Source organism: Oncorhynchus mykiss, chromosome 3 (assembly GCF_057628025.1).
Source record: "Oncorhynchus mykiss isolate SJ-2025 chromosome 3, ASM5762802v1, whole genome shotgun sequence".
Lineage (NCBI taxonomy): Eukaryota > Metazoa > Chordata > Actinopteri > Salmoniformes > Salmonidae > Oncorhynchus > Oncorhynchus mykiss.
In genome coordinates this window covers 17,951,226-18,022,243 of record NC_143024.1, presented here as the reverse complement: position 1 = coordinate 18,022,243, position 71,018 = coordinate 17,951,226, and the positions used below count along the sequence as shown (strand labels likewise).

The following is a 71,018-nucleotide window of genomic DNA, read 5'->3' as shown; positions in this document are numbered from 1 at the left end:
TCTTTTTTGAAGACAAATGAAGTTTATCAGTATCTGGCACACATGTTCCAGTCCCAAGTTAACTGTTCTAATGACGTAAGCTCATGTTCCTTATTAGAGCTCAACATATAGAACACCAGTGAGGTCATATAAACAATCAATGACAGATGTGTCCAATTAGCTTGGTTATCATGGCTAGCCAGGTTCTCTCCCCCTTGGAGTGAGAGACAAAGGGTTAACACCTCCCCTGCCGGCCTCAATCTGCAGCCCTTTACCTGACCCGGTGGGAGCCCCGAGCAGGCTAGCCTTTCGACTAGCATAGCCTCTGGAACTATAAACCCATAATAGGTTAGCATCCAGGGGCAGATTGGCCATTTGGCAAATGCCAGATAGTTTTCGCGCAATTTCTCCATTATTCTGGCTGGCCCCCCTACTAAGATGGGCCTGCCTGGTTTTCTGATAGGCTGAGCTGAGGTCATGTTAACTCACATTCAAAGTCAAACGCAGTATGAGCAAAGGGAACTGCTCCGACCTTGTCATTATACTAGTAAACAAACTGAAAGGGTGCATATAAACGGAGAACGGGCACATTCTACATTGTCACCTCACCCAAAATGTTTTAAAACCACAATTTGGTCAAACTATAAAGTGCATTATCCTCATGATTCCTGTAATGAAAGTGTCTGCCCTTGTGCCTGTGCTCTCGATGTCCCTCTGCTGAGGCTGAAATTTCAGGCGGTCTTTTCAAACAGCTCTTGCACTAAAAGGGCACTATCATCATTTTCACAGCATTTTTCCAACTTCATAGTGTGGAAATGTATATAAAACACGGACAAATAACATGTGTTGACTGCACTGGAACAACTAGATTTGAGATAAAAGGAAGGAATAGTGGAATAAAAATCTGATGTTTATAACGTGTACATTTCAGAGGTAGAGAGCCTTATGATTGTATCTGAGTATCCAGACTAGGTCTTCACATCAAACAGATAATTTAATAGCCAAAGCAACCACCCAGCTAGTGAACTGTAAAGGATGCCAACCAGATAGAGAGCAGACTCTCTTTAACCATCCAAGAAGCAGTGTGTCTCAGACATAGGGCCATGTGGGTTACTGGCGAATCCATTGTAAGGGCACAAACCAATCATTATTCAATAGATTCTGAAGATATTGTGTCAGGTCTGCTCACCTTTTTAATAATAAGAACCTCTCTTACTATATAAGGGAAACAACATATTTGACCCAATTAAACATGTATGGATGTTACAGGCCTATGTATCTATTCATTATAATGCATAGGCTTCATCCCCATGTGTTTCATGCATGGGCTCTTTTTTCTGACCAGGCCTGAGCCTGTCTTTGTGTATGTATGTGCATAGAAACCCCCACAATATACCACCAGGCTATCTTTATTTTTCTCAATGAAAAGACACTGCCTACGCTTTTAAATGTGGCGAAATTGAATAGACTATATTTCTGTAAATAGACCACTAGTCAAAAGAACTAGCTTGGTATAGGTGAAAATGTGATCTTGCCGAATTATATGTGAAATGCGTAAAAAGGAGATGATTCAACAAAAACATAAACAACATGAGAATAGCGGGATGTCTCCAACAGCAACGCGTACCAAAGGCATTTGTCTCTCTGCACATAGCGGAGCTCCATCGCCACCATAACAAATAACACCACCACTGTGTAGGCTACCTGTGTGGGGCTGGAACTGGCTCTAGTCCTGGTGCTGATGACATCGTGGGTGATTTGACTGTGGTTGTGCATGCTGTAGAGCAGACGGAGAGGGACCGTGTCCTCCTTCCCGGCGAACCTGCTCGCATCACGAACAGCCTTCGCCTGCGACAAGGCGTCTCCTGCACAGGGAGGAAACAGCGATGTTTAAGATTGCGATAGCTATCCTGGCGCAAAAAAACACAGCTACAAGCGCCTATACCAAAACACACATCAATGTGAAATAGCACTGTAATGGTTTTGGAATATTTTTCCTCAAATAGTTTTAATTAATAATAGACCGATTCCCTTTCATAAGGTTACATTAAATGCAAATGTTAGAGGTTGTTTACGTTGGGGATTCAGGCTCCCTCTCTGGCAGCATAATAACATGGAATGTGGAACGTGTTATTGGTGATGCTGTTGCCATTCGGATCTGTTCCAATAAAATACATAGCAATATTTGTTGTCATAAATACATTACCATTTCGAGGTATATGATTGCTGGAATGAACGATGCACATCAGTCCATAGACGCACAAAAGGGAAATCCACCATCGCCGATACATCGTCATCAGTTCTTCTTCATCGAATGGACAAAAAAAGGGACAAAAAAAAGCGATATCCTAAAACGGATTTGGGCACCTCTCTCTTCGCTAGAGGAGGTTCGGGGTTGAGAAGCATAGATGAACGCGCGCGCTGGTCGTCTGCTTAGCGCAGTCTCTTGTGCTGGTGGCCATCGGGGTGCTCTTGCTGCCCCTGCATTGAGACGCTCACGCTGCTGTTTCTACCGCTAGAACGCCAAGGCATCTGAGCGCGCTGAGTCTCTATGGACAGAGCGGAGAAGGAGGAGAGGTAAGAGGAGAGGAGTGGGGACACATTAAAGCACATCAATATCCAGTAGCTCACTGCAGAAGCGCCTCATGCGTAAACATGCGAGGAGAACAGCGATTGCCGAGATGGGATGTCGGGAACTGTAGTGTGCACGCTCCATCTCCATACAGACCTAGACTACCTTCTGACAGCTTCTGCGCATAATCATAGAAGGGCACAATCACTGAAGGGCACCGTCAAGATAAACAAACTGTAATACTGTATGTTGTGTAATAACAGCCCATCATGCTCTTTCTAGACTATATTCTCAGTTGCTGTATAATTAGTCCAACCCACAGCCAGATGACGCTATTATTCATTTTACGTAATCTGCGTCCACCTGTTATGTGCCCAGCCGTCTGTCTATACACTGGTGTCCCCCTGTGACCGGCTCATACATGAAACATCTTCCGTTCAGGCTGCAAAGGCATCAGTTTCCTCCTAAAATCGGTTTAATAACTGCCCTTCGGTCTAAAAAAACGTGAAAATATAAGTACTATTTGAATAAAATACAATTTTCCACTACCATGCTGGAGTGGCTAGTGCTACTTCCCGATGTTGCCATGGATAAACTACTGTAAGCAGGTCCCCTACAAGCATGCACATACACCAGAAATCATCACAACTTGATCAGGTATTAAACCCCTTTAGGCCTAAAGCGCATTTTAGGCGCAATCCAGAGGTAATAACATTCACAAGTGCCATATTTGGTCCCCCAAAAAACCTCTAGGCCAATTGATATTTTAATTCAAGATGATCCTACAACCCAGGGGAATACAGTGCAAGAGGCATCACTACAGTCCCTGGTTCAATTCCAGGCTGTATCACATCCGGCCGTGATTGGGAGTCCCATAGGGTGGCATACAATTGGCCCAGCCTCGTCCGGTTTGGCCGGGGTAGGCCGTCATTGTAAATAAGAATTTGTTCTTAACGGACTTACTTAGTTAAATAAAAATGCTTTTAAATAAGGTCCCCAAGAACACAGTGGCCTACATCATTCTTAAATGGAAGAAGTTTGGAACCACCAAGACTCTTCCTTGAGCTGGCCACCCGCCCAAACTGAGAAATCGGGGGAGAAGGGAGGGAGGGGACCAAGAACATCATGGCCACTGACAGAGCTCCAGAGTTCCTCTGTGGAGATGGGGAAAGCCTTCCAGAAGGACAACTATCTCTGCAGCACTCCACCAAATCAGGCCTTTATCGCAAAACAGAAGCCATTACCTAGTAAAAAGCACACAGCCCGCTTGGAGTATTCCAAAAGGCACCTAAAGGACTCTCAGACCATGAGAAACAAGATTCTCTGGTCTGATGAAACCAAGATGAACCTGTTTGGCCTGAATGCCAAGCGTCACGTCTGGAGAACCTGGCACCATCCCTACAGTGAAGCATGGTGGTGGCAGCATCATACTGTGGGGATGTTTTTCAGCGGCAGGGACTGTGAGACTAGTCAGGATTTAGGGAAAGAGGAACAAAGCAAAGTACAGAGAGAACCTTGTGGCCAGATGTAAGCCACTCCTCAGTAAAAGGTAGTAGCCAGCCCGCTTGGAGCCAAAAGGCACCTAAAGGACTCTCCGACCATGAGAAACAAGATTCTCTGGTCTGCTGAAACCATTATTGAACTCTTTGGCATGACTAGTCAGGATCGAGGGAAAGATTAACCTAGAAAATTACAGAGAGATCCTTGATGAAAACCTGGTCCAGAGCGCTTAGGACCGCAGACTGGGTCGAAGGTTCACCTTCCAACAGAACAACAACTCTAAGCACACAGCCAAGACAATTCATGAGTGGCTTCAGGACAAGTCTATTATTGTTCTTTGAGTGGCCAAGACAGAGCCTGGACTTGAACATCCATGGAGAGACCTGAAAATAGCTGTGCAGCGACGCGCTCCATTCAACCTGACAGATCTTGAGAGGATCTGCAGAGATGAACGGGAGAAACTCCCCAAATACAGGTGTGCCAAGTTTGTAGCGTCATACCCAATAAGACTCGGGACTGTAGTCGCTGCCAAAGGTGCTTCAACAAAGTACTGAGTAAAGGGTCTGTATACGTTTTTAAATACAGTTGCAAAAATGTCTAAAAAGCTGTTTTTGCTTTGTCATTATGGGTGTGTAGATGGAGGAGGGGAAAAATCTATTTAATACATTTTAGAATAAGGCTGTAACTTAACAAAATGTGGAAAAAGTCAAGGGGTCTGAATACATTCCAAATGCATTGTATGGCTAGCCCCATATCCTCCTCAACATTACTTCCACCTGCTCTCTTTACCTATTGATTGCTCATTGTCAGCAAATAATCCTTGCCTCTGTTCAGGCATGTGCAGAGCACATACCCCTTCCAGTCTCCAAAGTGCCCTTTTCCATGGTGGTATAATTTCCCCCAAAAATGTGTAAAAAAAAGACAATAAATATGTAATTGTTCTAATCCCACTGAACTCGAATTCGCACCTATTCTCCCGAACCAAAAATGTGTGAGTCTTGATTGTTGACCAATGACCAGCAGCGTTGCATGGGTAAAATCACTGGGGAAGCCTCCACTATTCCAGCACCATTTCAACTTCAACATCATCAAATCACCTTTGCTTAGTCTAATACAGTGACAACTAAAATATACCAAAAACTATTTAGTCCAATCAACAAGGCTAAATCCATGTACGTACATGCGTGCTCTTTCATGCAAGTTGAAAAACATGTTGACTCACTCTACTTGTAGAGAAATGCCAATGCCATCCTCTATTTCATGTTGACGAAATGGTCTATCACTCTGTCATGCAGTACATGCTTTTATCTTTTGGTGTCCTGGGCTACCTGGCTAAAAGGCTTGCTAGCTAGCTTAACTTTAATAAATGGGCAACGTTAGCTATTTAACATTAGTGTTCTACATCTAGCTACGTATTGAACTTCCATCCTCTCAGGCCAGGGGCACAACAATGTATAAATTAATGGTTTGATCAGAATCGCCGTTATAATCATTGTAAAGTACAGAGAATTAAGTCTTCTCCTACTCGTAAATATTCTACCATCTGTTAAACAATCTACTACAAGCCCAAGGTCTCTCCCCTCCCTTGGTGGGGATAGAATGTCCTGTAAGGAACACAGTATTCCAGCCGGTCTGACGATAGCTCCATTTGTTTCTAACAAGGAACAGAAAGTCCTTGTTCTAATTCTTGACTAAAACTACACACATTAGATTTAGTGTTATGATTCTAATAAGATTCATACAATCATACAGTGACAGGGTAGTATTCTGTCAGTTATAGTTCTATGTTAAATGTATACATCATTTAGTCATTATTCATAAAAAATCCCATACCACTATCTCCAACCATGGCTAATTTAGAGAAGTGTCCATTATAGCTAGCTGGCAACTGGACGACAACAACAACGAGATGCAACAATTCAAGTTTTTCTGTCAATGATGTATGCTCTCAATGGGATTTGATACTAGTGAAGCCAAAACCCAAGCTGGCTTCCCTTGACACTTTTTTTTGTTGGTGCTCCAGGACCATTCAATTGAGCTCGCTCAGTTTAGCTCAATGCTGATATACTTTTTCTGTCAAGGGAGGCCTGACAGAAGGTTAAATAAAGGTTAAATAAAAAATTAAAAAATGTAAATGCTCATTGGCTTCCCTTGCCTTCAATGCTTCGGCGGCAACAATAACCACAGAGACGGAAGATAAATGATTTAGTTTTTTTTATTTTGTTCCTTGGTTAAAAAAAATTAAAAAAAATAAAATTGGGAGGGGCCTGGCTTCCCTTGGCATTCATGAATACACTCCACTGCCAATGACCAGTCATCAGCATTGTTGGGCAAAGGTGGTATGGGTTAAACTAAGCTTATGTTTAGGGTAGAGATGTCCCAAGGATTCCAAATAGCCCTACCCTATTCAGATTAGTGGCCAGAAAGACAGTATTACCCGGCAAAAACAGAGTAGGCCTACATTAATCATCCATATAAAATACAGTTTAGCAATCTACTACTGACTCATCATTGCCAGAACAACAGGCTACCTGGTGATGTGGTCTTATTTCAGAAATTGCCAGTAGCCACCCAAACTTGACCTATGTCTAAAGAAGCTGTAACATCGATATTATGACTTCAACATTATGGGTGTCACGTTCGTTATAGCGATGAGACCAAGGCGCAGCGTGATTTGAATACATCTTCTTTTAATGAAGGAAGAACACTGAACGAACTATACAAAAACCACCCAGACAATAATAGTGCTGACACAGGCAACTAAACATAGACAATAACCCACGAAATACCCAAGGAATATGGCTGCCTAAATATGGTTCCCAATCAGAGGCAACGATAAACAGCTGCCTCTAATTGAGAACCAATCTTGGCAACCATAGACATACATAACACCTAGACTAGTAAACACCCATAGACATACAAAACCCATAGACAGGAAAAAAACACATAAATCACCCATGTCACACCCTGACCTAACCAAAATAATAAAGAAAACAAAGAATACTAAGGTCAGGGTGTGACAATGGGATGAATATGTAACATATTCTGGCAAATTGTTATGAATTTTATGAATAATGACTGAACAATGTATACATTTAACTATAACTATAACTAATTGAATTCTACCCTGTTTTTTATTATATCTGATTAATAATGTTAGTTCATAAGAAAGAGGTTATGTAGCATGGACAAAGGGTAATTGGAAATGATAACCATTGTGGAAGAAGGAATGTATATAGTGTGTAACACAGATATAGTGTGTAATGTATGTGTGTTAGTGGGTTGGAATGGACTTTAGAAGCAGCTTTGTCCTTGTCGGAGAGAAGGAGGGGCATTTAAGACACTATGACGAAATGTGAGGTATATAAACCAATGTACAGTGGGGCAAAAAAGTATGTAGTCAGCCACCAATTGTGCAAGTTCTTCCACTTAAAAAGATGAGAGAGGCCTGTAATTTTCATCATAGGTACATCTTTTTAAGTGGGAGAACTTACACAATAGGTGGCTGACTAAATACTTTTTTGCCCCACTGTACATGGTATTATGACCAGCGCTCTCGAGAATAAATGCTATTGGCTCATTTTGGTATACTGGTCTCTGTCTATTTTATGCAAATAAGAATCTTACAAATTCTTATAAAACAGACAGAGTGTTTTAAATTGAATTGGTTAATGTACACATAAGAACGAAATTCATCTAACAATTGGTCCTTCGAAGCCGGATCTAAATATCTGTCTCTGTCATCCGAAGGTAACAAGCCGAGAACCGTGCACGGGCAGGCCGTGGTCCCGTAAAACAAAGTCCTGTGCCCTGAAATTGGGGCTCTATAACAGGCCGGTATATACCCCAGGTTGACAGGAACGGTGACTAGATCCAACTGGCATTGCTTTTCCCAGTCTTCAGGACTGAGGTCAGTAGTCTATATTCTCGAATTTGAGGGGAATGATTTAAGATATCTTTGATTGGATGTTCTAAAAATGCTTAGAATTAATCAATAATAGGTGCTTAATTATTCTGAACAAATACACTAGGTTTCTACTTTGTAGTTTAACCAAAATCGTTAGGAAGGAAGGCAGGTTCGAAAAGACCTGAGGTAATGTGCACTACCACAAATAAAAATAACGGAAGGAAGGAAGGAATATAGTAGGTGTAGTTAAATAGGATGGTCGTTTTGTACAAATAGGATAACTCATGGTTAATTGACCTGTGGTAAAGTGGCCATTGTCCAAATTCAAAAGAAGGAAGGTAATTCTATGCGAACAGGATAACTTAACCTAATCAATACTGAAAGAAAGTCATATCCAAAAAGGAGGAGAGGGAAACCTAATCTAGAGGAGTGAGATATGAGATATTAACGTCGACGATCACAAGGAACAATAGCTTATAATGAGCTTATAATTGTATACGGGTGAGATCTAATGTCCAATCAAAAGCCAAATCTATAGATAAAGGTTCCAGAAAAGAAAAACAAATATAGAAATCCATACACATAGATTGTAAGCATTAAAGAGACACACACATTGTCAGACAGGAGAGCAACTATAGTAACTAGGTAATGGTAAACAGCACATACATAGATCATAGAAATATATACACCTAGATTGTGAGAATATACTGTAAAACATAACTATAGTAATTGGATAGCGGTAGAAAAGAACACACATATAGAAGGTAAAAAGCACATACACATAGAAGAAAGTAACCAGAAGGATTGGGCGGCTGTAAAAGGAGAAGGGACCCCAGGACAGGGGTCAGCTGTCACGTTCTGACCTTACTTCCTTTGTTTTGTCTTTGTTTTAGTATGGTCAGGGCGTGAGTTGGGGTGGGCAATCTATGTTCTTTTTTTCTATAATTTGGGATTTCTGTGTTTGGCCTGGTATGGTTCTCAATCAGAGGCAGCTGTCAATCGTTGTCCCTGATTGAGAACCATACTTAGGGAGCCTGGTTTCACCTTTGAGTTGTGGGTGATTATTTTTCAGTTTCAGTGATTGCACCATTCGGGACTGTTTCGGTTTTCATTTTGATTCTCTTGGTGTTTTGTGTTTTTGTAGTCATTTTTCCATTAAATCACATTATGGATACATACCACGCTGCATTTTGGTTCTGCGATCCCTCCTACTCCTCCTCCTCCTCGGAGGAAGAAGAAACCCGTGAAAGCAGCGGTGGTTTTACAGTGGGCTGTAGATAGAAAACGAATTTGAGAAAAATGTGAATTAATGATAAAGCAAATGCACAAGGTATGCGGAGATAATATAGGGAAGTAGACAGAGTAGAGGGGCTAGACAACGCTAGGGTGTGGTTGTCTGAAGCCACAAAAAGAGAGCAGACAGACAGGAATAGAATAATTATTGCTACACTAGGGAAAGCCAGGAAAGATTTAACCGAACTAAGACAGGATTTAGCAAACTTATTGAGAAAGAGAAAACGAGAGAGAGGGAGTAATGTGAATCCTCGCTGGGGATGTCTTGACCTTTCAGTTAGGTCTATTTTTTGGGAATTGTCTCGGTGCTGGAGTTACAGACAATTATAATAATAGGGGTTGTTGGCGGGGAGGCTCCATCATTCCAATAGTGATGGTGGTTCATTGTTTAAATAGCTGCCTTCCAAGCTTGAGACCCAAGTTCAGTTCCCGATAAATGCTCGGACTAAAATCTGAGATTTTGATTGTAATTAAACTATTTGTATGTTTTGCCTGGAAAGATACGGTCGCTAGTGTTTGTATAAGATGTAAATTGAACTTTTTTAATAGGTTGTTTAGCTTAAATTGAGAGACTAATTCATTCAAAATAATAGCGAAGCGAATTTAGATGAAAGACGGTGTCTGTTGCCTAAAGGATCTGCTCGAATAACGTATTGAGAATTAAGTCGTATTTCAATTACTGAATCATAGAAGAGACATTTACCTAAATCTAATGAATTCTAAATAATAACGAAGAGACAACTACTATAGAGTTGTGCCCATCGAAATGTTTTTATAACATACGTTATAAATTTAGCGAATTACATGGTACTTTTAAATTTTGGAGTAGAGAAAGTTGGAAAGTTTGAATTTACTTTTACAAAAGAATTCAAGCAGAACTCAATCAGAGTAGGGTGTATATCTTTGCCTAGAGGCAGGTTGAATTGTTGCGAGATAACGTAAAACTGCGTCATTATGTTGAATACACAATAACGTTACTCAAATTGATTTGACCGTTGTTCAGGTACACTCTTTTCTGTACTTCTGGCAGTACAATTTTGATTAAGAGATGTTGATTGATGTTGTAAGTTCTATTCAAGATCCAACATTTGTGATAAATTGGGTTTGGCTTATCGAACCCGTACGACTGCTGCTGCAGTTAGCCAACAATGATTTGCAATTCACTGAAGTTACTGCTGCCTGGGCTGGACTGAGCGCCTGTTGCTGACATCAATCACAATGCACTTTAGCAGCCAGGCAATGAGGTTGTGACTGAGGGTGACAGAGAAACATGTTTGTCATTTAGAGGGAAAATGCGTGCATTATAGCTTTGAGTCACTTTTCAAAAAAGTTGCTAAAAGTTCCAAATACATTTTTAAAAGTAGCTGAATATTGTCAGGGTAGTCTGAAAATATGCTAAAACTAGCAACAAAATTGCTAGGTGGCCATCACTGATTGGTGGCGTTCACTGGGCTATATTTGGCTATAAGAGAGAGAGGTCTGAATAGTTGTATCGTAAAAGTTTGTAATAGTTCCCGGTTATTGATTTTGGTTTGATTGTTTAGGTAACACCAGTGAGATTTAACAGGAAGTTAAGGTATACTAACATTCTAATCTGTTTTCATTACGAGGAACAATGAAAGGTCCGCAAAGTGGATTGCAGGCTGAGTTTATTTTATTTTAAAGGGACAGTGCAAGTTTATCACAGTTGTGTGTGTCTAATGGCAGGGTATTCCTATCAAGCATTTTTGGGAGACTGTTTGAAGAGAGACTGAATGGGTTTTAGATAGAAACATTGAGGAAATGTAAAACTAATGATTGGAAGGAGTAGATTTCCATGTTTCCCAGAGACAAGATATCTTAAAGGGGTACACTCACATATGGAATATTAGGAGTTTTAATTTAACACGTGAATTCTTTAGATAAAGGGTTCTTTAATATGTCTAATATAGTATGGAATACGACTGTAAAAGGGTGGTATAACCTTTGACCTCTATCATGGCTTTCCCTTGTGGTCTGATCAGCCTCAGGGGAGGGCCATTTGGATAATGAATTTGTGGTAATTTGTGATACTGATTTCAAGGTAAATTAATTATGATGGAGTTTATAGCTCTTGGACATAATTGTAGTTTGAACCACAGAGGAGAAAGTGGAATTGAGGCAGGACAAATTTTGGGGAGCGGGGAAATAGACACTAGTGAGAATAAGCGAAGAGGTTCAGGATTCTGTTGTAAACACTGACTGTGAAGGTTTCGAATTGGCTATTATTGATTTGGTATTACAACAGGGACAGAAATCCTATTTATCATCGAAAATAAATAGGGGAAGATTTGGTCCTTTGAGGTTTGGACAGGAAATATTTTAAGCCAATAGGGCAGGAAAATACATTGAGATAGAAAAATAGTGATTTTATAAGCATTAAAATGATTAATGAAAATAAATATGTTGCAGTCCTTAGGAATGGTAAATTACTGTAGATAATGTATCCCACACTATGCAACATATACAGTGGGGCAAAAAATAATTTTGTCAGCCACCAATTGTGCAAGTTCTCCCACTTAAAAAGATGAGGCCTGTCATTTTCATCATAGGTACACTTCAACTATGACAGAGAAAATGAGAAAAAAGAATCCAGAAAATCACATTGTAGGATTTTTAATGAATTTATTTGCAAATTATGGTGGAAAATAAGTATTTGTTCAATAACAAAAGTTTATCTCAATACTTTGTCATATACCCTTTGTTGGCAATGACAGAGGTCAAACGTTTTCTGTAAGTCTTCACAAGGTTTTCACACACTGTTGCTGGTATTTTGGCCCATTCCTCCATGCAGATCTCCTCTAGAGCAGTGATGTTTTGGGGCTGTTGCTGGGCAACACGGACTTTCAACTCCCTCCAAAGATTTTCTATGGGGTTGAGATCTGGAGACTGGCTGGCCAACTCCAGGACCTTGAAATGCTTCTTTACAAAGCCACTCCTTCGTTGCCCGGTCGGTGTGTTTGGGATCATTGTCATGCTGAAAGACCCAGCCACGTTTCATCTTCAATGCCCTTGCTGATGGAAGGAGGTTTTCACTCAAAATCTCACGATACATGGCCCCATTCATTCTTTCCTTTACACGAATCAGTTGTCCTGGTCCCTTTGCAGAAAAACGGCCCCAAAGCATGATGTTTCCACCCCCATGCTTCACAGTGGGTATGGTGTTCTTTGGATGCAACTCAGCATTCTTTGTCCTCCAAACACGACGAGTTGAGTTTTTACCAAAAAGTTATATTTTGGTTTCATCTGACCATATGACATTCTCCCAATCTTCTTCTGGATCATCCAAATGCTCTATAGCAAACTTCAGACGGGCCTGGACATGTACTGGCTTAAGCAGGGGGACATGTCTGGCACTGCAGGATTTGAGTCCCTGGCGGCATAGTGTGTTACTGATGGTAGGCTTTGTTACTTTGGTCCCAGTTCTCTGCAGGTCATTCACTAGGTCCCCCCGTGTGGTTCTGTGATTTTTGCTCACCGTTCTTGTGATCAATTTGACCCCACGGGGTGAGATCTTGCGTGGAGCCCCAGATCGAGGGAGATTATCAGTGGTCTTGTATGTCTTCCATTTCCTAATAATTGCTCCCACAGTTGATTTCTTCAAACCAAGCTGCTTACCTATTGCAGATTCAGTCTTCCCCAGCCTGTTGCAGGTCTACAATTTTGTTTCTGGTGTCCTTTGACAGCTCTTTGGTCTTGGCCATAGTGGAGTTTGGAGTGTGACTGAGGTTGTGGACAGGTGTCTTTTTATACTGATAACAAGTTCAAACAGGTGCCATTAATACAGGTAACGAGTGGAGGACAGAGGAGCCTCTTAAAGAAGAAGTTACAGGTCTGTGAGAGCCGGAAATCTTGCTTGTTTGTAGGTGACCAAATACTTATTTTCCACCATAATTTGCAAATAAATTCATTAAAAATCCTACAATGTGATTTTTTTTTCTCAGTTTGTCTGTCATAGTTGAATTGTGTCTATGATGAAAATTACAGGCCTCATCTTTTTAAGTGGGAGAACTTGCACAATTGGTGGCTGACTAAATACTTTTTTGCCCCACTGTATTAAATTATTGATGTGACTGATTTTAAGGTTAACCCATGTTATTGTTAGATAAAATAGTGGACTCATGAAGGAGGGAGCTCATTAGTACAGAAAGCATTTGATATGGTTAGCATTTGTGTTGGTTTCATTTGATCATTAAATTATTTTTATTTAAAAAGTATAAAGTGGACAGGGAGATGTGACGTCTGTGGTGATTCAGGATTATTGATAGAATCGAGATGGGTTAATTAAGGTTATGGAAGGACTTTAGAAATTGCCATCATAGACATGTTTTTCTAAAAAATCCACGAGTTTAGATAAATGAGTGAGACATTTAGTTAATATTGGGAAACAACAGTTGTTACAGACAGATAGGGGAAAGGGCAGACAGAGGAGCCCTCCCCGCACTGCTGAGACCTTGAAGGTTTGAGAGCAGAGAGGTGAAGGGGGGCCAGGAAATGAGCAAGATAGGAGTAACCCCGAAATAATAGCATCAACTAGTGTCTGTGAAATAAGAAATTAAAGAAAGGTTACTGTTTAAATAGACAAGCACATATACAGTGGGGAGAACAAGTATTTGATACACAGCTGATTTTGCAGGTTTTCCTACTTGCAAAGCATGTAGAGGTCTGTAATTTCTATCATAGGTAGACTGTGAGAGACGGAATCTAAAACAAAAATCCAGAAAATCTCATTGTATGATTTTTAAGTAATTCATTTGCATTTTATTGCCTTACATAAGTATTTGATCACCTACCAACCAGTAAGAATTCCAGCTCTCACAGACCTGTTAGTTTTTCATTAATAAGCCCTCCTGTTCTCCACTCATCACATGTATTAACTGCACCTGTTTGAACTCGTTACCTGTATCAAAGACACCCGTCCACACACTCAATCAAACAGGCTCCAACCTCTCCACAATGGCCAAGACTAGAGAGCTGTGTAAGGACATCAGGGATAAAATTGTAGAACTGCACAAGGCTGGGATGGGCTACAGGACAATAGGCAAGCAGCTTGGTGATAAGGCAACAACTGTTGACGCAATTATTAGAAAATGGAAGAAGTTCAAGAAGACGGTCAATCACCCTCGGTCTGGGGCTCCATGCAAGATCTCACCTTGTGGGGCATCAATGATCATGAGGAAGGTGAGGGATCAGCCCAGAACTACATGGCAGGACCTAGTCAATGACCTGAAGAGAGCTGGGACCACAGTCTCAAGGTTCCCGTGCTCAAGCCAGCGCATGTCCAGGCCCGTCTGAAGTTTGCCAATGACCATCTGGATGATCCAGAGGAGGAATGGGAGAAGGTCATGTGGTCTAATGAGGCAAAAATATAGCTTTTTGGTCTAAACTCCACTCGCCGTGTTTGTAGGAAGAAGAACGATGAGTACAACCCCAGGAACACCATCCCAACTGTGAAGCATTCTTTGGGGATGCTTTTCTGCAAAGGGGACAGGACGACTGCACCGTATTGAGGGGAGGATGGATGGGGTCATGTATCGTGAGATCTTGGCCAACAACCTCCTTCCCTCAGTAAGAGCATTGAATATGGGTCGTGGCTGGGTCTTCCAGCATGACAACGACCCGAAACACACAGCCAGGGCAACTAAGGAGTGGCTCCGTAAGAAGCATCTCAAGGTCCTGGAGTGGCCGAGCCAGTCAACAGACCTGAACCCAATAGAAAATCTTTGGAGGGAGCTGAAAGTCCGTATTGCCCAGCGACAGCCCCGAAACCTGAAGGATCTGGAGAAGGTATGGAGGAGTGGGCCAAAATTGATTCACCCAGGGGAATGGCCTGTATGGTAAAGCTGATCATGAATGCAGGGAAACCAGGCAATGACAGTTGCATTGATCTGCATTATCTGTATCCCTATGTGCCCATTACATTCAGATTTCCCCCTTTCACAGTTACAGGAGGACATTATTATTGAATGGCTCGCTACATCACACACGGATGGGACGTAGGGGAAGTAAGAACATAGAACATGCAATAGGACAGAGAATGTTACAACCAACAAGACAATGAGGGACCTGACTGGCAGATGAAAAGGCTTAGAGTGTGGAGGTATGAAGCTGAGGCCTAACCTGTCTACCATTTGGATCGGTAGTTGTGCACTAGTGCAGCTAGGCATGCTCTTCACCCTTACCCAGAGCCAGGTAGAAGAGAGAGGAGTGCTCCATCAGGGTCTTTTGACAATAGAGTTTACATTGATAGCATTGGAGTTCCAAGGGTTCTGTTGAGTTCTGGATTGGAATCAAGCATCTTATGGTGATAACGGCTGCAACTAGGTTGATGGGATGTCAGGATAGAATAGCCTTGGATATGTGACTGGCTGAAAAGGGTGGGGGGGTTGTATGAGGTTTCATCCCAGAATAACACAGCTCCAGACGGATCAGTGACCAAGGCCCTGGCAGAGAACTCTGGAGTAATTGGTTTGATAGTGTGTCTGGGAAATGAAAAAATGTCATGATCACTGTGATTTACACAACCTTCACCTGTGTCTGTGTTAGTTTTGTGCGAATGTTGTGAGAAAGGTTCTCATTTCTAGGACTGGAGAAATCGATGATGGAATAGATGGTGAGATACAGACCGATTCCGAGCTCTGACCAGTGGGATGAAGAATACAGACCTCTAGGCCTAGGAGAAGGCTCTGTGACTTTTAATTATGAGGAGCCAATGTTGGATGAGACTGTTTTCAATGTTTAGTTAGAGGCTGTTCATTTCATGAAGATTATGATGAAGATCCTAAACCGGAAGAGTTATAATTGGATATAGTCATTGATGAGGAATCGAATGTAAATACATGTATTGTTTTGGTATATTCTTGTATAAAAATAAATGTTTACATATAGTGTTTGATATGTCAGGATGAATTATTTAGTCATTAACAGTGGATTGTTATGAATTTTATGAATAATGACTAAACAATGTATACATTTAACTATAACTAATTTAATTCTACCCTGTTTTTTATTATATCTGACTAATAATGTTAGTTCATAAGAAAGAGGTTATGTAGCATGGACAAGGGGTAATTGGAAATGATAACCATTGTGGAAGAAGGAATATATGTCTGTGTGTCTAAAGTAAGAGAATCCTTATCCTATGTTTGAACCGACTCAGCTATAACTCTGTGGATATAAAATAAGACAGGGAGGGCCCCTCCAGGTTTTCCGTATCTGGGAGGGACTGGAACTGTCAGCTAAGTGATAAACTGTGGTGAGACTTCAGGAGATAATCCAGATATAGTGTGTAATGTATGTGCGTTAGTGGGTTGGAATGGACTTTAGAAGCAGCTTTGTCCTTGTCGGAGAGAAGGAGGGGCATTTAAGACGCTATGACGAAATGTGAGGTATATAAACCGATGTACATGGTATTATGACCAGCGCTCTCGAGAATAAATGCTATTGGCTAATTTTGGTAGACTGGTCTCCGTCTATTTTATGCAAATAAGAATCTTACAAATTCTTATAAAACAGACCGTGTTTAAATTGAATTGGTTAATGAACGCATAAGAACCAAATTTATCTAACACAAATGCATTACAATATTTGTGAGGCAGAACAGGACTACCCAGCTGGCAACAAGCACTTTGTAGGCAGGCTGCCCTCCAAAGTGATGGCTGGTGGAAACGAAACGCGCTTTCTGAAATTGTGTGTACTTTACTCATCAGATTGTGCTGCTTTTCTCTCTTGTAATTTTTGCTAAATGAGTCTGTAACCGCAGAGCAGATTGTTTTTGTTTAGCACATGCCCCCCCCCCCCCGAAAGTTCTGTGCACTGCCCTGCCTGTTTACAGCCCAGACGCCAAGTTTAAATTGCATCTCCTATTCAGTCCCTAATCACCAGCGCCACATAGCAACTCCCATCTGACCCCAGTGCATTAATTTTAAAGAAATGAGGGAGAACAAGAGCACTGTGCTAAATACAGGCACACAAATAAGGAAAATCTAGAAAACTGATGCATTTCTCCTTCAGTTATGCTGAGGTGAATTCTAGATGCATTCAGTACATGAGAAAGTGCAAATACTTATTTATTACTGTTATGGAGGGAAAGAGGAAGCAATCCCTCTCGCCTTGTCTCAGAGTCTCTCTGTGTTGGTGGCTGTATAAGAGGACGATGTGCTTTATGACAAGTTATCCTTGAGGGAGTCCTCTCCTTTGTGTAACACAGCTTGTCCAGGGTCAGAGCTATGTACTCTTATCTAGGAGAATGTGCTCATTCAACTGATCACAGACATGTCAGAGCGGTTTAGGTAGTCTTTCATTTATCAAACAGACGTCACGTAGATACCTTTTTCACCTGTACAATATGTACGGAAATGTAATGACAATTCAATAGAAGACCTTCGGTTGTATCCCTTTTAATAAAAAAAAAAAGTACAATACCACATACCAAAAACACAACCATGCAGTTCCTCTGGACACCAGAACACATGCAGGCGTTGTACAGAACCGAGGATAGTGCTCCAGCCTGTTCTCCAGATAAAACCAGTCATGTTAAAATAGCCAGGTAGACCAGAAGCTGCCATGGTTAAATCAACACAACAGTGTTGCGCCACCACCCTCCCAACCTGAAGGGAACTATTCCCTTTATAGAAGTCATAGGTTTAAAGAGCCACAGTCAATGGGTTCCCATATAGATCAGCTATGTCACTTAATGAAACTGTCATACAATAAGTTCATATGGTGAGTCCGTAACAGGTTAGCACTCATATTGGGAAGATTCTGGGTTACCCTAACCCCCCCCTCTCCTCTCTAGCTGGGGAAGGCCTGGAACTCCCAGTCTATGTCCTCACTGGAGTGGAACAGCTGGGAAAGCCTCTGAACTCACACTCCATGTCCTCACTGGAGTGGAACAGCTGGGAAAGCCTCTGAACTCACACTCCATGTCCTCACTGGAGTGGAACAGCTGCCAGAGGTTCAGCAGAGAGCTGCTGGGAACATTGCACGTTTTTTCCTGCTCCTGAGCAGTCTGCTGCTTCTCAACTTTCCTTCTCTTCCGTCTGTAATCCCTGACCCTCCTCTGTAATGTCCTGGCAGGAGGAGGGATGTGTGTCTCCGTGTCACCTGCCTCGAGCTCCGGAACACCCCCAGCATTCCCGGAAAGAGTATCCCCAGCCAACGTATCATGACTCAGTTCACTCTCCTCTAAAGCTCTGAGCTTGTGGTGTTCTGAAGGCCCTGCAACCTTGTGCTGACTGGAAAGGACCTTCACACGTCCAGCTGGATCGCCACATTGTAAATCCTCTGTGTGACTAAATGAAGAGCGGCCATCTTTGTCTGTGTGAGTTCTCTGGCCCTGATGGGAAAGTCTGGGGTTAGCGACAGAGTCAAAGGTAGAAGGGTCTATTTCTGCATTAGACACAGGTGTCTGACTCAGCCCAGCCCTCTGGCGGTGCTTGCGGGGGGATCCCCGTTGGCAGCGTTGTTTGCAGGACAGGGATCTGTGCTTGGGCTGGGGTCTGTCTGGGACGTAAGAGCACCTCTTCTCCCCCTCGCTGGTGCTGTGGGGAACAGGGGCTCCTCGGCTGCGCTTCCGAGGCTGTTCCAAGGGGTTTTCCACACTCTGGGAGAGAGGGGGCTCCACTGTAGTAGACCAGAGGGACATTAATCCCCCCTTCAGCTCTTTGGTTTCCACACCTCCCTCCTTCTCTTCCTCCATCTGTATGCTGGGTCCAGGAACACACAACTGGGAGGTTATGCTGTACTTTGACCTATGGGAACAAAAAAATTACTTAAGAGATGTGGTGATCAGCACAACATAGAAAATCAGCGGTGAAAAAAAACCCAGGCAATCTGCAAAATGTTCCACACAACATTGCATTGCATCCTAACAAGCATGTGCCTGAACAGCATTCAATGTGTACTTTTACTTTTGATTTGGGTATATTTTGCTTCTGTGTGGGCAATTGGTAGTGCATGGTGCTTGCAACGCCAGGGTTGTGGGTTCCATTCCCACGGTGAATTTAGAAAATGTAAGTCGCTCTGGATAAGAACGTCTGCTAAATGACTAAAATGTAAAAATGTAAGACTAATGTACCTTGTGGTTGGAGTTTGTGTTGTTTTGACGTGACTGAAGTTGAAGGGCAGTGTGGTGATGAGCCTGTCCACCACCAGGTACTCATCACTTCTGGAGAAGGCCTTGTGCTGCTTACTCTGCAGGTGCTGCAGAATACAGACACAAGTCAAGCATTCCCACAACGTCTGCTACCACTACATCAAGTACAGAAGGCCTTTTGTACATGATTAGGTCCTCGTTATAAACACGTGTTAACTATGTTTACATACATTAAACAGATGTATTCTAACTCACAGCTTTGATGTTGTTGTATTTGAGCGTGCAGCACTCGCAGTAGCCTCCACGTTTCTTCTCCCTGTTCCTCCTGGCCCGGTCCTGCCCCCTCTCCTCACTGGCTGACACTCTCGCCCCTCGGTTTCTGAGACACCCATAGGTCAGTAAGTAATAGCCAGGTCAGAGTTCAATCACATATAGTTGCCTAGCAACCAATACTTAGCAGTTAGTCTCGGAGGGTGCTAAGCAATACATAACCGTTTTCTGCTGTAGCAATCCCCATCAACAACAGTAGGAAAAGCTGGATGTTTTGGTGAATCAGGTAAAACACAAATGCCAAGACAGGGGAATATACCCTGCTTATTCTGTAATCGGTGGATTTTCTTTATGTTCACAACAAGAAGGGTTAAGAAGGTGAGGCGTTTAGTGAATGAGACTCCATACCCGTGCACTTTAGGTCTCTTCCCAGAGTGTTCCTGGTCCTCTACATAGAATGGACTGCAGGGGGGAGCTGACGTTAGGTTAAACTCTGGCATGTTCGGCATGGCCAGATAAATTGGACGGTAATGTCTGGCAGAGAGACATAAGATAGATGCTATATTACATGCTCAAACAGCAACTTATGGCAATAAGAATTGCCTTAATATGTCAATACTACAGACATCGGAGTCTCATCTCTTTTATAGACCCACCTGCTGGAGTCCACTACCTTTACAAAGGGTTTACGGATCCTTCCACCTGAGTAAAACAGAACAAAGCATTAGAGACCGTGCCTATGTCTGGGTCAAATACCTTCTCATAATGATATACAGGAGGCAGGCTCATAATAATGGCTGGACGGAGCAAATGGAATGGCATCAAACACATGGGCCGAAGGCACTGCATCACAGTGCTAGAGGCGTCACTGCAGACCCTGGTTCGAGTCCAGGCTATATCACAACCGGTCGTGACGATATACGTAGGTGTTAGAAGTTCTCTATAACAATAACACAGTGATGAAGCAGTAAACAGTCAACGGAGTCACATGCAGCAGGACATTATTTACCCTTATACTTCTGGAAGGATGGTTTTCCTGTAGGTTCTCTTTTGGCCTACATTAGTAAGGAATAACACACAAGACTGGTGTAAGTGATATGTTATTCCAGGAAAGAACTGTCAAAATATAAGTCCAGAAACACGACTTACACTTTTTTTGACAGCAGCTGTGGTTGCGGTTGGCTTTTCAGCAGTATACTTAACATTACTTTTCTTCTTTTCCATATAAGCTATTACATCTGGAATTGAAGGAAATTCAAGAAAATATTTGTTTGGCATACGAAAGTATCATTGTCATAATAAGCATTATGTCAACATTTCTTATCAAACAAATTAATAGACATGTTACCATCAATGTACAGGATTTTCACTCCCCACTCCAGAGCATTGGTTAGGATCTCGTTGACCTGTATTCTCACCTACAGGGTAAAACAAATGAACATCTTAACCCGAAGAACTGAAATCCAAAGTATCTCCTGAAGTATGAATAAGCATTTCGATCCAAAGTGCAAACTTTCCTGAAGTTCCTGACGACTATCAGTCAGAAACAATAAAAGTAACATGTAGCATTAGGTTGGAAATAGCTTGCCAAACTCATTAGTGAGGATCTTAATTAACAAACCTGCTCTTTTACAACTCTCTTCACAAAAGACTTGCCCCTGCTTATGACCACCTGTCAAATACCAGAGAGATAGGGAGAGATGGATAAATATATATATGGATAGCTTCGGTTATACAGCATATCATTAAAAATGATCCCACTGAGATACAGATACCAGTGACAGACACAGAGAGGAATAGTTGGCTCACCATGTTTGCCTGGCCCTGGGAGCTTCCTTTGAGGCTGTCTCTGTGGCTGCCGGGATGGGGGCGAGGGTGGGGGGAGCTGTGCCCAGAGTCAGGGCTTGGGACAAGAGGGTCGCGGCCATGACACTGCACATACCTGGCCTCTCTCTTATTAGACACCAGGTACTTGATCTCCTTGCTGAAGAATTTCTCCACCGTCTGAGAGGGGACAGAGACACTGGGTCAGATGGGGGGGGGGGGTCTGTGCATATTTGTAAACAACACCTGGTGCACGAAATCTAAGTCTCTAGATTTTGCTCGCCTGAAGATGAGTATATTGTGATAAATTGCAGGCCACACTACTTGCCTAGAGAGTTTTCAGCCATTCTTTTCATGGCTGTTTATTTACCACCACAGACAGATGCTGGCACTACGACCGCACTCAGTCAGCTGCATAAGGAAATAAGCAAACAGGAAACCACTGACCCAGAGGCGGCACTCCTAGTGGCCGGAGACTTTAATGCAGGGAAACTTAAATCAGTTCTACCAATTTCTATCAACATGTTAAATGATCACCTGTACTCCACACACAGAGATGCGTACAAAGCTCTCCCTCGCCCTCCATTTGGTAAATCTGACCACAACTCTATCCTCCTGATTCCTGCTTACAAGCAAAACTTAAAGCAGGAAGCACCAGTGACTCGGTCTATAAAAAAAAAGTGGTCAGATGAAGCAGGTGCTAAACTACAGGACTGTTTTACTATCACAGACTGGAACATGTTCCGGGATTCTTCCGATGGCATTGGGTACACCACATCAGTCACTGGTTTTATCAATAAGTGCATTGAGGACGTCGTCCCCACAGTGACTGTACGTACATACTAGAGGTCGACCGATTATGATTTTTCAGTGCCGATACCGATTATTGGAGGACCAAACAAAGCCGATACCGATTAATCGGCCAATTTTATTGTTTATTTGTAATAATGACAATTACAACAATACTGGATGAACACTTATTTTAACTTAATATAATACATCAAAGAAATCAATTTAGCCTCAAATAAATAATGAAACATTACGAAACATTGGAGAAGAAAGTAAAAGTGCAATACAGTGGGGCAAAAAAGTATTTAGTCAGCCACCAATTGTGCAAGTTCTCCTACTTAAAAAGACGAGAGAGGCCTGTAATTTTCATCATAGGTACACTTCAACAAAATTAGAAAAAAATATCCAGAAAATCACATTGTAGGATTTTTAATGAATTTATTTGCAAATTATGGTGGAAAATAAGTATTCGGTCACTTACAAATGAGCAAGATTTCTGGCTCTCAGAGACCTGTAACTTCTTCTTTAAGAGGCTCCTCTGTCCTCCACTCGTTACCTGAATTAACGGCACCTGTTTGAACTTGTTATCAGTATAAAAGACACCTGTCCACAACCTCAAACAGTCACACTCCAAACTCCACTATGGCCAAGACCAAAGAGCTGTCAAAGGGCACCAGAAACAAAATTGTAGACCTGCACCAGGCTGGGGAAGACTGAATCTGCAATAGGTAAGCAGCTTGGTTTGAAGAAATCAACTGTGGGAGCAATTATTAGGAAATGGAAGACATACAAGACAACTGATAATCTCCCTCGATCTGGGGCTCCACGCAAGATCTCACCCCGTGGGGTCAAAATGATCACAAGAACGGTGAGCAAAAATCCCAGAACCACACGGGGGGACCTAGTGAATGACCTGCAGAGCTTGGACCAAAGTAACAAAGCCTACCATCAGTAACACACTACGGCGCCAGGGACTCAAATCCTGCAGTGCCAGACGTGTCCCCCTGCTTAAGCCAGTACATGTCCAGGCCCGTCTGAAGTTTGCTAGAGAGCATTTGGATGATCCAGAAGAAGATTGGGAGAATGTCAGATGAAACCAAAATATAACTTTTTGGTAAAAACTCAACTCGTCGTGTTTGGAGGACAAAGAATGCTGAGTTGCATCCAAAGAACACCATACCTACTGTGAAGCATGGGGGTGGAAACATCATGCTTTGGGGCTGTTTTTCTGCAAAGGGACCAGGACGACTGATCCGTCCGTGTAAAGGAAAGAATGAATGGGACCATGTATCGTGAGATTTTGAGTGAAAACCTCCTTCCATCAGCAAGGGCATTGAAGATGAAACGTGGCTGGGTCTTTCAGCATGACAATGATCCCCAAACACACCGCCCGGCCAACGAAGGAGTGGCTTTGTAAGAAGCATTTCAAGGTCCTGGAGGGGCCTAGCCAGTGTCCAGATCTCAACCCCATAGAAAATCTTTGGAGGGAGTTAAAAGTCTGTGTTGCCCAGCAACAGCCCCAAAACGTCACTGCTCTAGAGGAGATCTGCATGGAGGATGGTCCAAAATACCAGCAACAGTGTGTGAAAACCTTGTGAAGACTTACAGAAAACGTTTGACCTCTGTCATTGCCAACAAAGGGTATATAACAAAGTATTGAGATAAACTTTTGTTATTGACCAAATACTTATTTTCCACCATTATTTGCAAATAGATTCATTAAAAATCCTACAATGTGATTTTCTGGATTTTTTTCCCTCATTTTGTCTGTCATAGTTGAAGTGTACCTATGATGAAAATTACAGGCCTCTCTCATCTTTTTAAGTGGGAGAACTTGCACAATTGGTGGCTGACTAAATACATTTTTGCCCCACTGTATGTGCCATGTAAAAAAGCTAACGTTTAAGTTCCTTGCTCAGAACATGAGAACATATGAAAGCTGGTGGTTCCTTTTAACATGAGTCGTCAATATTCCCAGTTAATTAAGAAGTTAGGTTGTAGTTATTATAGGACTTTTTCTCTATTTACCATTTGTATTTCATATACCTTTGACTATTGGATGTTCTTATAGACACTTTAGTATTGCCAGTGTAACAGTATAGGTTCCGTCCCTCTCCTCGCTCCTACCTGGGCTCGAACCAGGAACACATCGACAACAGCCACCCTCGAAGCAGCATTACCCATGCAGAGCAAGGGGAACAACTACTCCAAGTCTCAGAGCGAGTGACGTCTCCGATTGTAACGCTATTAGCGCGCACCCCGCTAACTAGCTAGCCATTTCACATCGGTTACACCAGCCTAATCTCGGGAGTTGATAGGCTTGAAGTCATAAACAACGCAATGCTTGAAGCATTGCGAAGAGCTGCTGGCAAACACACAAAAGTGCTGTTTGAATGAATGCTTACGAGCCTGCTGGTACCTACCATCGCTCAGTCAGACTGCTCTATCAAATCATAGACTTAATTATAACATAATAACAAATAGAAATACGAGCCTTTGGTCATTAAAATGGTCGAATCCGGAAACTATAATTTCGAAAACAAAACGTTTATTCTTTCAGTGAAATACGGAACTGTTCCGTATTTTATCTAACGGATGGCATCCATAAGTCTAAATATTGCTGTTACATTGTACAACCTTCAATGTATTGTCATAATTATGTACAATTCTGGCAAATTAATTACGGCCTTTGTTAGGAATAAATGGACTTCACACAGTTCGCAATGAGCCAGGCGGACCAAACTGCTGCATATACCCTGACTGCTTGCACGGAACACAAGAGAAGTGACACAATTGCCCTAGTTATAACAAATTCATGTTAGCAGGCGATATTAACTAAATATGCAGGTTTAAAAATATATCCTTGTGTATTGATTTTAAAGAAAGGCATTGATGTTCATGGTCAGGTACATTGGTGCAACGACAGTGCTTTTTTCGCAAATGCGCTTGTTAAATCATCACCGGTTTGTCGAAGTAGGCTGTGATTCAATGAGAAATTAACAGGCACCACATCGATTATATGCAACACAGGACACGCTAGATAAACTAGTAATATCATCAACCATGTGTAGTTAACTAGTGATTATGTTAAGATTGATTGTTTTTTAAAAGATAAGTTTAATGCTAGCTAGCAACTTACCTTGGCTTCTTGCTGCCCTCGTGTAACAGGTAGTCAGCCTGCCTTGCAGGCTCCTCAGGGAGTGCAATGTAAGGCAGGTGGTTAGAGCGTTGGACTAGTAACCGGAAGGTTGCAAAAACGAATCCCCAAGCTGACAAGGTAAAAATCTGCCGTTGTGCCCCTGAACAAGGCAGTTAGCCCACTGTTCCTAGGCCATTGAAAATAAGAATGTGTTCTTAACTGACTTACCTAGTTAAATAAAGGTGTAAAAAAATAAAATAATAAGAAATAAATCAGCAAATCGGTGTCCAAAAATACAGATTGTTATGAAAACTTGAAATCGGTCCTAATTAAATCGGCCATTTTGATTAATCAGTCGACCTCTAGTACATACCCCAACCAGAAGCCATGGATTACAGGCAACATTCGCACTGAGCTAAAGGGTAGAGCTACCGCTTTCAAGGTGCGGGACTCTAGCTTACAAGAAATCCTGCTATGCCCTGCGACGAACCATCAAACAGGCAAAGCGTCAATACAGGGCTAAGATTGAATCATACTACACCGGCTCCGACGCTCCTCTTATGTGGCAGGGCTTGCTACTATTACAGACTACAAATGGAAGCCCAGCCGCGACCAGCAGCGAAATCACTTCTATGCTCGCTTCGAGGAAAACAACACTGAGGCATGCATGAGAGCATCAGCTGTTCCGGACGACTGTGATCCCGCTCTCTGTAGCCGACGTGAGTAAGACCTTTAAACAAGTCAACATACACAAGGCTGCGGGGCCAGACAGATTACCAGGACGTGTGCTCCGGGCATGTGCTGACCAACTGGCGAGTGTCTTCACTGACATTTTCAATGTCCCTGAACGAGTCTGTAATACAAACATGTTTCAAGCAGACCACCATAGTCCCTGTGCCCAAGAACACAAAGGCAACCTGCCTAAATGACTAAATGACTACTGCCCTTTCCCACCTGGACAAAAGGAACACTTATGTGAGAATACTGCTCATTGACTACAGCTCAGCGTTCACTCATCACTAAGCTAAGGATCCTGGGACTAAACACCTCCCTCTGCAACTGGATCCTGGACTTCCTGACGGGCCGCCCCAGGTGGCGAGGGTAGGTAGCAACACATCTGCCACGCTGATCCTCAACACTGGAGCTCCACAGAGGTGCATGCTCAGTCCCCTCCTGTACTCCCTGTTCACCCACGACTGCATGGCCAGGCACGACTCCAACGCCATCATTAAGTTTGCACGACACAACAGTGGTAGGCCTGATCACCGACAACGACGAGACAGCCTACAGGGAGGAGGTCAGAGACCTGACCGGGTGGTGCCAGAATAACAACCTAACTCTCAACGTAACCAAGACTAAGGAGATGATTGTGGACTACAGGTAAAGAAGAACCGAGCACGCCCCCATTCTCATTGACGGGGCTGTAGTGGAGCAGGTTGAGAGCTTCAAGTTCCTTGGTGTCCATATCAACAACAAACTAGAATGCTCAAAACACACCAAGACAGTCGTGAAGAGGGCACGACAAAACCTTTTCCCCCTCAGGAGACTGAAAATATTTGGTATGGGTCCTCAGATCGTCAAAAGGTTCTACAGCTGCAACACCGAGAACATCCTGATTGGTTGCATCACTGCCTGGTACGGCAATTGCTCGGCCTCTGACCGCAAGGCACTACAGACTGTAGTGCGTACGGCCCAGTGCATCACTGGGGCTAAGCTGCCTGCCATCCAGGAACTCTACACCGGTGTCAGAGGAAGGCCCTAAGACGCCAGCCACCCAAGTCATAGACTGTTCTCTCTACTACCGCATGGCAAGCGGTACCGGAGTGCCAAGTCCAGGACAAAAAGGCTTCTCAACAGTTTTTACCCCCAAGCCATAAGACTCCTGAACAGCTAATCAAATGGTTACCCGGACTATTTGCATTTTGTGCCCCTGCCAACCCCTCTTTTTAAGCTGCTGCTATTCTCTGTTTATCATATATGCATAGTCACTTTAACTATACATTCATGTACATACTACCTCAATTGGGCCGACCAACCAGTGCTCCCACACATTGGCTAACCGGGCTATCTGCATTGTGTCCCGCCACCCACCACCCCCTCTTTTACGCTAGTGCTACTCTCTGTCCATCATATATGCATAGTCACTTTAACCATATCTACATGTACATACTACCTCAATCAGCCTGACTAACCAGTGTCTGTATGTAGCCTCGCTACTTTTATAGCCTAGCTACTGTATATAGCCTGTATATAGTATTTTTACTGTTGTTTTATTTCTTTACTTACCTATTGTTCACCTAACACCTTTTTTGCACTATTGGTTAGAGCCTGTAAGTAAGCATTTCACTGTAAGGTCTACATACACCTGTTGTATTCGGCGCACGTGACAAATAAACTTTGATTTGATTTGGAGGAGAACACACAAGGTCCATCCTGAGCCAGAATATTAATCAAATACTGTATTTAAAATGGTGGTGAAAAGAGAGAAATGACAGCGGGCAGCAGTGCAAGGGCTTTCAGGGTCTCTATGAGGACCCCACACGCACAATCTTGCACAAAGTTTTGAGCTGCTGCACTCCAGAAGGAGATTAGGTCACACTGTTCAGCAAGAATAGGAGCAGGTTGTGCTTGATTGCGTCAGCTACCAGGTTGCTGAACAGTGGGACATAGGACAGATGCAGGCCCAATACATGGTCGGACAGTTAAGCCACAGACTTTAAAGATGTGTGACTTGAGTACTAACTTTCCAATGTTTTCCGTACTACATGTACTATAGTGTAGTGTTTGTCTGCTGACTTCGCAAAATGAATTTCTATGTAAATGGACAATAACTTACTGCATGTATATTGTATCAAAGTGAGTCAACCAGAGAGATAACAACTCCGGTAACAAGACAGAAGCCATCACTAGAAGAGTTATGTTCCAAAAGACTGAAAGCCACCCCTCCTCCACAGTAAGTAGACAGTAGCCACATTGGTGTGAAAGCCAGCAAGTTGTCATTTCACTTCAAAATGGTCCATGATCATCAGAATGTCAACAAAACACCTTATTAACAATTCACACAACCTGTCAATTTAAATGTCCTATTTCGCTGGCTCAGGAATGATTATCCCCTTTTGTTAAAGGCAGGCAAGCTGATACAGTGCCTTGCGAAAGTATTCGGCCCCCTTGAACTTTGCGACCTTTTGCCACATTTCAGGCTTCAAACATAAAGATATAAAACTGTATTTTTTTGTGAAGAATCAACAACAAGTGGGACACAATCATGAAGTGGAACGACATTTATTGGATATTTCAAACTTTTTTAACAAATCAAAAACTGAAAAATTGGGCGTGCAAAATTATTCAGCCCCTTAAGTTAATACTTTGTAGCGCCACCTTTTGCTGCGATTACAACTGTAAGTCGCTTGGGGTATATCTCTATCAGTTTTGCACATCGAGAGACTGACATTTTTTCCCATTCCTCCTTGCAAAACAGCTCGAGCTCAGTGAGGTTGGATGGAGAGCATTTGTGAACAGCAGTTTTCAGTTCTTTCCACAGATTCTCGATTGGATTCAGGTCTGGACTTTGACTTGGCCATTCTAACACCTGGATATGTTTATTTTTGAACCATTCCATTGTAGATTTTGCTTTATGTTTTGGATCATTGTCTTGTTGGAAGACAAATCTCCGTCCCAGTCTCAGGTCTTTTGCAGACTCCATCAGGTTTTCCAGAATGGTCCTGTATTTGGCGCCATCCATCTTCCCATCAATTTTAACCATCTTCTCTGTCCCTGCTGAAGAAAAGCAGGCCCAAACCATGATGCTGCCACCACCATGTTTGACAGTGGGGATGGTGTGTTCAGCTGTGTTGCTTTTACGCCAAACATAACGTTTTGCATTGTTGCCCAAAAATAAGTTCAATTTTGGTTTCATCTGACCAGAGCACCTTCTTCCACATGTTTGGTGTGTCTCCCAGGTGGCTTGTGGCAAACTTTAAACAACACTTTTTATGGATATCTTTAAGAAATGGCTTTCTTCTTGCCACTCTTCCATAAAGGCCAGATTTGTGCAATATACGACTGATTGTTGTCCTATGGACAGAGTCTCCCACCTCAGCTGTAGATCTCTGCAGTTCATCCAGAGGGATCATGGGCCTCTTGGCTGCATCTCTGATCAGTCTTCTCCTTGTATGAGCTGAAAGTTTAGAGGGACGGCCAGGTCTTGGTAGATTTGCAGTGGTCTGAAACTCCTTCCATTTCAATATTATCGCTTGCACAGTGCTCCTTGTGATGTTTAAAGCTTGGGAAATATTTTTGTATCCAAATCCGGCTTTAAACTTCAGTATCTCGGACCTGCCTGGTGTGTTCCTTGTTCTTCATGATGCTCTCTGCGCTTTTAACAGACCTCTGAGACTATCACAGTGCAGGTGCATTTATACGGAGACTTGATTACACACAGGTGGATTGTATTTATCATCATTAGTCATTTAGGTCAACATTGGATCATTCGGAGATCCTCACTGAACTTCTGGAGAGTTTGCTGCACTGAAAGTAAAGGGGCTGAATAATTTTGCACGCCCAATTTTTCAGTTTTTGATTTGTTAAAAAAGTTTGAAATATCCAATAAATGTCGTTCCACTTCATGATTGTGTCCCACTTTTTGTTGATTCTTCACAAAAAAAATACAGTTTTATATCTTTATGTTTGAAGCCTGAAATGTGGCAAAAGGTCGCAAAGTTCAAGGGGGCCGAATACTTTCGCAAGGCACTGTAACTATCATCCACATTCAATGTGCTATAATACTTTACAGTCTGTCATGATGTCAAATGCTAACAGATGTAAACAAATATTCACTTACCCCTCCAAACCTTTTGATATCATTCTCTAATGTCTCTGCTCTTCTGTTTGATGGCAAATCTAAGTAGAATAGTTTCCCAGTGAAAGGCTTTTTTGGGGCAGGATACGATTCACATGGTGGTTTGGCATGGCTTTTCGAGGCTGACTTGTGCCCCTTATCAGCGAGTTTGGGGTCTGAAAAAGTAGCAAAGTTAGTTTCAATTTTTGACGGAACTTTCTTGCAGATAAGGCTCATCAACAACGTAGTAATAACGTTCGCTAGTTACATGTTTAAAAATATCCCTTACCTTGTAAACGGGGTTTTGTAGACTTTTGGGTGCGTCTAGATTTCATAATTTAAGAGGAGAATAGAATATCATTGTATTCTCCTGTGTTGTAAGAAATAGACATGTTTACAAACTGAGTTAATGGATGCTAACGTTGACCGTTGTAACGTTATCTAGCTAAACTGCATAAAATCGTTAGCTTTAAAAATAAAACAAAAATAAGTTTAATGAGTAATGTAAATAGACATAGTTAGAGAAGTTAAAAATGAAAAATATGACTTCAAAGAAAACGAACAGACCCTAGCTAGCAACAAAACCATACCACTGCAATTTAAACTTTGTTTTTATAGCCTGTTTTTTAAACTACAGGAAGTGGAATCTGCCAGCTAACTAGCTACTAAGTAACGTTAGCTTGCTAACTCACTGGCTAAAAGTTAATATATACCTCGTGAGAGCCTGTGGTCTTGTAAAACAATATATTTCCGTAAATTGACATTTGTTACAACCGATTTTCACGAAATTTCAATAGTATCTTTAAATTGTTTTGGTTCCGCTAAGATTACTTTGTTGCCATAATATTTTGTTGTGCCATAGATGTTCTATGTCCTTTCCCGCTTCGAAAAATCCCATCATTCCAAAAAGGGGGTGTTGTTGCTGAAAGTTATCATTGCTTTCGAATGCGATGTTTCCACATATTTTTTCTGGCTTTTTTAAAAGTAAAAATTGATCAAGCAAGTAACGGATGACTTTATCCTTAACGAATAATTTATTGAGAAATTGGAATTTGTCATATGTATAGGTATTTAGTTCGCTAGTGTAGCTGTAACCATGCGCTGGATCTCCTTGTGCCAAGAATGTGCTCTGCTGAAAGTCAAAATATTTTTTACAAATATCATGTTGGGTAAACTAGCTATTCTTATTTCACTTTATCTAGTTGAATGAAGCCATGTATTGTGGAATTGCCCATGAAGCACATGTACGTAGATACAAGCTATAAGAATACCGGGACATCACAAATGGGTTTGCTTTGGATTCCGTCGCTGACAAAGAGCAATACTACTTGTCCACTGTGGAAGAGTTGCTAGCTAAATAAGTTAGCTAGCTTCTAGTTCCTGCAATATAGCTAGCAAAAAGCTTCTCTAAGGTAAACATAATGATTACAAATTGTCACAGGCCAGAATTCAACAAGAATGTATTGGTCAATTAAATGTTCATAACAACAACTGAATCAAATGTTGTTTTGAATATATTTCTTAGGCAAGATGAGTGGTAATTCTGGTAAAAATCCTGTGCCCGTCGACACCAATGGCATTACTCCATTTCAACAGATGTTGGTTTCCTGCTCAGGGGCTCTCCTGACGTCATTGTTTGGTGAGCATTGGAACCCTCCCCTACACACACATACAGTGATTTACACTACTCAAAAAAATAAAGGGAACACTAAAATAACACATCCTAGATCTTATTAAATACTTTTTTCTTTACATAGTTGAATGTGCTGACAACAAAATCACACAAAAATTATCAATGGAAATCAAATTTATCAACCCATGGAGGTCTGGATTTGGAGTCACACTCAAAATTAAAGTGGAAAACCACACTACAGGCTGATCCAACTTTGATGTAATGTCCTTAAAACAAGTCAAAATGAGGCTCAGTAGTGGCCTCCACGTGCCTGTATGACCTCCCTACAACGCCTGGGCATGCTCCTGATGAGGTGGCGGATGGTCTCCTGAGGGATCTCCTCCCAGACCTGGACTAATGCATCCGCCAACTCCTGGACAGTCTGTGGTGCAACGTGGCGTTGGTGGATGGAGCGAGACATGATGTCCCAGATGTGCTCAATTGGATTCAGGTCTGGGGAACGGGCGGGCCAGTCCATAGCATCAATGCCTTCCTTTTGCAGGAACTGTTGACACACTCCAGCAACATGAGGTCTAGCATTGTCTTGCATTAGGAGGAACCCAGGGCCAAACGCACCAGCATATGGTCTCACAAGGGGTCTGAGGATCTCATCTCGGTACCTAATGGCAGTCAGGCTACCTCTGGCGAGCACATGGAGGGCTGTGCTGCCCCCCAAAGAAATGCCACCCCACACCATGACTGACCCACCGCCAAACCGGTCATGCTGGAGGATGTTGCAGGCAGCAGAACGTTCTCCACGGCATCTCCAGACTGTCACGTCTGTCACGTGCTCAGTGTGAACCTGCTTTCATCTGTGAAGAGCACAGGGCGCCAGTGGCGAATTGGCCAATCTTGGTGTTCTCTGGCAAATGCCAAACGTCCTGCACGGTGTTGGGCTGTAAGCTCAACCCCCACCTGTGGACGTCGGGCCCTCATACCACCCTCATGGAGTCCGTTTCTGACCGTTTGAGCAGACACGTGCACATTTGTGACCTGCTGGAGGTCATTTTGCAGGGCTCTGGCAGTGCTTCTACTGCTCCTCCTTGCACAAAGGCGGAGGTAGCGGTCCTGCTGCTGGGTTGTTGCCCTCCTATGGCCTCCTCCACGTCTCCTGATGTGCTGGCCTGTCTCCTGGTAGCGCTTCCATGCTCTGGACACTACGCTGACAGACACAGCAAACCTTTTTGTCACAGCTCGCATTGATGTGCCATCCTGGATGAGCTGTACTACCTGAGCCACTTGTGTGGGTTGTAGACTCCGTCTCATGCTACCACTAGAGTGAAAGCACCGCCAGTATTCAAAAGTGACCAAAACATCAGCCAGGAAGCATAGGAACTGAGAAGTTGTTGAAGGAATTTAATTCCTCTGTTTTAATTCCCAATCAAAATTAAACACTGTCAATTCATAAGGATTTGTAAGACCCCTTATTTTATAAGAATGGACAGAGCCCCAGTCTTAAAAGTCAAGTAACAGCCTTTAATTCAAGAGAGTACTGAGTTCATACACATTTTACCACAGGTTATAAACTGAAAATGACATCAGCGTTTTCTAAATGTTCCATCTCTTCTTGACACTGGTAGAAAGGCCCTATAGTTCTCAAGCCTTCCCTCCTCGCCTAGAGCCAAGGTCAGTCAGTGTAGATAACCATTCCACAGTCTGGAGATAGTTCATTCATTTGTACAAAGGAACAGACCGTCATTGTTACTAAACTCTTGACCACATTCACTTCAGTACTGGGATCAGATAAGAAAATTCATACATATACAGTAACATTTAGTATTCTGATTAGTACATGTATAGTAACATAATAGTATTCGGGTTAGTCAGTCCTGATTGACATGTATACATAATTTGTCATCATTGATAAAAATTCCCTTAACAGAAGTGGTCTGTGGTTATCACCTGCAGAACCACTCCTTTATTGGGGGTGTCTTGTTAATTGCCTATAATTTCCACCTGTTGTCTATTCCATTTGCACAACAGCATGTGAAATGTATTGTCAATCAGTGTTGCTTCCTAAGTGGACAGTTTGATTTCACAGAAGTGTGATTGACTTGGAGTTACATTGTGTTGTTTAAGTGTTCCCTTTATTTTTTTGAGCAGTATATATATATATATATATGAATGTGATTGTAGAACTATTATATTTACACTGGTTGAACAACTGTCTTTTTTTCAGTCACACCTCTGGATGTTGTCAAGATAAGACTCCAGGCTCAGAAAAGTCCCTTTTCCCAAAGGTAATAAGACAATAATCAATGTAACCTACCATTCCTCTGTCCTCTCTCTAAACCACAGTGTTCAATCCATTATGTATGTCTTCATTGTTTTCCAGGGAAATGCTTTGTGTACTGCAATGGCCTGATGGACCATACCTGTGTGTGTACGAACGGCAACTCCAAGGCCTGGTACAAGGCCCCCGGCCACTTCAACGGCACTCTGGTAAACATCTCTAACACCTCTACCCAACTCTCAACCCCCATCTTGATGTGCAAGGATTGGGTTGGTGTGTATCGTGTACAATGTGATGAAAATTCTGTCTAGCCTATCAGAGGGTAACATTGAGATATTGCTCATTCCTTACAGATTTGCACAAGTGGCCAAGGGTCAGAGGCTATGGGCGGGATGGGACTAGGGCTGTTACGGTGACCGTATTACTGCCACACGGGCGGTCATGAGTCATGATGGCAGTCAAATTCCACATGACCATTTAGCCACAGTAATTAGGCTTCTCCAAGCTCTGATGCTGCTGATGGTCATTAGTAGCCTACCAAATTTGCTAACTGTCTGGTACTCAGTACTCTATTGTCCCTCTAATCACTCTGACATCAATGCAGATGTAAAAGAAGATCTAATCAAACACTTCATGAGAGTCCATGAGCTAATGTTGTGCAACCTTTCTATAGGCTATGCAATCACGTGAGAAAACAGAGTGATGGCCTCTTTTAAAAAGATAAGGATCCCATCAGATTTCTATTGACTAGGCCTACTATATTTATTTCTCAACTTTCCTAATATTAAGCACATTATCTTTACAACAGGAGTACAGCCTACCTGGCTGGCATGATAATGAACCATGGGAAAAGCGTCCTCCATTTGCAATTTAAGTGCATGATGTCTTTTTTCCCCCCTAGTTTCGAAACAGGTGCATGATAATTGTCCATTCTAAATCAAAACAAATTTCACACATATATTATTTCGTTAATGTAAAGACAAGATTAAATCAAGAATAGTCTGATGGGTGACAATATTAGCATATCACTTGTGAAGGATGCCCAGCGTAAGGCAACAAACAGCACATGCCTTTTTTTTGTGACTTTTTCAAATCATAGTCACACACCTCATGTAGCCTAGCCCATAGGCCTATATGTTTTAATAAGGTCAGTATCACACCTCATGTAGCCTAGCCCATAGGCCTATATGTTTTAATAAGGTCAGTATCACACCTCATGTAGCCTAGCCCATAGGCCTATATGTTTTAATAAGGTCAGTATCACACCTCATGTAGCCTAGCCCATAGGCCTATATGTTTTAATAAGGTCAGTATCACACCTCATGTAGCCTAGCCCATAGGCCTATATGTTTTAATAAGGTCAGTATCACACCTCATGTAGCCTAGCCCATAGGCCTATATGTTTTAATAAGGTCAGTATCACACCTCATGTAGCCTAGCCCATAGGCCTATATGTTTTAATAAGGTCAGTATCACACCTCATGTAGCCTAGCCCATAGGCCTATATGTTTTGATAAGGTCAGTATCACACCTCATGTAGCCTAGCCCATAGGCCTATATGTTTTAATAAGGTCAGTATCACACCTCATGTAGCCTAGCCCATAGGCCTATATGTTTTGATAAAGTTTGTATCACAACTAAAGTGGCCAAATAACTTCTTAAAATTAAGCACATTAATCCACGTTACAATGGGTGTAGAGCCTAACTGGCATACACATGCAGTAGTTTCAAGTTTGGGGAAGATAATTTTCACCATAAAAAGGCACCTTTATAATAAAATCATTACATGCATAATTGCATTTGCCCGTCACTTTTGAGAATGGTGTTTTCCCACTAATGGAACAGTTGCGCTTCTAGCCTACTGCCGTGTGCACATTGCTGTGCATATAATGTGAAGAAATAGCCTAATAGTTTATTAAAATGTTAAGCTAAATGTTTTGATCTGTTGCATCAGCCTCATCATTTAAAAACGTGTTTTTGTATGCTAGTGGTTGTGAGTGAGAGGTGCTTCGAAGCACACAGCCAGGAGAAGGGAATTATAATGATTATATTCAGCCCAAGGGCACAACGGCCACTAGCCGCAAAAGGCATGGATTTTTTTTAGGGGGCATTACTGCCACACAAAGGGGATGCATTATCAAGTGCTTGTCGAATTGTGATTGAGAGACTGATTAAGTGTATACAGCCTGCACTGTACACTCTTCAACAAACAAAGCAAAGCTCATGTCTTTCATGCTACTTTTTTCTAATCATCATTAGTTACTTCTTGCAGCCTTAGAATGTATTAAAAAGCAAAACATAGACCACTGCGCCACCCGGGAGACCGATGCAGTGCTAGCTGTGCCACCAGAGACTCTGGGTTCGAGCCCAGGCTCTGTCGCAGCCGGCCGCGACCGGGAGGTCCATGGGGCAACGCACAATTGGCCTAGCGTCGTCCGGGTTAGGGAGGTTTTGGCCAGTAGGGATATCCTTGTCTCATCGTGCACAGTGTTTCCTCCGACACATTGGTGCGGCTGCCTTCCGGGTTGGATGCACGCTGTGTTAAGAAGCAGTGCAGCTTGGTTGTGTTGTGTTTCGGAGGACGCAAGACTCTCGACCTTCGTCTCTCCCGAGCCCGTATGGGAATTGTAGCGATGAGACAAGACGGTAACTACTAACAATTGGATACCACGAAAAAGGGGGTAAAAAATAAAAATACAATTTTAAAATTTAAAAAAGCAATGTTTGAATCACAACTAAAGTTACATAAATAACTCTAAATTAAGCAAATTGGATTACCTGTTTCTTTGTTAACCGCTTAACACAGAATAGCAGCATGTGTTCACTCCCTCAAATCATGTGGAGAAAATATCCTTTCTATTTTATTAAGCTATGTTCAATGGTAATATAAAGTAATGCCACGGAATTCTAAGCAAATCTTGTCTGCTAAATGAACTAGTGTATCCCACAGCCATATGGCATAGCCAGATCAGGACCTAACATAAGGACAACTCAGAGTAATCTGTTCTTCTGAAATAGACTACATTTTCTTCATATCATATTTCTTTAGACCCTTCTAAAATAAATCATGGATTTATTTTGATGGTGTAGGTTATATTACATGGATGTATTAGACTTTTTAAAATGTCGATGTTCCAAAGGTCTGCATCAGTAGCTTGTAGGCTGTATGGAAGCCAGGAGATGTGTTTATGTTAATTAACTGTCAGTTACCGTTAGACCGGCTGTTATTTGCTTGACAATCACCGGCTGACAAAATTTCATGACCGCCACAACCCGTGGGACTTGGAACCAGCCTCAAGTGATGGACCCATTGAATGCTAACCACAAGCATTATAAAGATGTACAGTGGCAAGAAAAAGTATGTGAACCCTTAAGAATGATCATAACAACAGACAAACAACAGACAAACACACTCTTCTTAAACTAATAACACACAAATGATTGTATGTTTCTTGTCTATATTAAATACATAATTTAAACATTCACAGTGTAGGTTGGAAAAAGTATGTGAACCCCTAGGCTAATGACTTCTCCAAAAGCTAATTGGAGTCAGGAGTCAGCTAACCAGGAGTACAATCATTGAGACAAGTTTGGAAATGTTGGTTAGAGCTGCCTTGCCCAATAAAAAACACTCCAAAAATTTGAGTTTGCTATTCACAAGAAGCATTGCCTGATGTGAAACATGCCTCGAACAAAAGAGATCTCAGAAGACCCAAGAATAAGAGTTGTTGACTTGCTGGAAAGGGCTACAAAAGTATCTCTAAAAGCCTTGATGTTCATCAGTCCACGGTAAGACAAATCGTCTATAAATGTAGAAAGTTCAGCACTGTTGCTACTCTCTCTAGGAGTGGCCGTCATGCAAAGATGACTGCAAGAGCACAACGCAGAATTCTCAATGAGGTTAAGAAGAATCCTAGAGTGTCAGCTAAAGACTTACAGAAATGTCTGGAACATGCTAACATCTCTGTTGACGAGTCTACGATACGTAAAACACTAAACAATAATGGTGTTCATGGGAGGACACCGCGGAAGAAGCCACTGCTGTCCAAAAAACCCATTGCTCCACATCTGAAGTTTGCAAAAGAGCATCTAGATGTTCCACAGAGCTCCTGGCATAATATTCTGTGGACAGATGAAACTAAAGTTGAGTTGTTTGGAAGGAACACACAACACTGTGTGGAGAAAAAAAGGCACAGCACGCCAACATCAAAACCTCATCTGTTAAGTATGGTTAAGGGAGCATCATGGTTTGGAGCTGCTTTGCTGCCTCAGGGCCTGGACAGCTTGCTATCGTCGACGGAAAAATGAATTCCCAAGTTTATCATGACTTTTTGCTGAAGAATGTAAGGCTATCTGTCTGCCAATTGAAGCTCAACAGAAGTTGGGTGATGCAACAGGACAATGACCCAAAAGACAGAAGTAAATCAACAACAGAATGGCTTCAACAGAAGAAAATACACCTTCTGAAGTGGCCCAGTCAGAGTCCTGACCTCAACCCAATTTAGATGCTGTGGCATGACCTCAAGAGAGCGGTTCAGACCAGACATCCAAAAATATTGCTGAACTGAAACAGTTTTGTGAAGAGGAATGGTCCAAAATTTCTCCTGACCAGTTCAGGAGTGTGAACACTCGGTTTGCGAACCGAGTGTGAACCGATTTTACATGTAGAATTGCACAAAAGTGTCGGCAGTCAGACATCAACAGTGTGCTGAATGAACGGTAGACGAACGGGAGATCCACATTCGGTACAACCCTTAAGCATTTATAATGTACATGTACATCAGTATCATGCATTAGTTATTTCTCTGGTTCTTTGACCCTCTCTCTGCAGGATGCCTTTATTAAGATAGGCCGCAGGGAAGGTATCAAGTCGTTATGGAGCGGCCTCCCTCCAACCCTGTGAGTCTGAAGTCTGCCGTTACTCTGCCTCATTACTAATTCACACTGCTTACTTGCCTTCAGCACTGATTTATGGTCAGCTGTGTCTTGAGTGGCTGGCCCGCTGTGATTCAGCAAACTCATAGTCTATTGATAATTCGGTTGTTTACGATTGTTTCCCATTGTTCTGCTCATTTGTATCGAGCAGTACGGATGGACACTGATTTTGTAGACTCAGAGTTTATCGATATTTGATTTGTTAATGTTTTATTTTAAATCTCTCAGTCATGGATTTGTGTCTGAGCGGTGTGGTAACGGCTGAGTCATGGGCTGTTGATTAATTTGGGAACATTTTATTTGTACCTCTTGCTTGTACCCATCTGATTTGTGTCTGATATGGTAAAAGCTGATTCATTTTATTTGTTGTTTATGGATATTTCATCTGTTGATGTTGGTTTCTTGTTTGTAATGCCTGATTTGAATGAGTCAGGGTTCTTGAGGAAACATTAGATTTGCATCTCTGTTAATGCTTCTTGCAGTATCATGGCGGTCCCGGCGACAGTGATCTACTTCACGTGTTACGACCAACTGCGTGCTGCCCTGAGGGTCAGGATGGGGTCACACGCTGAGGAGGCGCCTTTACTAGCAGGCGCCCTCGCCAGAGGTGAGCTGACCTCTGACCTTACAGGTCACTGTGGTGATGTATACTGGAGAGCGATAAACAGTGATAGAGTGATTTAACATGGTTTTGTCTATCCACTAGAAAGACCTTAGTAACCCAACTGCTGCTTCCTATCCTAGACTATGGTGATGTCATCTATCAAAACACAACCAAGACCTTACTTAGCGAATTAGATGTATACTCTATATTATAGGTACTTAGTTGTAGTTGTAGCAGTAGTTTTTATCAGTTATAAGCCTATTAGGAGTTGTGCAACAACTTTTTATGCTGTTAATGTAATTAAATTTCATTATCATTATAATTATTTAAATGTTGTTATTATTAGACAGTAGTTGCCATATTCTTCTTCTTACTAAGTACTTTAATAAAATAAAAAATGATATATATAAGTATTCGGCCCCCTTGAACTTTGCGACCTTTTGCCACATTTCAGGCTTCAAACATAAAGATATAAAACTGTATTTTTTTGTGAAGAATCAACAACAAGTGGGACACAATCATGAAGTGGAACGACATTTATTGGATATTTCAAACTCTTTTAACAAATCAAAAACTGAAAAATTGGGCGTGCAAAATTATTCAGCCCCTTTACTTTCAGTGCAGCAAACTCTCTCCAGAAGTTCAGTGAGGATCTATGAATGATCCAATGTTGACCTAAATGACTAATGATGATAAATACAATCCACCTGTGTGTAATCAAGTCTCCGTATAAATGCACCTGCACTGTGATAGTCTCAGAGGTCCGTTAAAAGCGCAGAGAGCATCATGAAGAACAAGGAACACACCAGGCAGGTCCGAGATACTGTTGTGAAGAAGTTTAAAGCCGGATTTGGATACAAAAAGATTTCCCAAGCTTTAAACATCCCAAGGAGCACTGTGCAAGCGATAATATTGAAATGGAAGGAGTATCAGACCACTGCAAATCTACCAAGACCTGGCCGTCCCTCTAAACTTTCAGCTCATACAAGGAGAAGACTGATCAGAGATGCAGCCAAGAGGCCCATGATCACTCTGGATGAACTGCAGAGATCTACAGCTGAGGTGGGAGACTCTGTCCATAGGACAACAATCAGTCGTATATTGCACAAATCTGGCCTTTATGGAAGAGTGGCAAGAAGAAAGCAATTTCTTAAAGATATCCATAAAAAGTGTCGTTTAAAGTTTGCCACAAGCCACCTGGGAGACACACCAAACATGTGGAAGAAGGTGCTCTGGTCAGATGAAACCAAAATTGAACTTTTTGGCAACAATGCAAAACGTTATGTTTGGCGTAAAAGCAACACAGCTGAACACACCATCCCCACTGTCAAACATGGTGGTGGCAGCATCATGGTTTGGGCCTGCTTTTCTTCAGCAGGGACAGGGAAGATGGTTAAAATTGATGGGAAGATGGATGGAGCCAAATACAGGACCATTCTGGAAGAAAACCTGATGGAGTCTGCAAAAGACCTGAGACTGGGACGGAGATTTGTCTTCCAACAAGACAATGATCCAAAACATAAAGCAAAATCTACAATGGAATGGTTCAAAAATAAACATATCCAGGTGTTAGAATGGCCAAGTCAAAGTCCAGACCTGAATCCAATCGAGAATCTGTGGAAAGAACTGAAAACTGCTGTTCACAAATGCTCTCCATCCAACCTACCTGAGCTCGAGCTGTTTTGCAAGGAGGAATGGGAAAAAATGTCAGTCTCTCGATGTGCAAAACTGATAGAGACATACCCCAAGCGACTTACAGCTGTAATCGCAGCAAAAGGTGGCGCTACAAAGTATTAACTTAAGGGGGCTGAATAATTTTGCACTCCCATTTTTTCAGTTTTTGATTTGTTAAAAAAGTTTGAAATATCCAATAAGTGTCGTTCCACTTCATGATTGTGTCCCACTTGTTGTTGATTCTTCACAAAAAAATACAGTTTTATATCTTTATGTTTGAAGCCTGAAATGTGGCAAAAGGTCGCAAAGTTCAAGGGGGCCGAATACTTTCGCAAGGCACTGTGTATATATATATACAGTGGGGCAAAAAAGTATTTAGTCAGCCAGGAAAAAATCCAGGAAATCACATTGTAGGATTTTTAATGAATTTATTTGCAAATTATGGTGGAAAATAAGTATTCGGTCAATAACAAAAGTTTATCTCAATACTTTGTTATATACTCTTTGTTGGCAATGACAGAGGTCAAACGTTTTCTGTAAGTCTTCACCAGGTTTTCACACACTGTTGCTGGTATTTTGGCCCATTCCTCCATGCAGATCTCCTCTAGAGCAGTGATGTTTTGGGGCTGTTGCTGGGCAACACGGACTTTCAACTCCCTCCAAAGATTTTCTATGGGGTTGAGATCTGGAGACTGGCTAGGCCACTCAGGACCTTGAAATGCTTCTTACGAAGCCACTCCTTCGTTGCCCGGGCGGTGTGTTTGGGATCATTGTCATGCTGAAAGACCCAGCCACGTTTCATCTTCAATGCCCTTGCTGATGGAAGGAGGTTTTCACTCAAAATCTCACGATACATGGCCCCATTCATTCTTTCCTTTACACAGATCAGTCGTCCTGGTCCCTTTGCAGAAAAACAGCCCCAAAGCATGATGTTTCCACCCCCATGCTTCACAGTAGGTATGGTGTTCTTTGGGTGCAACTCAGCATTCTTTGTCCTCCAAACACCACGAGTTGAGTTTTTACCAAAAAGTTATATTTTGGTTTCATATGACATTCTCCCAATCTTCTTCTGGATCATCCAAATGCTCTCTAGCAAACTTCAGACAGGCCTGGACATGTACTGGCTTAAGCAGAGGGACACGTCTGGCACTGCAGGATTTGAGTCCCTGGCGGCGTAGTGTGTTACTGATGGTAGGCTTTGTTACTTTGGTCCTAGCTCTCTGCAGGTCATTCACTAGGTCCCCCGTGTGGTTCTGGGATTTTTGCTCACCGTTCTTGTGATAATTTTGACCCCACGGGGTGAGATCTTGCGTGGAGCCCCAGATCGAGGGAGATTATCAGTGGTCTTGTATGTCTTCCATTTCCTAATAATTGCTCCCACAGTTGATTTCTTCAAACCAAGCTGCTTACCTATTTCACATTCAGTCTTCCCAGCCTGGTGCAGGTCTACAATTTTGTTTCTGGTGTCCTTTGATAGCTCTTTGGTCTTGGCCATAGTGGAGTTTGGAGTGTGACTGTTTGAGGTTGTGGACAGGTGTCTTTTATACTGATAACAAGTTCAAACAGGTGCCATTAATACAGGTAACGAGTGGAGGATAGAGGAGCCTCTTAAAGAAGAAGTTACAGGTCCGTGAGAGCCAGAAATCTTGCTTGTTTGTAGGTGACCAAATACTTATTTTCCACCATAATTTACAAATAAATTCATTAAAATGGGTAGCCATTTGAGTAGAGTCTTATGGCTTGGGGATAGAAGCTGTTTAGAAGCCTCTTGGACCTAGACTTGGCGCTCTGGTACAGCTTGCCGTGCAGTAGCCGTGAGAAGAGTCTGTGACTAGGGTGGCTGGAGTCTTTGACAATTTTTAGGGCCTTCCTCTGACACCGCCTGGTATAGAGGTCCTGGATGGCAGGAAGCTTGGCCCTAGTGATGTACTGGGCCGTACACACTACCCTCTGTAGTGCCTTGCGGTCGGAGGCCGAACAGTTGCCATACAAGGCAGTGATGCAACCAGTCGATGGTGCAGCTGTTAAACCTTTTGAGGATCTGAGGACCCATGCCAAGTCTCCTGAGGGGAAATAGGTTTTGTCGTGCCCTTTTCACAACTGTCTTGGTGTGCTTGGACCATGTTAATTTGTTGGTGATGTGGACACCAAGGAGCTTGAAGCTCTCAACCTGCTCCACTACAGCCCCGTTGATGAGAATGGGGTGTGCTCGGTCCTCCTTTTCCTGAAGTCCACAATCATCTCCTTAGAGAGATGTTGAGGGAGAGGTTGTTGTCCTGGCACCACACGGCCAGGTCTCTGACCTCCTCCCTATAGGCTGTCTCGTCGATGTCGGTGATCAGGCCTACCACTGTTGTGTCATCGGTAAACGTAATGATGGTGTTGGAATCGTGCCTGGCCGTGCAGTCATGAGTGAACAGGGAGTACAGGAGGGGACTGAGCACGCACCCCTGAGTGCTGAAGATCAACGTATCGGATGTGTTGTTACCTACCTTTACCACCTGGGGGCGGCCCGTCAGGAAGTCCAGGATCCAGTTGCAGAGGGAGGTGTTTAGTCCCAGGGTCCTTAGCTTATTGATGAGCTTTGAGGGCACTATGGTGTTGAACGCTGAGCTGTAGTCAATGAATAGCATTCTCGCAAAGGTGTTCCTTTTGTCCAGGTGGGAAAGGGCAGTGTGGAGTGCAATAGAGATTGCATCATCTGTGGATCTGTAAGGCTGGTATGCAAATTGGAATGGGTTTCCGGCATGATGGTGTTGATGTGAGCCATGACCAGCCTTTCAAAGCACTTCATGGCTACAGATGTGAGTGCTCGGTAGTCGGTAGTCATTTAGGCAGGTTACCTTACTGTCCTTGGGCACAGGGACTATGCTGGTCTGCTTAAAGCATGTTGGTATTACAGACTCGGACAGGGAGAGGTTGAAAATGTCAGTGAAGACACTTGCCAGTTGGTCAGCGCATGCTCACAGTACATGTTCTGGTAATCCGTCTGGCCTTGTGAATGTTGACCTGTTTAAAAGGTCTTGCTCACATTGGCTGCGGAGTCGCCCGGAACAGCTGGTGCTCTTATGCATGTTTCAGTGTTTGCCTCGAAGCGAGCATGGAAGTAGTTTAGCTCGTCTGGTAGATTAGGTCAAACGGATTTAAAGTCCCCGGCCACTAGGAGCACCGCCTCTGGATGAACGTTTTCCTGTTTGCTTATGGCGGAATACAGCTCATTGAGTGCGGTCTTAGTGCCAACATTGGTCTGTGGTGGTATGTCGACGGCTATGAAAAATACAGATAAACTCTCTAGGTAGATAGTGTGGTCGACAGCTTATCATGAGATACTCTACCTCAGGCGAGCAAAACCTCGAGACTTCCTTAGATATTCTGCGCCAGCTGTTGTTTACAAATATGCATAGTCCGTCACCCCTTGTCTTACCAGACACCGCTGTTCTATCCTGCCGATACAGCATATAACCAGCCAGCTGAATGTTGATAATGTCGTTATTCAGCCACGACTCTGTGAAGCATACGATATTACCGTTGTTAATGTCCCGTTGGTAGTTTAATCTTCCTCGTAGGTCGTCGATTTTATTTTCCAATGATTGCACGTTAGCTAGTAGAAAGGAAGGCCTACAAATTCTCAGAAAGCAGCCCGACCTTCGCCCTCTTTTTCTCCGTCTTCTCTTCACGCAAATGACGGGGATTTGGGCCTGTTCCCGGGAAAGCAGTATGTCCTTCACGTCATGCTTGTCGGGCTCGTTAAAGGAAAAAAAGTCCCTGCCAGTTGGTGGTGAGTAATCGCTCTTCTGATGTTCAGAAGCTATTTTCGGTCTTAAGAGACGGTAGCAGGAACATTATATACAAAATAATTAGAAAAATATGTTACAAAAAATGAACAAAAAAACAGTTGGTTAGGAGCACGTAAAACATCAGCCATCTTCTCCAGCGCCATGATATAATTATGGCCTCCTTTTCATGTGAGAAAGAAATGTATGTGTTTAACTGCTCTGCTTAACTGCTCTTTCTGTGTGTAGTGCTTATAAGTGTTTTATCGCTCTCTCTCTCTTTCTCTGTCTCTCTGTGAGTCAGTGGGCTCTGTGACAGTGATCAGTCCGTTGGAGCTGATCCGTACTAAGATGCAGTCCCAGAGAAGTTCGTACAGGGAGCTGAGTGAGGTTATCCACTCTGCAGTACGCAACGAGGGCTGGCGGTCTCTCTGGAGGGGCTGGGGACCCACACTGCTTAGAGACGTGCCCTTCTCAGGTAGAAACAACACAATGTCTATCACTATATCTCTCTCAGGTAGAAACAACACAATGTCTATCACTATATCTCTCTAAGGTAGAAACAACACAATGTCTATCACTATATCTCTCTCAGGTAGAAATAACACAATGTCTATTACTATATCTCTCTCAGGTAGACACAACACAATGTCTATCACTATATCTCTCTCAGGTAGACACAACACAATGTCTATTACTATATCTCTCTCAGGTAGACACAACACCATGTCTATTACTATATCTCTCTCAGGTAGACACAACACCATGTCTATTACTATATCTTCCTCAGGTAGACACAACACAATATCTATTACTATATCTTCCTCAGGTAGACACAACACAATATCTATTACTATATCTCTCTCAGGTAGACACAACACCATGTCTATCACTATATCTCTCTCAGGTAGACACAACACAATATCTATTACTATATCTCTCTCAGGTAGACACAACACAATGTCTATTACTATATCTCTCTCAGGTAGACACAACACCATGTCTATTACTATATCTTCCTTAGGTAGACACAACACAATATCTATTACTATATCTCTCTCAGGTAGACACAACACCATGTCTATTACTATATCTCTCTCAGGTAGACACAACACCATGTCTATTACTATATCTTCCTCAGGTAGACACAACACCATGTCTATTACTATATCTTCCTCAGGTAGACACAACACCATGTCTATCACTATATCTCTATCTCTCTCAGGTAGAAACAACACAATGTCTTTCACTATATAACTATCTCAGGTATACAACACTCTCTATTTCTCCCTCTCGCTCTCTCTTCTCTCTAGCCCACTGTTCTCTCTCCCTCTCCTTCTCTCTGTCTCTTAGTGTTTGATAACAGGAGTTCCATGTTGTGTCTGTTTCCTCCTCAGCCATGTACTGGTATAACTATGAGAAGGGGAAGGCGTGGCTGTGTAAGCACAACAATATCAGAGAGCCAACGTTTGCCATCACCTTCATATCCGGAGCGGTGTCTGGATCAGTGAGTATTCTAGCTGTCCTCTCAGCTCAACTCAAACTGTTCTGTCTAGTAGAGCACCTAGATATATTGAACATTGAATAGCTGATATAGTTTGTTGTACCTTTCTAATGTTATTCTAGCTCTGTAACTCTTCTTCTGTGCTGACATGGTGTTATTCCATCTAATACTGCTAGAGGGCAGCATTGTCAAATATAAGTGTAATTTCTAACCCTTGTTTATGTCTTCCTCCAGATCGCTTCCATAGTAACTCTTCCCTTCGACGTTGTGAAGACCAGGAGGCAGGTGGAGATAGGGGAACTCCAGGCTATGAATTGTGGGTATAGAACTCCAGGCTGATCACCTGATTCATGGAATCATCCTTATGATCTTTAGTGATGTGTTGATGTGTAGTGATCCTGTACTACTAACCCAGCTATGTTGTCATGTCTCTGCAGTGTCGTCCAAGGCCTCCTCCTCCACTCTCAGTGTGATGACCAAGATTGTGGCTGAGAACGGAGTGGGTGGACTGTTTGTAGGTAGGTCAGGCTACAGGGATAGTTCACCCAAAACACACAGTTACCTCAGGTTAGTCTCCTAACTGGTGACCTACTTTCTCTCCTTATCCCTCTCCTCCACCCCTCTCTCTCCCCGTTACTCCCTCTCCTCCACCCCTCTCTCTCGCTCCGTCACTCCCTCTCCTCCACCCCTCTCTCTACCCCTTTCACTCCCTCTCCTCCACCCCTCTCTCTACCCCTTTCACTCCCTCTCCTCCACCCCTTTCACTCCCTCTCCTCCACCCCTCTTTCTACCCCTTTCACTCTCTCTCCTCCACCCCTCTCTACCCCTTTCACTCCCTCTCCTCCACCCCTTTCACTCCCTCTCCTCCACCCCCCTCTCTACCCCTTTCACTCCCTCTCCTCCACCCCCCTCTCTACCCCTTTCACTCTCTCTCCTCCACCCCTCTCTCTACCCCTTTCACTCCCTCTCCTCCACCCCTTTCACTCTCTCACCTCCACCCTTTCACTCCATCTCCTACTTTTCTCTTCTAGGTTTCCTTCCCAGGGTGATCAAGGTGGCCCCAGCCTGTGCCATTATGATCAGCTGTTATGAGTTTGGGAAAGCCTTCTTCCGCAAGCACAACCAGGAGAGGCTGCTGACCAGCACCACCTGACCTGACTAGGGCCTCTCACACACACACAAACCACCACCATAGACAATACCAAGAACACAATCCGCCATCGCCAACAGTAGGTATTGGCTACTTCTACCTTTCCCAGGGTCCTTAGAGATTTTCAGATGTAACTTTGCATGCCTGTGTCCTCCCAGCTGCTTAGACACTCCAACACCCCTCACTGTAAAGTGTGATCTGTCATGTGACTAGCTGGAAGTAGCCAATGTTGGCGTTTAGGACCCAAGAACGCCAGGACTTGATTCTGTTCCAAAGCAGGTAATACTGGCAGACATGAAAACAATATTGAAGACAAATATTTGTAGGTAATCAATATTATTCATATTTTCTTATTTCTCAATCAAGGTATACTGCTCTTAATCACCATACTAATTGTGACAAGAGAAAATAGTAAAAGTGCACAGATTGTATTTGAAATATCATTTTCACAACTACTTAAAAATGATTTGCATAATCTTTTTCCTGTGCACCCATGGTGAAATATCATGTTATGAAGTGCATTTAATTACACTGGCCTGTAGGTGTTAGAGACTTATCTGTAACCAGAAACTGGGGGGGTCATATTGGACAAGTGTTTTATCCCATTATGTTAGTTATTGAGGTATGGGGGTTGTGTGTACTGTGCCATCCGGGGTCTGACAGTAATAATAATCATTTGATGGATGCTTATATTTGTCCTGTTTCACACATGTACACGTGTGTATCATACCCATGTCTGAAATGGGGAAATGTGTTTTTTGCATATCCCGACACCCTCAGAGTGGAGTCGGGGACAGTAGAGATGAGGGTCAAAGCTGTGGATGAGGCGGGATAACTTCTGGTTAGTAGTTTCTGTCCCGCAGAACCCTCTCATTCCCTGCCGCTTTCTCGATCTCAATTCATGACCCTATCACCTCATTCTCAACCCTATTGGAAGAGAAGGCCCAAGGTCCTTCAGGATACATGTTCTGTTCAGTGCCAGACTGCCAGTTTAAACCTGAAACTCTTAACTTGCACCTGTTCCAGAATCCCATATTCAATCCCCAGTCAGCCAGACATGGACTGTGAACTGTGACAACCTGTGCATGTTCTCAAAACATGTAGCAATGATATATTTCTATTGTTTAATATATTCTACAATGATCACCTGTAGTGACACATTTCCCAACTTTGTACAGAAATACATAGAGAATAAAAGTCACATTTTGACATTTGAATTGTTGAATCAATTGTTTTTATTAGATCAGCAAAGATTTGTTCCAGTCCAGCTGCACTCTGATCCGATGGGGTTTATTTTCCAGTGTCAGGACAGTCTGTGGCCCTTTTGGACAACGTGCCCAGTATTTATCATTATAATAGCATACACGCCAGAGTCCAGTCTGTACCAATCCCTTCCTCTGGACAGACTTATAGACTACACCTACAAACCATACTGTATTGTCCCCGACGTCTGTATCCCAACTGTGTGTCCCAGAGTCAAAGCCCTCAGAGCCCAGGACCATTCAATAGTTATCAAACCTCTCTGGGTTGTCAGGAAGCAGCTGTATCCCATCACTGAATCTCATACTGGTCAGATCATCAGACAGGGTGAGACATGGATGGGCAGTGTTGGGGTCCAGAATCACAGGCGCTGAACAGAGAAAAACAGACATGTTCAAAACCAGAGATCCACTGTTTGTTTTAATTTACTGGGACATTATTGCCAGATGATCAGTGATATTTTTTTTATCTGAAATTGTCTGAATGCAATTTAAAAATGTTTGAAGATATGAACATTGGTAAGAATAAAATCAGACTCACTGTATTGAACAGACTTCAGCATCTTCTCCAAAACTCTGACCTGCAGGTTGCCCAGGTGTTTTGCCACATTGATCAGCGCTCCAGAAACAAGCTCTGGATCTGGGATTGTGCACTGGGCTCTAGAAGAGTATCCCAGAGTTAGTGATACGGTGGGGTTGGGTTCAGAACCACAGGGAAGAGAGAGAAGAGGCCGATCACTTAGGGTCCAGATTCTTCACCCTTCACCTGAAGTGTTGCAGACAAACAGGCCTTACCTTTTTAACGTGTCCTTGTAGTTCTGCAGGTCAACAAAAGAGCAAATCAATCACACATGTAATCACTGAAATCAATCATCAGTTAATCAATAAATCTATCCCAAATAACCTCTAGACAGCACAGAAATATTGGTCCTTACCTGCAGGAATGAGATGTCATCAGATACCAGGTCCTTCTTTATGGCTCTCGTTGTGTCTAAAATGGCTGCTATCGCTCTGTTCATCGTCAATCATCTTCATCCTCCTCTTCCTCCCTCAGGACAGCCATCCTGGCTGCCTCTTCATATCGTAGAAACTGGTGAAGTTTCTCGAAGTCCTCCTGAATCTGATTTTCTGTCTTCTGGGCCTGGCTCTGGAGACAGTGTGTCATCAGGCATTACACTATATTTCATATCAATCTGAAAGGTTTTTCAAAACATTATACTGTTTAAGAGGCTGTATGGAACGTTCGTTGCTTATGGTTTACTTAAAATGTTGGCTTGGGTGGCTAGTGGTGCAGTGGCTAGTGGCGCAGTGGCTAGTGGCGCAGTGGCGCAGTGGCTAGTGGCGCAGTGGCTAGTCACTGGTGCCACCAGAGACTCTGGGTTCGCGCCCTCATCGCGCACCAGCGACTCCTGTGGCGGGCGCTAACCAAGGTTGCCAGGTGCACGGTGTTTCCTCCAACACATTGGATGCGCACTGTGTTAAGAAGCAGTGCGGTTTGGTTGGGTTGTATCAGAGGACGCATGACTTTCAACCTTTGTCTCTCCCAAGCTACTAAACAATTGGATACCACGAAATTGGGGAGAAAAAGGGGTAAAATTAAAAAATGTTGGCTTGAGTTCATATACACATGATATAACAATCAACTTCTAGACTCATGAAACCACACAATCCTTATTTTAAGGCTTTTGCTCATAGTTGTGGGAAGGTGTTTGTCCAATTACGTAATTTCTGGGTAATATTTATGTCCATTTAGGGGGAAAAAAAAAAAATCATTCTGATACACTTTCATATGCATATTGCATTGTAACATTACTTAAACAAAGCTTTGAAGAAACAGCAGAGCTTAACTTCTTTAAATCCCTCCAGCTGCTGTGCATTTACGTGTGATTTTAATGATTGCACACAAAATTGGATGGATTTATGAGATCACATTCTGATCAATCTAAACAAAACAAGGCCTTAGAAAAATGTTGCTTTTCAAAAGAGAACATCAAGGCTGTACAAGTACGACAGGGTAGCTGAATATGATAAGGACCTCTTCTACACTAGACATTTGCTAGGAGAGAATGATCCTGTTATAGTGAATGTACTGTGTATGTTAGTTGATATTTTGTATCGTACCTTGCGATCCAGAGCTGCCTCATCTACTGGGATACAGTCATGTGTTTGTTTACTTGAACCCTCACACACCGAACAGATCGGCTCTTCATGCTCCAAACAGAACAGTGTGAGTAGCTTGCTGTGTAGACATGTTTTTTAACTGAAACTCTCACCCGGCATACACAGGTTCTTCAGAGCAAGATCCATCGAATCCTTATAGCATTTTATGCTGCACACTGGACATTCCCATGATTCCATCTGTTTCCAGTATGACTCCAGACAGGCTATACAGCAGCTATGGCCACAGGACAGGAGAACAGGTTCCGTGAGGGTTTCAGAGCGCACAGGACAACAGGTTCCTTGAGGGTTTCAGAGCGCACAGGACAACAGGTTCCTTGAGGGTTTCAGAGCGCACAGGACAACAGGTTCCTTGAGGGTTTGTGAGCGCACAGGACAGGAGAGATCTTTCTCTGGGACAGATGCCTGGGAGGCCATTTTGTCACTCCCTAATGGCATTTGGAGTGAGGTTACTTTCAATGTGAAAACTCACCCTGGTTTAGTCAGCAGCTTTCTTACCACAGTGTTGATGAATAGTTTCGCAGTTGTAGTTAGAAGACACAGGACTCAAACTATCTTACAGAACAGATACACAAAGATCTGGGAGATCTGTGTGTGTGAAGCCAGTAAAATGTGCATTGCCATGTAAACTGATATGTGAGACAGTACAGCTCCTTAAGGAGAGAGTGGGGGGGACTCTATAAGCCATTTTCTAAAAATAAAATATTAGTCTAGTTCTCAGCTGTTTGTATCAGTCTTGTTTAGTGAGCAGGGATTTAAATATCTGTGTTGCTGGGCTGGAGATTCCTCCTACTCCTCAGTAGCTGCTGGAGTAAGTTGTGATTTACTGTGCTTAATTTGAGCCCTATGGTGACAGAACAGGTCATTAAACACCAGTTTAATGTTACTGTCAGGGACTTTATTTTGGACCGGGGCCTGCTGAGTTAACCGTTACATCCCGCTCTAACGCTAGGGGTATGGTAGGGGTAAAACATGGAGATCCATGTGTATACACAGGGAATGAACATACTGTACTAAACATACACAGGTACAGAATACAATTTTTTAAAAACAAGACTAAATATATTGTTTAGTACAGTAGTTTATTCAAAATAGCAGGAGAAAATAAATAAATCAAAGTAATAAAATCAATGTGCAATATCGCAATACAATTAACTGTGTGTGTGTGAGAGAGTGACAGACAGAACACACCCTGAACACTTTCCCCACATGCCTCTGATCAAAATAAATCTCAACGCAGTCAGACAGAACATGCAACCCCAATACAGACTATCATGTTCAACCTAACCAAACGGTTCAACCTAACCCTGTTGGACAGGAAACATTTCCTGAGAACACAAACCCTTTATGACGCATAAAGATAACACTGTGTGGTTAAATCCAAAACGGATTGTGGATGAGATAGTCAATTTAAAAATAAATGTAAAAAAATTGCGCTGGCGCACACCCAGAACAATGTGTTTGTGTGGAGGTGCTGACTAATGGCAAATAAAGTCGCACACTCCATATATAAACTCACAGTAATTTATTGGCTATTTACCAACGTGTCGCCATCACTGCCTGAAGAAGGCACAGTGAAGCCGAAACGTTGGTAAATACCCAATAAATGACGGAGTTTATATATGGAGTGTGCGACTTCATTTTGATAGTTTATGAGATACATTCAATGCCATCAATAATATGATTATGGCTACAAGTCAGGTACCAGAGGATTGACCGTAGAAACAGAAGACATAAAAGCAACTGTTCTCCTCTAGATATTTCAAGGCACTTCCAACATGATTACTCTAAAGACTTATAAATAATGAGGATAGTCCAGTCCTCTGGCAGGAATACAATACCTAAATATGTCCATTCTTTGAGGTGTATTTTTTGGCCGCTGAGACAGACCCACCATGGCCATCTATAGTAGAGCTCACTTAAGTTGCCAGGGTAACAGGACAACAACACCTGCAAGTTGAAGAGGCATGAACAGAACCACTAGTCTACAGGCTTTAACACTTGAGAAACAAACCCTAACGTTCACTCTTTTCCCCTCCCTAAATAAATCCTAAAGATAGCAATTCCTCAAGTTTTGTCAATCTCTGGGATGCTGAGCATGTTTACATCATGAGGAGTCCTTTAAGTGACACAAAAGGTCTGCATCCCAATAGTGTCAAGTGACGTTCTCCTTGGTCTGCAGTGATCTGAACACATAAGATAGGTGACAACAGTATACCTACAGCATACCTACCCGGAACTGGCTTTCAACTATGCAGTTATTTTCCCATCAGTGCAGATATACAACAAACAAATAAATAAACATGAGGTCGCTCCTGGTCAATACAGTCCTGTTTTTTCCAACGGCTCTGCGCTTACATTGAAGGACTGATTACTGAAGCGCTGGTTCCAGGGTCAGTCCGGGTTGTAAATTCCAAATGATTGACTGCGGCTCCCATGCTTTGAGCCATGAGTTCCTTCAATATTTATTTAAAACTCAGAGTTCCTGGATCCAGATTCCATGTGATTTAGTCATAGAAATCACAATAAATAAATCTCTATGCACAGTTGTATGATTCTACGACCTGTGTTGCATCCCTGGTAAATCCATCAATTGAGCCTGGGGACGAAGTTAGATCTCTGGGTTTAGGAGGGGATGGGGTGGAATGTTATTCAAAAAGGCTAAGTTCCAATTGCAGGATCCAAATCTGGCTCTCTTTCTCCAAACCATGTGCTGGATCTCTTGGTCTCTGGTTCTAGGACGGGGTGAGGTCAGGACTGGTCATCTCTGTGGTGGGGCTGGCTAGACACTCACTGGACTTCAGGCTGGCCAGGGACTTATTGCTGGCTACTGACTGCAGAGACCCACACAGACCTATCAGAGAGGGGGTGTCTTCCTTCCCTGGGGAGCAGAAGAGGGGGTTAACACATGCAGAAAATTATTATTATTTATTGGTAGTGGGGGAGAGCACAGAAATGCACACACACACCATGGTGGTGCCAGTGTGAGCTGGCTGGTCTAGTGTCCAGGTTGAGTGTGTGTGAGGGCTCCAGAGAGGTCTGGGACAGCTGCTCTAGACTCTGGAAATTCTTCCTGTAGAACACAGAGACATTAGAGTGGACTCTCTGGATGCATCTAAGTAGTGTTGTGGCTACATTGGAATAACCATTTGGAATGTTAAAATTCATATTTTTTTTTCACAGAACTTCTCACAGGTACAGTATATAAATATATGGCGTGTAAGTGAGGAAGTTGTGGAATAGGAATTTATCCCTGTTTACATACTCCTCCCACTGCCCCACCCTATTCCTGTACAGCATGGTATCCAAGGCAACAGCATTGGTATCCATGGCACCGTGTGAAGGCCACTGATTGGTCAGATGTGCAGTCAGTTCTTGTCTGGACCTCAAGTCATGGTTCTTCAGCGCCATCCTTCAGCAGGATGAAATATACACGCACACAAACCTATACTGTCAAGACACTAGCTACTCCTATTGTGTTCCTGGAACATTCTGTCCCAAAATATGCTATGTACCCCAGTCTCTCTGTAATCTCTCCTCACCTTCTCTCTACCTTTACCTCCCTATGTTGTGTCTGTAAATCCATACCTCTGACTGATTGTTGGTTTGAGAGATGACTGCAGTTTCAACACCAGCATTTGGAAAGCTAAGGAAATCCTCACAACCCAGATTAAAATATTGATCAGAAGGTGGAAAGGAAGAGGTGAAATTGATCACACCATCTCCTCTGATGATTCACCCAGGCCAAGTCATCACACCAAGGTTATACAGTAAACAAACAAATTATGAAAAAACTATAAACTGAAATAAAACGAACAAATCTGTTTTGAAAAACTAAAACTATACTCAAACTATTATCTTTGACTCCAAAATGAACTCAAATAAAATATAATTATCAAGCTTCTGAATCTGGCAGGCCACATTCATATTTAAAGGTAGATTCAGCAAGATGACGGCGCCATGAGCAGCACCGCAGATATTGGGGGCGTTTCAGTGGTAAGGCCGAAAGCATCCGACTGCAGGCAAAAGTGGAGGAGTGAAGTCAGGGGAGATGCATCTGTGACAGCCCAAAGTTGTGGTTTTCCAACAGCAAGGCTCAGATCAACATGGCAGTGTTGCCATCGTTTAGAAAATGTTTTCTTTATAATGTCTAAATAAACATCTATTTCCCAAATCACACTCAAACTGAAATCCTATCAATTAGTGAGAGAGAGGCTCAGAGCACATTTATTTATATGGTTCCCGTTTCAGTCATGTCTTTGGTCACGTTCGCGTGGGTCAAACAAAACAACCCTGATGATTGGTTGGCAATAGAGCTTCCCACAATACAGGCGATGGTTGCAGAATTAAGTTGGTGAAGAGCAGAAACTTGCAGTCAACAACCTTTGATCACATTTTTGTAATGTTCAAGCAGTTGACATGTAGGTGCAAGTCAGACCATTTTTCTCCCACAATGCAACACATTTTGAAAGGCTTGACAAAAGTGGTCCGCTCTGAGATTTGCACGATGCAACATGGTAGCTATGGGACCAAAACAGAGAAGTTAAGCCTCACGCTCCAATACTACTGTGTACACGGGGGCATCTACATCATCTTACCGAGTCTACTTTTAAACCTAACTTAAAAACCTCATAAGGATCAGATCCTTTCCCCCCCCCCCCCCCCCCCCAATTTTCACCCAAAATGACATACCCAAATCTGCCTGTAGCAAGGATATGCATATTCTTGAAACCATTTGAAAGGAAACACTTTGAAGTTTGTGGAAATGTGAAAATTATGTAGGAGAATAAACACACATCTGGTAAAAGATAATACAAAGAAAAAAAAACATGTTTTTTTTTAACCATCTCTGAAAGGCAAGAGAAAGACCATAATGTATTATTCCAGCCCAGGCGCAATTTAGATTTTGGCCACTAGATGGCAGCAGTGCATGTGCAACGTTTTAGACAGTTCCAATGAACCATTGCATATCTGTTCAAGACTGCCCAAATGTGCCTATTTGGTTTATTTACACATTTTCAAGTTCATAATTGGGCACTCTCCTCAAACAATAACATGGTATTAACATGGCATTATACACACCGATCACGTAGAGGTTAACCTATGACCTGACCCATCACCTTATGTATTACTGGCCCATAGTGGCATTCTGTCCCTAACACTAAAACAAAAAAATATATATATATATTTTTCTTCATAAAATAAACTAAATTAAAAGGACAAGTGGATCAGAAAACGAACTGAACTTCAAATAACCTTGTGTCACACACACACACACACACACACACTTTCCTATACCTCTAAGTATAAGTCCTCGGAAAAGTGGGGACATTTTGCAGGTCCTCACTTGTGAAAATAACCATTTTAGTCTTTAGGGTTAAGGTTAGAATTAGGGTTAGTGGTTAGGTTTAGGAGTTAAGGTTGTTGGTCCCCAAGAAGTCCTTACAAGTATAGTAAGACATAGCTGTGTGCACTACTCCTGCATTCCCTGGCCCTCTCGCTGTGGTTAAAATGTCACACTCACAGCTGGTCATTCCACCCACTCACAGATACACAAACTCACAGTTGGTCCTGGAGCTCCAGCACGATGTATTCTAGTTGTTCCTTCTCCAGTGTGTGTGAGAGGTGTGTGTCTGTTAGTCTCTGCTGAAGAGCTTTGTTCTGAGGAATCACTTGAGACAGCTGGGCCTCTCTCAGATGAACCATCTCTTCCAGATAACACTGGCGCGCACACACACACACACGCGTGAGTTGTTGCATTATTACATTTTTTGCAGTAGCAAAACAGATAAACAAGGGAAGATTTTTGTTTTGGTAAAGGAGGCACTATAGATTTGTTCTCTGGTGAGGATGGAATGAATGATATCAAGCTGTGTGCGTTTCCATTTCCTCAAGAGAGCACATTTCCTCAGAGCACTGAGTTAGCCTGACATTTTGATTTCTAACTTTCCAATTATTCCACAGACACCTCAGTCTCAGTGTCTCATGCACAAATACACCTGCATTCTATAGTGCAATACAGTGTTCTGCAACACACACATACAATACACACACTGGGACGTTACCTTCTGTTCCAGTGCCATGCGGTATTTCTGCTCTAGTCGTTTACACCTGCAGACCCAGCTGCTCTGCTCGGTTAAGATGGCCTCCGCAGTGCTGGCGGCCATCTTTTCAGGGGTGATGTTCTCGCTGCCGCTGCTCCCCAGGGTCCTCAACTCCTCCTCGTCACTGCTGATGCTGTTCTCTCTACACAGGGGGAAAGGGCACACTTCAGAGGGTACTACAGAGGGGGTAGGAGTTCAATTTATAGGGCACATACAGGAGGGGGGGGGGGGTACATAATAGCAGGTAAAGGACTAAAAGATTGACTCCCACATACCTCTGAAACGACTTCAGATAAGGCATATAGTCAATCACCGCTGGGCAGCTTCCATTCAGCCCCTCCCCTTTCAGACAGAAGCTAACCACCAGAGGAAAACACACTTTAATTGAGACCTTTACTGTATAACCTGAGCTATGACTCAGCAACACTATAAATAATATACGAGTACCTGAAGTCAATGGTGTTGAGACCGATGAGTGTATCTGCTAGCAGCCCCGCCTCCTCACCTAGCATGATGGCCCCATCCTCATACCATTTCCTACACAACATAGAACACACACACTAGCTCCATCCTCAGAACACCTAAAACCAACACTCAACTCAGTCTGGTGTTTTGTATTGCCATTGTGTGTGTGTGTGTGCCAGAGAGAAAGACCTGGTGGTTTTGAAGTCCCTCAGGGCGGAGGAGATGTACTCAGACAGCCTCTTCTCCATCAGCACCAGCCTGATCCACGCCCGACCCTGTGGACACACACAGTCCTTAAGTTTCCATTATACATCAGACCTGCATAGTAGCTCTTTAAAACAGACATCATTATCATACAAATACATGCTGCCCTTCCTACTTAGCAACAGTCAGCTGATTGAGTTTGTGCACCTGCACGCAAGTGTGCATGCATGGGTGCGTACGTGTGTGCGTGTGTGCGTGTGTGCCGGAGCTGTGGCGTTCTCTTGGACAACACTACAGTATTCATTGTTTAAAGCTTCTGAACAAAGCTGTCTTTTGTTCTGTGTGTAATTTCATCAGAAAAGGCTGAGAGTTGTGTGTTTTAGATCTGTGGGAATATTGATGTTATCATTAAGGTCCATGGCTCAAGGCTTTCCAGCGTAACCAGCAACCTCTCTCTCGTGCAGACACACACACCTTAGCTCTGGAGGAGCGGACATTCTCCATGCTCTCAATGCTGTGGATGCAGCTGGGAGAGACTTTACTGCAGGCTGCTTTTACATAATCCCAGAAACTACGATGAGTCTCATAACCAAACCACGTAGTCTGACCTGGGAGGAGCGAGAGCAAGCGAGCGAGCTACATTTATAGGTGGCATATTGACTCCAAAACCCAGCAGTGGTCCAGATGAGAAGGGCTTTAAGCATGTAATGGTGTGTTACTCTACCTTTGAGTCTGTGACTGAGAATCTGTTCCAGGATGGAGACGAAGTTGGTGAACTCTGGAGAGGAGTCGTCTATCGTGTCTAAACAGGAGCGGTCAATCAACGTCTTCACTGAAAACCTGTACACACACTTAACTGAGTCTGCACTGATTTCCAACCGGATCAGTGCGTTTCTCTCTGACATGCTGTTAAATGTGACTCTAGGGAGAGGAGATCTTCTGACTGAACAGATTTATAGGCTTTAGGAAACCCAATCTCTACTGCACACTATCAGTGGAGCGTTGACAATATACCAAAAAATATATTTTTTTAAATCACTGTCATAAGCATATAGGTAGATTGCCCAGAGGTCAGATTGTGGGGCATGACAACAATGATAGGGCTCCTGACCAGAGATACTCTAACTAGTGTCTAGGTTATTAAGCACCGAGGAGATTTAATGCAATGAAGCAAACACAGGAAATGACTGTGTGGATTCTGGAATACAGGGATGCATCTCAGTAGTCTTAAATGGCCTCATTTCCATGTTGGTCAGACAAAGATGTAACAGTCATCTCTGTGTGGTGGGGCTTGTACTGCAGACACACAGTAGCAGGTTAAGTGGCAGTGGGGTGACTGGGCAGACAAAGCTTTATCTAAACAGGACAGGCAATAAGGTTTCAGTTTGTTCCATTACATACACAGGAAGACATACCAAATTCCCCCACTAGAATCCCCATACTTTAATGAAGACAGCTTCGACATCCCGCAGGGGGAAATCTATCATTTCCAGGGATAGGGACATGTACTAGTCTGTGGCGATCTAAATGCCAGAACCGGACACCTCAGCAACACAGGGGGACAAACATCTACCTGGAGGTGACAGCATTCCCGAGTGGCGCAGAGGTCTAAGACACTGCATGTCAGTGCAAGAGGTGTCACTGCAGTACCTGGTTTGGATCCGTGATTGGGAGCCCCATAGGGCAGCACACAACTAGGTCCAGCGTCATCCGAGTTTGGCCGTCATTGTAAATAAGAATTTGTTCTTAACTGACTTGCTTAGTTAAATAAAATATATAATTCCCTCCCCCATATACCCCCCTAGGCACAACAAAAACAGGTCACAATTCCTGCAGCTTTGTTGCACGCTGGGTATGGTATGTACATAGTCAATGGTAGGCTTCAAGGGGACTCCTACGTTAGGTGCAGCTATAGCTTATCCCTAGACTACTTTATCACTGACCTTAACCGAGTCTCACAGATATATACAGTTGAAGTCGGAAGTTTACATACACCGTAGCCAAATACATTTAAACTCGTTTTCACAATTCCTGACATTTAAATCAGAGTAAAAATTCCCTGACTTAGGATCATCACTTTATTTTAAGAATGTGAAATGTCAGAATAATAGTAGAGAGAATGATTTATTTCAGCTTTTATTTCTTTCATCACATTCCCAGTTGGGTCAGAAGTTTACATACACCCAATTAGTATTTGGTAGCATTGCCTTTAAATTATTTAACTTGGGTCAAACGTGGGTAGCCTTCCACAAGTTTCCCACAATAAGTTGGGTGAAATTTGGCCCATTCCTCCTGACATAGCTGGTGTATCCGAGTCAGGTTTGTGGGCCTCCTTGCTCGCACACGCTTTTTCAGTTCTACCCACACATTTTCCATAGGATTGAGGTCAGGGCTTTGTGATGGCCACTCCAATACCTTGACTTTGTTGTCCTTAAGCAATTTTGCCACATCTTTGGAAGTATGCTTGGGGTCATTGTCCATTTGGAAGACCCATTTGTGACCAAGCTTTAACTTCCTGACTGATGTCTTGAGATGTTGCTTCAATATATCCAGAGTTTTCCTGCCTCATGATGCCATCTATTTTGTTAAGTGCACAAGTCCCTCCAGCAGCAAAGCACCCCCACAACATGAAGCTGCCCCCGTGCTTCAGTTGAGATGGTGTTCGTCGGCTTGCAAGCCTCCCCTTTTAACCTCCAAACATAACGATGGTCATGATGGCCAAACAGTCAGACCAGAGGACATTTCTCCAAAAAATACGTCCCCATGTGCAGTTGCAAACTGTAGTCTGGCTTTTTTAATGGCAGTTTGGAAGCAGTGGCTTCTTCCTTGCGGAGCGGCCTTTCAGGTTGTATCGATATAGGTCTCATTTTACTGTGGATATACAGTGGGCTCCAAAATGACTGGCACCCCTGACTGGTAACGCACCAACAATTCTTAAATATAAACAATATAATTAGAGATACTCAAAATACCAACATGTGAGAAATACTGTACTTTATTAATGTTTCAATGAAAAATCAATGTCCTCCAAATCAAGGTTTCACAATTAATGGCACCCTTAAAGATTGAAAATAACATCTACCAAAAATTAAACCAAATTAAATTCCACTTATTTAAGTTTATCTAAGTCTTAAGGAGCTATATTGAGCCATTACATCACTTCCTGTTTCCCTAGGGTATAAAAATGAGGTAACACATGCAATATCCCGCTGTCATTCAACACCATGAAGACAAAAGAACTGGCAGTTCAAAAGAGACAAATGGTTGTAGACCTTCATGTATCTGGTAATGGCTACAAGATCCACAAACTATTGAATATACCACTGAGCACTGTCAGGGCAATTCTTAAATTCAAAAGATATGGCACAGTTGAAAAGCTCACAGGTCGAGGACGCAAATGCATTTGAGGATGATAAAAGAAGCAATAAAATCCCCAAGAATCACTGTGAAAGAATTGCAGGCCTTGGTGGCGTCTTGGGGTCACCAGGTTTCAAAAAGCACCATCAGAAGAAAAAGCACCATCAGAAGCCACCTCCACAACCACAGGCTCTTTGGAAGGGTTGCCAGAAGAAAGCCCTTTCTGACCCCAAGACACAGAAGCTTGAAGTTTGCCAAAAGTAATTTAAATTATGACTGGAAGAAGGTGCTCTGGTCAGATGAGACCAAAATGGAACGTTTTGGTCAGATACAGCATCGGCACCGTTTGACGTCGAAACAGAGATGCATACAAGGAGAGGCACCTCATACCCACGGTGAAATATGGAAGGGGTCAGTGATGTTTTGGGGCGGTTTTAATTCCAGAGGTCTAGTGGCACTGGTTAAGATTGATGGCATGATGAATTCCACGAAGTATCAGGCAATTTTGGCTGGCAATCTGGTTGCCTCTGCCAGAAGGTTGGGACTTGGGCCGTAGGTGGACTTTCCAACAAGACAATGACCCGAAACATACCTCAAGATCCACACAGAAATGGTTCTGTGACAACAAAATCAATGTTCTGCCATGGCCATCTCAGTCGACCTCAATCCAATCGAAAACCTGTGGGCTGAGTGGAAGAGAGCAGTTGATAAGTGCAAACCCAATAATATGAAGAATCTGCATAGAGGAATGGTCCAAAATCCCTTCAAATGTGTTCCTTAACCTTGTCAAACATTACAGGAAAAGACTCCATACTGTTATCCTTGCCAGAGGTGGTTGCACTAAGTACTAAATGAGTGCCAAAAATGATGAAACCTTGATTTTGGTTACATTTATTTTGTATTAAATAATTATGATTTTGGTTGGTTCCATTGAAACATTAATAAAGTACAGTATTTCTCACATGTTGGTATTTTGAGTTTCTCTATAATTATATTGTTTATATTTTTTTAAGTATTGTTTGTGCATTGCCAGTAATTGTGGAGGCCACTGTAGATACTTCTGTACCTGCTTCCTCCAGCATCTTCACAAGGTCATTTGTTGTTGTTTTGGGATTGATTTGCACTTTTCGCACCAAAGTACATTCATCTCTAGAAGACAGAACACGTCTCCATCATGAGCGGTACAACGGCTGCGTGGTCCCATGGCGTTTATACTTGTTCATCTGTACAAACAATAGTACACGTGGTACCTCCAGGTATTTGGAAACTGCTCCCAAGGATGAACCAGACTTGTGGAAGTCTACAATTCTTTTTCTGAGGTCTTGGCTGATTTCCTCATGATGTCAAGCAAAGATGCACTGAGTTTGAAGGTAGGCCTTGAAATACATCCACAGGTACACCTCCAATTGACTAATTGAAGTCTATCAGAAGTTTCTATAGCCATGACATGATATTCTGGAATTTTCCAAGCTGTTTAAAGGCACAGTCAACATAGTGTATGTAAAATTAGGGCCGAATTCAAGTTTTCATAACAATCGGAAATCGGTATTTTTGGGCGCCGATTTGCCGTTTTTTTTTTTGTTTATACCTTTATTTAACTAGGAAGTCAGTTAAGAACAAATTCTTATTTTCAATGACGGCCTAGGAACAGTGGGTTAACTGCCTTATTCAGGGGCAGAACGACAGATTTGATCCCCCGAGCTGACAAGGTGGCAATCTTGCAACCTTCTAGTTAACAAGTCCAACGCAATAACGACCTGCCTCTCTCGTTGCACTCCACAAGGAGACTGCCTGTTACGAGAATGCAGTAAGCCAAGGTAAGTTGCTAGCTAGCATTAAACTTATCTTATAAAAAAATCAATCATAATCACTAGTTAACTACACATGGTTGATGATATTAATAGATATTATCTAGCGTGTCCTGCATTGCATATAATCTGACTGAGCATACAAGTATCTAAGTATCTGACTGAGCGGTGGTAGGCAGAAGCAGACATGTAAACATTCATTCAAACAGCACTTTCGTGCGTTTTGCCAGCAGCTCTTCGTTGTGCGTCAAGCATTGCGCTGTTTATGACTTCAAGCCTATCAACTCCCGAGAGAACTCATGTAACCGAAGTGAAATGGCTAGCTAGTTAGCATGTGCTAATTGTCGTTGTGTTGCTGGTGCCCAGGGAGGAGCGAGGAGAGGGACGGAAGCTATACTGTTACACTGGCAAAACTAAAGTGCATATAAGAACATCCAATAGTCAAAGAAATACAAATGGTATAGAGGGAAATAGTCCTATAATAACTACAACCTAAAACTTCTTACCTGGGAATATTGAAGACTCATGTTAAAAGGAACCACCAGCTTTCCTATGTTCTCATGTTCTGAGCAAGGCACTTAAACGTTAGCTTTTAAAAAAAAAAATGTACATGGCACATATTGCACTTTTACTTCTAACACTTTGTTTTTGCATTATTTAAACCAAATTGAACATGTTTCATTATTTACTTGAGGCTACATTTATTTTATTGATGTATTACAGTATATTAAGTTAAAATAAGTGTTCATTCAGTATTGTTGTAATTGTCATTACAAATAAATAAATAAATAAATAAATAAATAAATAAATAAATAAATAAATAAATATCGGCATGGAAAAATCATAATTGGTCAACCTCATATATATATATATACACACACACACACACACACACACACACACACACAGACACACACGCAAAAAAATAAAGGGAACACTTAAACAACACAATGTAACTCCAAGTCAATCACACTTCTGTGAAATCAAACTGTCCACTTAGGAAGCAACACTGATTGACAATAAATTTCACATGCTGTTGTGCAAATGGAATAGACAACAGGTGGAAATTATAGGCAATTAGCAAGACACCCCCAATAAAGGAGTGGTTCTGCAGGTGTTGACCAGACCACTTCTCAGTTCCTATGCTTCTTGAATGCTGGCAGTGCTTTCACTCTAGTGGTAGCATGAGTTTACAACCCACAAAAGTGGCTCAGGTAGTGCAGCTCATCCAGGATGGCACATCAATGTGAGCTGTGGCAAGAAGGTTTGCTGTGTCTGTCAGTTTAGTGTCCAGAGCATGGAGGCGCTACCAGGAGACAGGCCGGTACATCAGGAGACGTGGAGGAGGCCGTAGGAGGGCAACAACCCAACAGCAGGACCGCTACCTCCGCCTTTGTGCAAGGAGGACCAGGAGGAGCACTGCCAGAACCCTGCAAAATGACCTCCAGCAGGCCACAAATGTGCATGTGTCTGCTCAAACGGTCAGAAACAGACTCCATGAGGGTGGTATGAGGGCCCGACTTCCACAGGTGGGGGTTGTGCTTACAGCCCAACAACGTGCAGGACGTTTGGCATTTGCCAGAGAACACCAAGATTGGCCAATTCGCCACTGGCGCCCTGTGCTCTTCACAGATGAAAGCAGGTTCACACTGAGCACATGTGACAGACGTGACAGTCGAGACGCTGTGGAGAACGTTCTGCTGCCTGCAACATCCTCCAGCATGACCGGTTTGGCGGTGGGTCAGTCATGGTGTGGGGTGGCATTTCTTTGGGGGGCCACACAGCCCTCCATGTGCTCGCCAGAGGTAGCCTGACTGCCATTAGGTACCGAGATGAGATCCTCAGACCCCTTGTGAGACCAAATGCTGGTGCGGTTGGCCCTGGGATCCTCCTAATGCAAGACCTCATGTGGCTGGAGTGTGTCAGCAGTTCCTGCAAGAGGAAGGCATTGATGCTATGGACTGGCCCGCCCGTTCCCCAGACCCGAATCCAATTGAGCACATCTGGGACATCATGTGTGGTTTTCCACTTTAATTTGGAGTGTGACTCCAAATCCAGACCTCCATGGGTTGATCAATTTGATTTCCATTGATAATTTGTGTGATTTTGTTGTCAGCACATTCAACTATGTACAGAAAAAAGTATTTCATAAAAATATTTCATTCATTCAGATCTAGGATGTGTTATTTTAGTGTTCCCTTTATTTTTTTGAGCAGTGTATATTAATATAAATTAATTGGGCACTAGAACAGTCTGCAGCACCCAGCCTCACCCTACTAGAATATGAAGTCAAATGTCTACTGTTTGCTGATGATCTGATGCTTCTGCTCACCAACTAAGGAGGGCCTACAGCACCACCTAGATCTTCTGCACAGATTCTGTCAGACCTGGGCCCTGACAGTAAGTCTCAGTAAGACAAAAAGTGTTCCAAAAAAGGTCCAGTCGCCAGGACCACAAATACCAATTCCATCTAGACACCCATTTGCACACAAAATGATACATACCTTGGCCTAAAGATCAGCGCCACAGGTAACTTCCACAAATCTGTGAACGAGCTGAGCGACAAGGCAAGAAGGGCCTTCTATGCCATCAAAAGGAACAAAATTCGACACACCAATTAGGATCTGGCTAAAAATACTTGAATCAGTTATTGAACCAATTGCCCTTTATGGTTGTGAGGTCTTGGTCTGCTCACAAACCAAGAATTCACAAAATGGGGTAAACACCAAATTGAGACTCTGCAAATATTTCCTCAGTGTACAGCATTAAAAAAAACACTTAATAATGCATGCACAGCAGAACTAGGCCGATACCAGCTAATTATCAAAATCCAGAAAAGAGACCACCTAAAATGAAGCAATTCCCAAACCTTCCATAACAAAGCCATCACCTACAGAGATTAACCTGGAGAAGAGTCCCCTAAGCAAGCTGGTCCTGGGGCTCTGTTCACAAACAGAGCCCACAGAGCCCCATGACAGCAACACAATTAGAACCAACCAAATCACGAGAAAACAAAAAGATAATTATTTCCAATGTGTCAAGTAATTAACCAAAAAAAACAGACCAAACTAGAATGCTATTTGGCCCTAAACAGAGAGTACACAGTGGCAGAATACCTGACCACTGTGACCGACCCAAACTTAAGCAAAGCTTTGACTATGTAGACTCAGTGAGCATTGCCTTGCTATTGAGAAAGGCCACCGAAGGCAGACCAGAAGCTTTTAGTGGCCTACTACTCCACTTCTAAGAAGGCATTTAGGCACACATAGATCTGATGGCATGTAGACACAGGTGCTCAGAGGTCTCAGGAGAACTTAAATGAGTGCTCGTCTACCCTGTGTACCACTGAATCCTGATCAACAAGTTCAGACCTAAAACGGTTACGGTTGTCCTTATACATCTCCCCCCATCCCATCAGTGATTAGAAATGACAGTTCCCAGAGCATGGTAGATGACATTCAAAAATAATTGTCACATGCTTTGTAAACAACAGGTGTAAACTAACAGTGAAATGCTTACTGACGGGCCCTTAACAATGCAGAGAGAATTTTTTTGGAAAAAGATAACACGTGGAATAAATCCACAATGAGTAAGGATAACTTGGCGATATACACGGGGTAGCAGTACTGAATCCATGTCCAGGGGTACGAGGTAATGGAGTTCCATATGTAGATATAGGTAGGAGTAAAGTAACTAGGCAACAGGATAAATAACAGTAGCAGCAGCATAGTTAGTGCAAAAAGGGTCAATGCAGATAGTTAAATAGTTTACCAATAGCTACCCAGACCAACTATTTAGTGGTCTTGTGGCTTTGAGTTAGCAGCTGTTCAGGGTTCTGTTGGTACCACTTGCCATGCGTTAGCAGAGAGAACAGTCTATGACTTGGGTGGCTGGAGTCTGACCATTTTTAAGGCCTTCCGCAGACACTGCCTGGTATAGAGGGTCTAGAGGGCAGGGAGCCCAGCCCCAGGGATGAACTGGGCCTTACACACTAACCTAGCGCCTTCCGGTTGGACGTCAAGCAGTTGCCACACCAAGTGGTGATGCACGACTGTATTGGTGTCTGTGGACAATGATAATTCCTTAGTGATGAGGACACAGAGGAACTTCACAGCCTTGTCTGCATATTAAATCAATGAAACCAATAAACTATCTATTAATGTTCTGCAGCAGTGTTTGATTGGATCTGAACTCATTCCACAGGATTTATATTTTCATTATTCCGATCATTGGTTTAGGCAGAGTCGGTCCTGATGACCCAAAGCGATTATTAAGTTTAGAGCAGTTGCTCACTATAAACTAACGTATATTGAACCCAAGTGCTCTGCATACATCAACTAAGAGTTTGAGAGCTTGGGACTATAAGGTTCTAGATAATTTGCTTTAAAGTTCCAACCCCTCATTGGTTTGAAAGGTGTCAGCGATTTTTATCTTGTATTCTGTTACACTTGAATTGCAACATGAATTTGTGTATTTAGACTACTGTATATGTAGAGAACATTGAACAGAACAGGGCTGTCAATAACTCAGTCTGGACAAAATGCAAGTAGAACCTTATAGTCCCAAGCACTCGACTTAGCACACTGAGAAAGCCTAGGCATTAGCTTAGTGAGCTAACATGAGTCTTCGGGAATCAGGCAAGGTTACTCACCACGTGAGCATAGTTCACCAAACCAACTAACTAATATCACAAGAACTGCACATGAAATGATTTAGAAAAGTGACATTCCTGGAGAATACTCTGACACAGGTTGTGAAAAGCCACCCCAGAAATGGGAAAACATAGCCTGATAAATCTTCGGTTGTGGTTTCCTCACCTGTCACCAACCATGGCTTGGAGATGAGATACACCACCTCGCCATGAAAATAAACCGCAGCCCTGGGGACAGAGGGGACAGATAATACAATGCCCACTCCTTTCTGATAGCAGTGATCTTTAATGGTGATGCACCAGTAGTCATGTGTGGGAGCAGAAAAAAGGGGCTCATGTGGCTACTGATTGAGTGGGATTATGTAGCATATATCTCATCTACCAAATCTCTCTCTTCACTAGAACCACAGGGGGCATACGGCTGGGTCTGATGGAGCTATACTTGATAGGGCGTTCAACAGCATGATGTTATCCACAGAGAACGACATCTAAAACACACACACACTTTCGTATAATACACACTTGTACATGTGAAATAGGACAAATAAGCACCCACCAAACTATTATTATTTATACTGTTCGAAGAGCATGAGACTTCAGATTAATAAATTGAGTCATCACACAGTTCCGTGCCAATTCATAGCTGTGTGCTGAATTACCTTCGTTCATGTGAAATCTATAGACAATACCGGTATTGAGTTGGGCACCTAATTAATGAAGGTAACTGTGATTCCATAAATGATTAAGGCTCATAGGCGGCGGCGGGTGTGTATGTGTGACCATTAGAGAACCCTAATGATGTAGTGCGGCGTTATAGGCTACAGTTCATGTCGATATAACACCATCAATACTGTAATGTAAACGCAATGCCACTGAAGCAAGACAACCGCTGGTCGGTTATGTGCGCCATTTAGAAATATAACCTATATCACCAATTACCCTACCGTCTTCAACAGCATCCACACACAATCACCAGTCGCGTGAGAATGTGGTCATTAATCATCTCACCAATTAGTAAATTAACACAATCAAGCCGAGCATTCTTTTACCTGCAGACAGTCAGTAGATTCCTCCTCTCCACAGCTCCGCTTCTGGCAGCGTCCTGTTTGTGAGCTACATGCAGCCCCAGGCTACGTGACGCCATCCTCGCCATAGTTAGTCGTATCTCCCCAGTGTATGTGCCCAGTATTTGCTGTCCCTGTTTCTTTTAAATCAGCAGGTTGGGTTCAACAGTGTACGCCACCGCCCGCGGGCTCTATCCGCGTCACTCCAGCACGCTCGCTCGTTTGTTGAAAGTCAACATATAGGGCAAGAGGGATATGGATGAACAGAAATCACCCAGTAATTTGGGAGAGAAACAGTCACGGGGTTGTGCTAAAACGCCCAAACCAAGTGCTGGGAAGTCTGAGCGGTTTAAATTCCTGTTTAGAGCGAATTAGGCTACCGATGGTAACCTCGATGGTCTTGGGAGACGAAGAGACTTTCTATGTGTGCATCCCAATAGTATAAAAAAGTACTTTATTCTCTCATACATCTGCACCCATCTAAAAGGTTTAATGAAAATATTTCACACCAAACATACCCTGGTACCAGATTGGTTTGTGCTCATGTCAACTCCAGTGCTGTCATTGTTAAGCCAACACTTGGCATGCCAATTCAATAAGGAGTTATGGCATTTAGAGTTCACAAGAGAGTAGAAATAGACACCCAGGCTAGCTGAAACAAGAGAGTTCGTTTAGGTTTTGGCTACTTCCTGTACAGGCCCAGTTGCCTATTATTTCATAGAGAATGAAAGAGGACTCTAGTAGCCAAAAGGCTATATCAGCATGGGCAGCGCCATTGAGGGCCATTTTAATGTTGTCAACTTGGTGGGAGTTCCAACTTCAAGACTGTGGACAGTGGCTGGCTGAAGCTGGAGCAACGTCAATGGCAGCTGGGAGAATCACTTGAAGAATAATCATAGAGATAGATTCAGGACTCATCTTTGTATCAGTGCCATTATAGTGTCTGTGGCAGCATGGGCAGCGCCATTGAGGATATCTCCATATTGAAGTAGTACATTTTATTTTTCATGACTGGCTGATCCTTCCTGGTGACCAGGTTGGACATGACTCCAACAGGATCACCAGGAGGTATCAGCCGCTGTCCAGTCTTGTGGTTCTCAAATGTCAGATCGTGGGTGGTTCCGATGGCCGCTATCCATGGTGCTGAATCTGGATCTCTGCTACTAGCGCTATTTGCGAAAGTGACCAAAACATCAGCCAGGAAGCATAGGAACTGAGAAGTGGTCTGTGGTTGCCACCTGCAGAACTACTCCTTTATTGGGAGTGTCTTGCTAATTGCCTATAATTTCCACCTGTTGTCTATTCCATTTGCACAACAGCATGTGAAATGTATTGTCAATCAGTGTTGCTTCCTAAGTGGACGGTTTGATTTCACAGAAGTTTGATTGACTTGGAGTAACATTGTGTTGTTTAAGTGTTCCCTTTATTTTTTTGAGCAGTGTATATTGATGATGTTCCGAATGAGAATAATCTGTATTCGCCAAATATAAGCTATTTACATGTACAGTAATTTGACTAGCTGAAATGGTGCTGCAACAATAAACAGAAAGCAAAGCAAGGTTTTTTATGTTAATTTAATCAGGCCACAGGCCACATTGAACGTGTTTGAACTGTGTTCTCTGTTATGATATGATATGATAGGGTGGCAGGTGGTGGTTAGAGTGGTGGGCCAGTAACTAAAAGGTTGCTGGTTCAACTACCTGAGCTGACAAGGTGAAATCTGTTGCTCTGCCCTTGAGGAAGGCACTTAACCCTAATTTCCCCGAAGGGTGCTGTACTACTATTGCTGACCCAGTAAAACCACACCTATCTGGTGTGTAAAAATAGAAATGTTAGGAATGTCAGTTTTCAGGTAGATGGGGACCTCCAGTGGCCATGGAGTGAGCTGCAGCTGTTCCAATACCTGAATCCTTCCTCCCCTTTCCTGAAGTGCCTTGGACACTGATCTGACACACGCTCAGTGGGAATAGTCAGTATGGTGTTTATAGCAGAGGAGATTCACAGAGGCATTTGGTGAGTTTAAGGCACATGTGTCGAACTCATTCCATGGAGGCTGAGTGTCTGTGGGTTTTCACTCCTTTGAACTTGATTAAAGTCACTAATTAGCAAAGAACTCCCCTCACCTGGTTGTCTAGGTGTTAATTGAAAGGAAAAGGCAG

The 71,018-nt window shown here is 42.8% G+C and overlaps 5 protein-coding genes across 21 annotated transcripts in view; 1 reads left to right on the top strand and 4 right to left on the bottom strand.

The window, feature by feature from the left end:
* LOC110508266 (disintegrin and metalloproteinase domain-containing protein 22) overlaps positions 1–2,928 on the bottom strand; it is an 89,768-nt gene extending 86,840 nt beyond the window's left edge. For 3 of the 5 annotated variants that reach the window (XR_016492416.1, XR_016492417.1, XM_036967182.2), the window contains exons 1-2: positions 2,186–2,809; positions 1,684–1,844 (exon numbers count right to left, since the gene is read on the bottom strand). Coding sequence is in view for 3 of the 5 variants with exons in the window: in XM_036967182.2 (XP_036823077.2) it covers positions 1,684–1,844; positions 2,186–2,276 (252 nt within the window). In the remaining 2 variants the exon portion in view is untranslated. Of the gene's footprint in view, positions 1–1,683; positions 1,845–2,185 lie in introns of all 5 variants that reach the window. The other 2 variants (XM_036967187.2, XM_090223411.1) reach the window with 2 other exon arrangements.
* Positions 2,929–17,652: 14,724 nt separating this feature from the next.
* Positions 17,653–31,508, bottom strand: LOC110507732 (uncharacterized). Its single transcript, XM_021587937.3, has 13 exons — positions 30,938–31,508; positions 30,514–30,594; positions 30,228–30,400; positions 21,445–21,639; positions 21,257–21,307; positions 20,984–21,053; positions 20,785–20,873; positions 20,645–20,690; positions 20,292–20,337; positions 20,044–20,169; positions 19,621–19,744; positions 19,348–19,472; positions 17,653–19,021 (listed from the first exon to the last, which is right to left on the bottom strand). Exons 2-13 carry the CDS (start codon positions 30,557–30,559, stop codon positions 18,100–18,102), a joined length of 2,013 nt encoding a protein of 670 aa, XP_021443612.3. The 5' UTR covers positions 30,560–30,594; positions 30,938–31,508; the 3' UTR covers positions 17,653–18,099.
* Positions 31,497–48,986, top strand: LOC110507764 (mitochondrial glutathione transporter SLC25A40). Its single transcript, XM_036967177.2, is given in 12 exon segments — positions 31,497–31,636; positions 31,750–31,863; positions 34,076–34,122; positions 34,124–34,136; positions 34,232–34,338; positions 38,961–39,028; positions 39,547–39,671; positions 45,420–45,593; positions 46,513–46,622; positions 46,854–46,935; positions 47,057–47,137; positions 47,651–48,986. Coding segments are annotated over 11 exon segments (1,038 nt in total). The 5' UTR covers positions 31,497–31,636; positions 31,750–31,754; the 3' UTR covers positions 47,773–48,986.
* A 37-nt stretch (positions 48,987–49,023) lies between these two features.
* On the bottom strand, positions 49,024–50,080 carry LOC110507774 (E3 ubiquitin-protein ligase TRIM35). Its single transcript, XM_090223410.1, has 4 exons — positions 49,970–50,080; positions 49,824–49,852; positions 49,570–49,688; positions 49,024–49,399 (listed from the first exon to the last, which is right to left on the bottom strand). The coding sequence occupies exons 1-4, from the start codon at positions 50,045–50,047 to the stop codon at positions 49,272–49,274; spliced, it is 354 nt and encodes a 117-aa protein (XP_090079536.1). The 5' UTR covers positions 50,048–50,080; the 3' UTR covers positions 49,024–49,271.
* Positions 50,081–52,269: 2,189 nt separating this feature from the next.
* On the bottom strand, positions 52,270–69,287 carry rundc3b (RUN domain containing 3b). 13 transcript variants are annotated; one of them, XM_021587970.3, is made up of 11 exons: positions 68,845–69,093; positions 67,962–68,023; positions 58,704–58,819; positions 58,454–58,587; positions 57,965–58,050; positions 57,758–57,847; positions 57,586–57,666; positions 57,272–57,452; positions 56,770–56,927; positions 54,176–54,279; positions 52,270–54,087 (listed from the first exon to the last, which is right to left on the bottom strand). In XM_021587970.3, the coding sequence occupies exons 2-11, from the start codon at positions 67,973–67,975 to the stop codon at positions 53,942–53,944; spliced, it is 1,110 nt and encodes a 369-aa protein (XP_021443645.3). In that variant the 5' UTR covers positions 67,976–68,023; positions 68,845–69,093; the 3' UTR covers positions 52,270–53,941. The 13 variants fall into 13 exon arrangements, with proteins under 13 accessions (XP_021443645.3, XP_090079474.1, XP_021443656.3 ...); XM_090223348.1 differs by having other exon boundaries at positions 58,704–58,781; XM_090223400.1 differs by lacking the exon at positions 67,962–68,023 and adding an exon at positions 54,472–54,618 and having other exon boundaries at positions 52,280–54,087; positions 68,845–69,055.
* Positions 69,288–71,018: the final 1,731 nt, after the last annotated feature.

Excerpts from the sequence above, each read along its gene's own strand:
- LOC110507774 (XM_090223410.1), bottom strand. The coding sequence starts at position 50,047 with ATGAACAGAGCGATAGCAGCCATTTTAGACACAACGAGAGCCATAAAG. Across the intron at positions 49,689-49,823 it reads TACAAGGACACGTTAAAAAG|AGCCCAGTGCACAATCCCAG; the intron begins GTAAGGCCTGTT and ends ATACTCTTCTAG. Across the intron at positions 49,400-49,569 it reads GCTGAAGTCTGTTCAATACA|CGCCTGTGATTCTGGACCCC; the intron begins GTGAGTCTGATT and ends TTCTCTGTTCAG.
- rundc3b (XM_090223400.1), bottom strand. The coding sequence starts at position 68,948 with ATGGCGAGGATGGCGTCACGTAGCCTGGGGCTGCATGTAGCTCACAAA. Across the intron at positions 57,848-57,964 it reads AGGGACTTCAAAACCACCAG|GAAATGGTATGAGGATGGGG; the intron begins GTCTTTCTCTCT and ends TATGTTGTGTAG. Across the intron at positions 54,280-54,471 it reads AGGGTGGGGCAGTGGGAGGA|GAAGAATTTCCAGAGTCTAG; the intron begins GTATGTAAACAG and ends TGTGTTCTACAG.
- LOC110507732 (XM_021587937.3), bottom strand. The coding sequence starts at position 30,559 with ATGAAATCTAGACGCACCCAAAAGTCTACAAAACCCCGTTTACAAG. Across the intron at positions 20,338-20,644 it reads ATCCTTCCAGAAGTATAAGG|GTGGAAGGATCCGTAAACCC; the intron begins GTAAATAATGTC and ends TGTTTTACTCAG. Across the intron at positions 19,473-19,620 it reads AATACAACAACATCAAAGCT|CACCTGCAGAGTAAGCAGCA; the intron begins GTGAGTTAGAAT and ends TGTATTCTGCAG.